Raw genomic sequence first — 72,089 nt, 5'->3', positions numbered from 1 at the left:
ATACCACAGCTCTGTACTGCTATATCACAGTAATTCCATGGGCATGGCAACTGTAAAGTCACAGTATTTAGTTGTACTTTTATTCTAATTTACTGTAAAATATCTACAGTAAATTACTGTGAAATATTTACAGTCAATTACTGTGAAATCCATGCAACTAGTAGCCAGTAATTTACTGTAATTGTACAGCCAAACATTTTACAGTGCACCTTTAAGTACATTTTTCTGGTATCAGTACTTTACTCCACTACTTATTTTTCTGGCGACTTTTTACTTTTACTTCTTACATTTTTAACACAAATACTTGTACTTTCTAATTCTTACATTTTCCAAACAGGCTGGTTACTTTAGTTTGAATCTGTGTCTGGTGGCGTGATCATTATTATTCATAGTCATTGCGGGCCTATTGATCTGATCACGATCCATGTATCCATCATTTCCTGGTCTTCTCTAAAGAAGGGGGACCAATGAAAACGTTGTCATGTTGCCGTTGTTCAGCATCGAAACATTCATTACCTAACAATGTCATTATTGTTCTATTAATATAAAGGGAGGTCAGGTACTCTTTAAAACAGCTGCTAGTTATGGGTACTTTTACTTAAGTACATTTCGAAGCCCATACTTCTTTACTTTTACTTGAGTAAAGAAGTTTAGTCAGTACTTCTACTTTTACCAGAGTATTTTTAAACACGAGTATCTGTACTTCTACTTGAGTAAAAGGATGTGCGTACTTTTGCCATCTCTGGTGTTATTACATAAATGCAAGCAACAATTATATTTTAATTTCAAGAAAATGTTCTTCCAAAGTCTGATAATCTGTGGTATCCTAAAACATCCTAAAACATTGAGTTGTGTACCTGTCTGGATTCATTTGCACTGCAGCACCACACATGCTTTATAAAATAATATATAAAACATAAACACTTTATTTGTTTTACTAATTCAGGTTATTATTATTACAATAACTTCAGTTGTGGATAATTGCACATAAATAATGTAAAGTTGCACCTAGTCTATTTAAAATATATATAGCAGCAATATTGGTTGGAGGCTTGCTCATTCACGTGCCACTTTATGTAATAAGATAACAAACATCGTCTGTGATCATCATCGCAGCAATAAATTGTGGAGGTGAAATAAGTTATAAGCAGAGATCCATTAGGAGGGCTGTAAACATGTCCTTCCGTTATGGATTAATTCATATCGACACATAAAGTATAACCTTACCCTAACCCCCTTCCCTGCCCATTAATGGACTTCTTGACATGCGGTTTAGGCTGCTTAGGCACTCTTTAATCTGTTTCTGCCGCCCCCGGTTTATGGGGTAAGGGAAATCAAATAAACAGATGTTAATCTGACCAAATTAGAGCACCAGCGCCTCTTCCAAGCACTCAGTATCTCAGTATCATTATCTATCACATGTTCCAGGCTGGTTTCCCTCATGCCTCCTATTTATTTACATTATTTAGGACAACATCTCATATTTATGTTGCCTTCTGTTACACTACGGTTTTGCTTAGTGTGTAATCTGAAATAATGCGTGTGTAATACACTGTGTGATAAACACTATTGCACAGCGTTTGCATCATGCAAGCACCTGACTGTGTGTGTTTATTTGTTGCTTTGAGTCACTTCATTTATCTGTTTGCCATCCATGTATTCCTCTCTGTGTCCGTGTGACAGTCGGTAGATGTTTGCTGTTATTTTTGCCGACGTTCGGAGCAAATATCAGTGTGTCCCAGCTGAAAAGGCATTACAGGCTGTTGATTTGAGCGGCTCTCGGGACTCCCGACCATAATCTGCGTCTGTTCTTAGGTGTGTTGTACAGGTGGTCGTTCAGGAGAGGAAGGCTGGGGAATTTGGTTAATTAAGCAGGGTAAACAGCAGATAACTGCAAACCCTCCTGCTGGGACCATAAAAGCACCAGACTGCAAACATCATCCAACTACCTGAGGTACATACCATTCAGTTCTTTTTTTCTCTTACAGTTTTGGGATTGATATCATTGGCTGAACATGAGTTCATAAATTGTTGCTGTGGGGTTAAGGGGGAGCATGTGAGCTTTCATCCATGACCAGATTCCATTTTTGAATGAAGGAGGAGGTTGTTTTGTTAATATGATAATACACGCCACACAGATAGCATAAATTATTTAGCGCGACAGAGGTTAGTACTAATTAGGCCAAAGACGACTTTGGCATTCAGAGGAAACAAAGAGTTCTGTTGTGTGTGTTTATATGAAAGTGTGAGGTTTTGAAATTAAAACATGAACTTTTTGTAGAAAAACATCATGACAAAGGAATGTTTTAATGATCTGTTTTTCTTAAAGTTATTCAAATAAAGATAAAGGAAACTTGAGAAAAATATAAGAATTGGTCCTCTTCTCTAAGCAACTGAGTAAATGCATTTGATTGACAGAAATGGCATGAAGAGATAAAGCCAACACACGTTTGCAGTAGTTCAAGCCAAGGACAGATTTATACACCATTATTTCAAACATGGCGGCCAATTTAGGGCCAGGAGCAGGCTACATTTGTTTTGTCCCTTCATCGCCAAGCTCATGCTTATTCTCCTCTTGTTTTAAAGGTGATTTAAAAAGGACTATGGAAATGTTGTGCATCTGATGCCGGTGGCAATGTAGAACTGCACAGTGCTGAAGCTTCCTTATTAAGCTGTTATCCATGAGAATCACTCATTCTCCTGCTCCCCATTATGTGCTTTGCTCTGAGTGTGTTCTGTGTGAGGCTGTCCACATGGAACAATTGAGGCAGTGGCACATCTTTAAAACCTACCAATGTTGACATTTGCATGTATGTTTTATATACAGTGTGCTACAGCTGACTAGCTGCTTAGCTATTCAGCCTGCAATCTGATGTTAGCGGAGTACTTTTCCATTGTGGATGTTTGTTTGATAACTGGCTTAGCAAGACCAAGCCGCAATGCAAGACATGTTGCTTTGTTTTTACTTGAAAAAGAAGGCAACATCAGCTGGAAAGCTAATTATGGTTGGTTGTTGTTGTAGTAGTTTGTGGCTCTCATTCCGTGAGACCATTTTCTAAAACTCAAAAATTACTGATTTGCTCAAAGTTAATCTCTGCAAAGAAGTTTAAATATTTAAACACTTGTGCCTTATAACAATTACCAATGTGTGCACCCTAAGCCTTTGCATAAAGTTCACAAAGTGCATGTTGTGGTGGGAAATTGTGTATTACTTAAGAATTAAAATTCGATTTGTATCAAAATACATTTATTGGAAATAAAAATAGCCTTCCATCTGGCCACTGCTGTTACTTTCATATCAAATCATGTTTCCAATAGCGTTGCACTGAGATCTAATAACACCAACACAGTAAACATTTTACAGCATGCTTTGTTCTATAGAATTTAAACTACAGTATCAAATACATTATCTGCAGCTATGATGCGCTCTGCACTGTGTTCCTTTAATGTATTGATTTGTCATATATTTAACAAGGCTGTGGTCTGTTTAAGAAATACCTTTGAAGGTGACTGAGCATATCACACAATCTTCGACTATAGTAAAAAGCTGGCCTCAGATATGACCTGCTGCCGGACAATCTTTATGCTAATCTAATGAACATGTTTTGCTTAATTCTTGATTAAAAAATAATGATATACAATACAATGTAAATGTATGCCACCATGAGCAAAGATTCATCAAATAAATATGACTTCAACTGCAAACTAAAATAGATAATTTCACCAATGAGCTTGTCTAGAAAAAATCCTCTTCTTCCAATTACATTTGCAATTCATGGAGGCTAAATGAAAAAAAGAAAAGAAGTCTCCAATCTTAAAGCAATCTGAAGACCATTTTTCCAGTGATTATATTCCCACTAGTATTTGGTAGTATCTGCGAACATTACCTATGGCTCTCTATCCATTAACACTCAATCATTCGACAATAGCAACTGTAAGAGCTTTTACTATACACTTTAGTGGTCAATGGCTCAGACAAGAAGGTGACCATTGTATCAGGTGCGCAGGGTGAGGCTGACCTCTTTAGCGCCCTCTCTTTCCTTCCTTATCAAGACAACAGTGAATGTGCTCACCAGGCTGTGAAATGAAAGACATTGATGGCCCTTCTCTCAGCATCAAAGAACAGTCTTCCCTTTCCCCTCTGCGACCCATTCATAGGCATATTGAAAGCCATAAAATATGACTATTCCGCTATATCATCCAGGTTAAACTTCCACATAATTGCATTAAACCAATCATACTTCTTTTTACTTTGTCCGTTCTTCCCCCCCATGCTGTGCATACGCATATGGACAGTGATGCATTAGCTAATATTAGGTAATAAGAGGACTTTGGTCTCCACTGTAGTGACATAATGACCCAAATTAACAGATATAAGTGTGTGTGTGTGGCCTAGCATTACTATACTTGTGGGGACCTAAATCTGTTTACACAGTCACGTGTGGGTACTCGCCTCCCTTATGGGGACACAATGGAGGTCCCCATGACCTGATGATCATTAATTTTAGGGTGAAGACTTGGTTAGGTTTAGGGTTAGGGGTAGGGTAAGGGTTAGGGTTAGGTATGTGTTGGTTATGGTTAAGGTTAGGATAAGTCTCCAGGAAATAGGTTTAGTTTTTTGTGTTGAATTGGGGTTTTGGGTTCTCGGTTGAGAATAAGTTGCACGGGCCTAAGGATCTGTGGATGGGTGTGTGTGTATTATTTGACATAAGGTCAAATATGAGTTTTTAAAGGTGTTTGGACCAATTCTGGAAAGTGTGTGTGCTTATGACTGGTTGTAGGCTGAGGGGATCCTGGGCTATGATCCTCAGAGAAGTCAACAGAAGAACGGGAGTCTGGGTCCTAGTGGGTGGGGCAGCTGGAGCCAGAGCCCAATTCTAGAGGCGAGCTGGTCTTGGTAGGGGGAAGTAAAGGGGGAAGTGAGAGATAGGGTGTGTGCTTATGACTGGTTGTAGGCTGAGGGGATCCTGGGCTATGATCCTCAGAGAAGTCAACAGAAGAACGGGAGTCTGGGTCCTAGTGGGTGGGGCAGCTGGAGCCAGAGCCCAATTCTAGAGGCGAGCTGGTCTTGGTAGGGGGAAGTAAAGGGGGAAGTGAGAGATAGGGTGTGTGCTTGTGACTGGTTGTAGGCTGAGGGGATCCTGGGCTATGATCCTCAGAGAAATCAACAGAAGAATGGGATTCTATGTCCCACTGGGTGGGGCAGCTGGAGCCAGAGTCATGGTCTTGAGGCGAGCTGAACCCCGGAGAGGGCTGGCCGGGCAATGGGATCCCAGCAGAGGGGTCACGGGAGGGGTCAGAGTGGGTTTGTGAGTGGTTAAGTGTGACCCTCTTAGTCCCTTTCATCACGGACCCTCCCTGATTTTCGGTTTGGTCTGAAGGGACCCGTCGACCGGCCGAGCCCGACCGGAGACCAGCATCGCCTGTAGGGGGGAGACACAGAGGAGAGGTGATGTTAGGAAAATAGTTTTTGGGGGAGAGGTGTGTCCTTCTAGTCAGCAGGGGAGGGGGGGATGGGAAGGGAGGGGAGGGGAGGGGAGGGGAAACTCCGGGGTGGGAGTAGTCAGGGATAAGGGCTTAGGTCTAGGGCTGGGAGAAGGGGAGGCCTCCAAAAGAACTGTTGAGGAGACCTGGGTTAGGCTTAGGAAAGTGGATGGGGTTGGGATAAGAACCCTGGTTCGGGTGGGCAGGCTTAGGGTACAAGGGGAGGGGAGGCTCTATCAATGGTTGCCGAGTGGCCTGAAGTGGTTTGGGGTTAAGGACGGGGTTAGCATAGGAGCCCTGCGTAGGGTAGAGTGACTTAGGGTCAGAGTAGGGGATGGGGTTTGGGTATATACTCCGAGTAGGGTGGGGGAACTTAGGATCAGGAGAAGGGCTGGGATTGGAGTAGGCACCCTGCATAGGGTGGGGGAAGTTAGAATCAGGGTGAGTGGTGGGAAGGGCCTGGCGATGGGTTCTAGTGGGGGTCGGAGCAGAGGTTATGTCAGAGGTGGAAAAGTTAAATGAATTCTGCACCGTGATTACCGTGTCCTGGGTCAGTCTGGGGCCATACCGTTTTCTGGCCCACCCTGTGGCAATCTGAAAGGCTAGAGGGTTAAATGGGGAGGGTGTGGGTGTATGTAATGTGTTTTTGTAATGTTGTTGCAATACGAGCATGTTCGTATGCAGCCAGTTTATTGTGTTGGCATGTATCTGTGTGTGTAGTCAGTTGGGGTGGATGGTTTGATGAATGCAGAGAGTCTGGTGACTTGTCTGAGCATACCTGGGGGGAAGGTGTGTCTGGCAATGGCTCTGTCTGTAGTGTATTTATGATGTGTGGCCTGGAGGAGTGTAAGGTAATGTTTGGTTAACTTTCTGGTGGCTGGGTCTAGTGGTTTGTAGAGTGTTTGTGTGTGGCTGGGGTATGAGGCTTTGCCTCCATGTGTGTAATTAATATCAGTGTGTGTTGGCTGTGCATACTCTCACGTCCACTCAACTGCACATACTGGGCTCTGGGTTTGAACATTTCAAAAAACTGTGTGGGCTCTCACCTGGATAGGTTGTAGTTGGGCCTGCTGAAGACTTTCCGGGGGGTTGTGGTAGGAAGTCTTTGTAGATTTCTTTTTGCAGGTCCAAGTAGGATGGTTGTGAGTATCTCCTTCTAATGGCGCATTTCCACTACACGGTCGGCCTCGGCCACACTCGGTACGGCTCGGTACGGCTTGGCCGCGTTGGGCCTTAACAGGGCCGACTCACTTCATGCTGCGCTTCCATTACAGTTTAGGAACTGGGGTAGTTACTATAGTAACGCAGTGTAGGCGGAGCCGTGACGTCATCTTCAATGAGAAATCCAGAAACACAACACAACCGTTAGCTGTTAGCACTCAGAGCTCACAGCTCCTTATATATGTTCAGAAACTCGACAAAAGTTAAACAAGTACACACCACAGACTGCCTGTGTCATGGTGAATACAGTCGCTGCTTTATTTATGTCTGTATAGGCCGTTGTTGTGAGTGTGGACGGTCGGGGCATATACTGCGTTAGCTTAGCCAATCTCCATCTAGAAAAACACGAATTTTAAAAGGTTTTTTCGCCTGCCGTCTGTCTGCAGACTTGACAAAGCATTAATTCATGGTTTTTACTAACCGGTATCAGTATGTTGTTACTTCGGCATCATTTTGAAACGTGTATTACAATTAAATCACGGTCAAATATGTCCATCTTGTTGTAGTTCTAGCCCTCTTGCCAGCGCTCCTCTCTCTAGTTTAGCATACTCAGCCCGACTCAGCCCTGTTTGTTGGCCCCGATAGAACCACAATTTTCTAGGGCCAGAAAAGAGGGGAAAAAGTGGCCCCGCGCCGTGCCGCGCCGGAACGAGGCCTAGTGGAAGCACAACCAAAAAAGGGGACGGCACGACACGGCACGCTTAAAGCGAGCTACGCGCTGCAATGGAAATGCGCCATTAGAGTTCCAGGCAGTGGTTTCGGGAAGGTATAAGGTCCCAACAGTTTAAAGGAAGTGTCTGTTTTGTATTGGACAGATAGAGTGCTTCCATATGGGGCAGAGCCCAACACAACAGTTAAAAGTTCAAAACTTTAATTAACGCAAATTGGGAAGGGTTTAAAAAAAGCTTGCATTTAAAAGCACTTAATACATTTAAAAATAGAGTACCGTTCAGTGTAGGTGAGTGGAGGGGCTCCTCGACGTTTCGATATGGTGTATCTTCTTCAGGAGGGAAGTGGAGAGCAGCACAGCTGTGGAGGCTTATAAGTAATGAGGAGGCTTGAATAAACCTATGAGGGGAAGGTAAATGGTGTCATGTGGTTGAGCAGGGGGTAGGGCCCATGTTTTGGAGGGAAAAATGTATGCCGTGATCCGATTGGATCTGCCAGGGGGTAAGTGGGTTTGGGTAGAGGAAAGCAAGGGGGGTAAGTCTGAGAGCGAGTTTGTTAGTTCCTGACTTGATGGGTGGCTTAGTGGATGAGCTGCTGCTCCTGCACCTAGGAGACCTGGGTTCGAATCCGGCTGGAAACACAAAGTCCAAATGTCTCTCTGTTTGGTCCAGAATTGGTACAATGTTAGTGAAATGGTGGTGGGAAATACCTGAAAGTTTAACATGTATTTGATAGTTGGGATATGCGTGTTTAATAGTGGTATGTGTAGGGTTAGGGGTTTGGGTTAGGGTTAGGGCTTATGGTTATGTGTGTGTGTATTTCTTAATTATTCATCTAGACTTACATATATATATATATACTATATATACACTATAGTGTATAGTGGTCAGACCTGTTTAGTGTACTATATGTAAATGTACCATTATTGTGTTTCAGCAGTTTAAAAGTCATGCTAGTAACTTTAGCAAGCCATAAGTGATGAAAGATTTTTTTTTTGTCATTATAGGGCCCTATTATGCTCATGTTCAGATTCATATTAGTATTTTGTTCCTCTCCTGTGACATGTCTCCATGCTTTAATGTTCAGAAAGCTCTTTATTTTTCTGCAGCACCTCTTTTCACCCTCTGTCTGAAACCAGAGCCCAGTCTGCTCTGATTGGTTAGCTGGTTGGCTCTGTTATGATTGGTCAATAGCTTAAAGATGCCCTGCCAATTAGCCTATCACATACAATGTGTTGGATTGCTAGCCAATAGAAGTGCAAGTGTTACACAGTGATGTCATTATGTTCCAGAAGTAAACAAAGAGTCCAATCGAGGTGTTTCAGTGGGAGAGAAACTCCCTCTGGAGGGAACACAGGGATTTTAGCCTTGCAGAAAATGTACAAAAACCTATATAACACAATACAGGAAAGGAAATCCTCAAAAAGCATTACCAGGCCTCTTTAAGTGAAGGTATTTACATTTTATCATCGTATTACCAAAATATTGAACATAAAAAAAAATAAAATAAAAACAAACAGTTTAACTTCATGTTGTTGTGCTCTGTGCTTGTGGAAGTGTGTGTTGGATCTACTCAGATCCACGTTTTTTGTTGTTTGTTGGCAAAGCTAAGAAAGTGGCAGACTTCCAGTGTAATGTGGCCAGGGTTGATAACTGCAACACGGCCCAGGTTACGCTCTGACCGCGCGGTCAGACTGGGAGATTCGGTGGGATTACCAGAGAGGAAATGTTGCTATGGGGACTGTGGTAGGAGAGCAGCAGGAGTTTCGTATAGATTAGACATACATGACCACTGTCAGCAGTGCCAGAGCGGTTATGGACGTTTTGAAAGAGGATTAGAAAGTGAATCCCTTTGCTCAATTTCTGGCAAAGGATTTTTCAGGGAAATTACTTTTCATTCATTTTCTGCTGAACATTACAATGTTGTTCGGGGGACATGAAACTTGTAAACAGGCTTATAAATGGCTTAGGCTGCGCTACTGTTTATTGCATGGTGTTTAATTATAGATGAAGGATTTCACTGGTGTGATGATATGTGATTATCTGCCTTATATTAATTTGCAGTGTGAAACTCAAGTCGTTTTTAATGTATAACGGTTGGTAAATAAATAATGCTCATACTTCCAATGTAATGTTTCAGTGGGATTTTCAGCAATTCAAGTGAAAGTATATGACTTAATTAACCGCATATGCATTCAGTTTTAGATACTTATACAGTTTGTTCAGTTGGAAAACTGTCTCCTTGTACAAATCATCACCTCCCCTTTGCACACTTTAATTATTTGAAACCTATATCTTACCAAGTCACTGCCAACCTCTCTTCTCTCATCTCAGCTGTTTACTGTGCAGCATGTGATGGGTACCTGCTCTCCTTTTATCTCCTTTTGTTATGTTCTGAAGTAGGAACATCAGGCATCCCTGTATTCCTTTTTCATGTTTACATACCTAATTTGGCCGTGCTAAATCTGTCCTTATTAGATGCAATTGAAAAATCATGCCATTGTAACATCATTTTGTTGTTTCCCTTGTGAGATTGGAGCCACACGGCCTCGATGTAATCAAAAACAGCCTGAAACAATAATTTGAACAACTACAATATGTAGAACAACAGTGATCAGGGAATCAGAGTTTTCTGTCTCGTACCAACTGATGATTTGTTGAAAAAATATTAATAATAACTTGCAACATTTATGTAAATCTATTTTTTTTTTATCAGCAGCATATAAACGTTTAAAGATGTAAGAACTGCCTGCTCCCACACCTCCCTCTGCACCTCACATTACTTGTTATCTTGGTGAGTTGTTGCAACGTGTCTTGTTAGCACACAGGCAAAGTGACAGGGAGTTTATATATATGTCAGTTTTATGAGTTCTACATAACGAGGAAACTTTATAAGAAGATCCTGTTTCATTATGTTACAACACATGGAAGTTCGTAGTTCAACAATGCATATGTAATGCAGATATGTTATTTTCTATCTCTTCTTATCTGAAGTCTCAGTAAAATGTATGTAGTGCCTCATGAGATTTTAGAGTGGTCATTTGTAGACACTTGTTTCAATTCAAGTTTGAGTTTTATTTCTATCAATAACCGTTTAAGTGAGACATGAATCAGAATCAGAATCAGGCTTATGCTAGGTTTGCAACATTATTCGGTGTCTGATGGTGCATAAACACAGTAAGAACAATCTTACAAAGTATTATAAAATAAAAGAATAAAGATTCATATTTATCGGGAAAATAAAAAGAACGACATTCATATATACAATATATATAAAAAATCTTGCAACATTCATACAGCAGTATTAACTTAATCTACTTTTACACTGTAATACATGTATTAAATAGCACAGACTTCTTTGTTGTATTATTTGAACATGTCTCTGTAAATGACTCTGCCGTGCTCACGTATTTCTTTAACAAGAGCAAGGAAAAAGTCATTTGAATAAGAGAAGGTCACATCTAGCTAAGTGAGCTCCATAATTTGATTACATTTGTAAAAAGAATATGTCTCCTATTGACATAACCGCAATGACCGGGGTTAATTAAAAAAAAAGGCCAACATTTGCAATTTACCTACTTCCTTAATATAATGATCATACTGTATATAACGGAAAGCGGATACACAATAATGTGCCAAGAAATAGTTAACATTGTAAGATTGTACTTTAGAATTTGGATTATTGTTAATCAACGGTATGTCATGAAACCCTTACATTCAAATTCAATTGGTAGTCTAATCAAACTCAGTCATTGACTAAAATATGTTTTCAAGGAGTTTTATGTAACATTTTGGATAAAATTGCTATAAAAATGCAGCCGTTTGCCAAGTTGTTTCACTTTCTTCAACTCAATCAAACCCTAACAACAATCAGGAAGCCCTTGTATGGGAGAAATGACATACAACCTCTTATTGTTCTCTGGATTGGAAGAATGCGTGACCCTGACATCGACCTCTTCCTTTGCTATTCTGCGAGACATTGCTCCTTTTAAAGCCGCAGATTATTGAATGTTCGTTGCCCATGAAAACAATTCCCAGGAGACAGTGTTAAACCAATATGCAGTTTGAAAATGTATTAAATGCATAAAACCAGAAATGTCAAAGCATTATAAATATTCTGCTCCTTTTATGACGAGGAGCATTTTTAATTTGTATCTATTTATAAAGGATGTCATGGGACTGAGGTGACATACCACACAAGACAAGGGGAACTTTCCTTTAGCAGTTCTTCAATATAAATGTGTGTTCCCAATTTTACTTTCTGTTTTGTATGGAATTAGACGATAAAACTGCAATCCAGCTTCAACACAAACAGTAACACCAGTTATTGTTTTTGTTCTTAGATAGGAATTATTGCAGAACAACAAATAACAAGACGATAACAAATTACAGGAAAACACAATTACCCTGGATTTAATTCTGTATTATTTATTATTGTTTGTTTACTTATTAATGTGTGTCATACTTCACGCAGTAGCTTTTCGTTGCTTCATTACAGATTCCATACACAAATAGAGGGAACATCATTAGGGTGCATGCAAATGTGGAGACAGCAGCTGCTAACAATGCCTTGGTTTCCAGATGCTAACGGAAGAGAGGTCAGCTGTGGATATGTCTACCCCCTCACATCGAACACATCTGTGCATCACGGACAGTATATGTTTGTATTACCTTTCAACACAATACGTTAATAGTTGCATGTATACAGAGGACGCGGTGACACCTCCCACAGAAAAGCATTCATTATACAGACACAAAAACCTTTAATGACAGGATGCAAAAGCAACACGGGCCGCGGGTCCCCACTGTAATCGCACACAGAAAGGCAGCAGTGACAGAATGGGTTTTCCCCCCATTGAATAGCGAGACGGCTCTTTGTGTCGTTTAGATTTCCTCTCTTTTCAGATGATGTGTGGGGAAGGAAGGATCCCCTTTGTGTCAAGCCATGAGACTTAAAAGCGAAGTTGGATATCGATGCATTCGGTGTGTGTGCGACGGAGTGAGAGAAAGTGGGATGAGAACACAATGCACAAACTGCCTGGATCCATATTTCTTATGATACCCCGCATAAACAATGTTTTGGAAGCCAAATAAGGCTAAGTTTGTTGATGCCTTGTTGAAAATATAAAAGACTAAACAAGTAAATGACAAGATCATTGCTGCTTTTTCTGAGTTTTCTTCTGTAGTGCACACTAAGCCTGTACATAAACAGCAACTGCTGCTTTTTAACGTTGCCATCATAAGGCTGCTAAATGTACACTTTTTATTTTGCTCCATGACATTGCATAACTAGAATAAGTACAATCATTATACCTCACTGAGCAAACTTTTGCCCTCATTGAATTTTTGTTCCTCAATTACGGAGTCCATTGTTTAAATGTCTTCAGGGACAGATGCTAGATTAAGAGGAGGGGAAGATAAAAGGATTGCGTTTCACACTACCTCTCATTTTCCTACAGTAGCTCTCCACTTAACTAGAGGACACATCTGCATGTTCACCTTGACTTTTTTCTCATTTTAATCTGCTTCCCATAATAGGCTTTTCAGTAAAATGACGAATTTATCCTTGAGTTAACCATCTTAAAGTTACAATAGCAAAAATAAATGTCAGGCAAAACTGTATATTCAAGGGTTTATATGCATGCATATTTGTCATTACTTTTTAAGTAAATGTTTTTCCCTATAAGGATTTTTAAAGAGCAGCATAAAGTGATTTGTAACATTAGAAAGCATATAACTTGTGGGGTTATTTAAACATAATCCAAAATATTTCACAAAGTGAGATTTTGTATTAATATGGACACTAGATAAAAAGTCAGGGGACCACCAAAGTTCTTACAACTAATTATGTGGGGACCATACATCTCTGTAGCAATGTAATGTAAATGTCATGGCAAACAGTAGATGATGAGAACTTTCACTAAAATGTTAACCGCTTGATAGCGCAAGAGGAAAAGTCAGAGGGTCACCATTCAGTAAGATGTATCCTCTGGGAACCAGGAATATTTGTACTACATTTGGTGCCAATATATCAAGTATAGGTGAAGAGATTATTCAGACTATAAATAAAGGCCATGGTTAATAACATTGAACTATCAACATTTTGGACTTTTTGATTAATTTATCAGTTTAGCTACCAACATATACCCTATCTCAGGACTTTCCGATGAACTGTGCAAAAAACTACCAACATCCAAATGCTGCTTCATTTAGACCTTGTTTCCTGTCATTTGTAAGAAATGTAACATACACTATTTGAGCTATGGACAGTAAGGCATTTTGGTGTTTACTTCTTAAATAGTTCTTTATAGAGTGTGTTGTGACATACCATAATATGTGCTTAATTGGGCATTTGGTGTATACACATTAAATGTCCTCCCTTTTATTTAACTGATCTAAGGAAATATAATTTTCTGTTGTCAAGAACCATAAGTGGCAGCATGCTTCATTGAGTACATTCTTAATATGTCTGTCACAACTGGTTATTTTTGTATTTTTTTTCTTTTCAGATGTATTAATTGAAGCTGCAATAAGTGGGGCATGTTTGAAATTCATAATATTTGAAAGGGCCTTGGGGAAATAGTGTCCCAAGCAAGAACTGCCGTCATTATTTCTGCTGCAATGTATTATTTATTTTCGAATACAGTATGTCTAATGTACATATGTGAAAGGACTCTTATGCAACCAAATAATATGTTGCATTTAGCTAAAGATAAAGAGTAATGCTGCGTTCACACCGGACGCGATCCGAATATTCGCTTCGCTCTAATCGCTCTAAACGCTCAAGTTTCACCGCGGCTGTCAGCTGTGTTTACTCGCATCATTCAAACAAGACGCGCTGGCTAGGGGGCTACAACTACAACAAAATGAACATATTTTATCGTGATTTAATTGTAATACACGTTTCAAAATGATGCCGAAGTAACAACATACTGATACCGGTTAGTAAAAACCATGAATTAATGCTTTGACAAGTCTGCAGACAGACGGCAGGCGAAAAACCTTTTAAAATGTGTGTTTTCTGAATGGAGATCGGATCGATCAGGCTAAGCTAACGTTGTATATGCTCCGTCCACACTCACAACAACGGCCTACAGACATAAATAAACCAGCGACTGTATTCGCCATGACACAGACAGTCTGTGGTTTGTACTTGTTTAACTTTTGTCTAGTTTCTGAACAGATATGAGGAGCTGTGAGCTCTGTGTGCTAACTGCTAACAGCTAACGGCTGATGTTTTCTGGTTGAACGTCAGTGACGGCAGGCTGAGATCCTCACCGCTGATTGGCTACCGCAAGATCGCGTAACGCGAATATGACGCTCGAGTTGAACAAATTGAACTCGAGCGTTTGTCGCGGCCCCCTTCAATCGCCTTAATCGCGCCGTGGAATTCGCATCAACCGCTTCATGCTCGCCGTCAGAGTGAATTTGCGTCTGTCCGCGTCTCTGCATTGACTTTACATGTAATCGCGCCGCCCCCAAAACATCGCATCGCGTCCGGTGTGAACGCAGCATTAGACATTAAAACAAAGAATGTCTCCATTTTGGATGGCTATCGTAATCATTATATTAACATATGAATTTGGTCAATCTTATTATACATTGTATAAAAAAAAGTATAACCTCAATATCCATGTAGTTCCCTTCTGAAAACTTTTTAAAGGCAATTACTCGGGTCAAATAAATAAATCCAATGGGATGTATTAACCTCAAACACACAGCAGTGAATCTGAGAAGTTGCTACATTTGCCAAGTTTCCAGTAATTGAACTCCCAAGGGATTTTTTGCATGTAGAACTGAGGATGATTATATTTAACAATGGAAACATTTCCTCGGTGTAAGCCAGGCGTCACAATCTGTGCGCTCCCTGTCTGCTATTGTTCTACTCCGCCGCATTTGTTTAATACCTGCTATTGCCTGGCGTTCCCTGCGTCACTGAACCAGGACTTCAGATGCCGGCAAGTCACCGTTTGTTCCTTCTTAGAGAAAAGGAACCGAGAGGAAAGGAAGATGCAGGAGTGCAATGGCAGTAATTGATACCCAGTTTAGCATGCCAGTGACTGCGGCTTTCAGGACATTGAGGAAATCAAAATGAAAGTCGTGGTACACATTAACAAATAGGCAACCAAAATAGAACCACAACAGTACGCTGTTCTCAAAGAAGACTTGTTTGTGTCTATCGTCTTGCGATGTGAAAATGTCTTGTTATTTCTTTGCAAAGACAACGGAAACAGAAAGTGAAAGAATAATTATTAAGTGTAGTTTTTGTTTCCACCAGAATACGTTTGTTTGTTCGCAGTGCAGAGTCTGACATCTTTTCTCATGCAAGCCTGAGCAAAAATTCTCACCCTCAATCTAGTTCATCATTTCACATTAAAATGGTGCCATCATTTCAAAATGTATCCCACTTTTTTGTTGTTGGAATGATAACACCTACAGCATTTCAACCACTCTCTCTGTAACTAATCGTTTTCCTTGCCTAGAAAGCATTTTACTTTGGGACAAAATGTGGGTTTTCGTCCGCCTGTTTTGATGCAGATTTTTGGACAATATTTTGCGCTTAACAATGCCTGAGTGGAAATGACAAAAACTTGAAATTGACTAGTGCAATTGCTGATTATTATCAATATTGCTTAAAGCTATACTTCTCTGTCTTTCACTTGTTTTTTCTTGTTTCTCTTCACCTTTTTCTTCTTCTTTATTACATTACATTCATGTAGTTGTAGCTTGTATCCAAAGCAACCTACAATAAGTACAATAAACCAAGAAAATGCACACTCAAAACAGTAACAATCCTTCAAGTACACTTCAATAAGAATTGTTCATAATTGTTGTGTATGTTTTCATGGCCAAGTTGCAGTCGAAACAGGTGTTTTTTCTTCTTCTTCTTCTTCTTCTATTTTTTTTCTTGCGAAGCGACCTATATGAACTCTACAAAGATGACTCAGGACTGCTGAGGTGCTGCCATCTGGGATTCTCCTCAGGGTTCCATGAGTAATACAACATCGAAAAATGTGGTTATTTATTTATTTATAAAGAGCAAGCAGCCTCACACTGAAGCTTGAGAACCTCTCATATTTTCTTACATAATTTCACAATGTGTTTTGTCAACTCATAGCAGCCTCTTGGGAATTAAAAGTGAGGCTAAAACACAGTTTCAGGGGTTAAAGTTGGATTTCTTATTATTTTAGTTTCCTGCTCCTACACACCTCTCGCCCACTTGGAAGCTGTGGAGGAGCAGATGGCTTGGCACCACCCTGCAGCCCAGAGTCAGCCTGTCTCTTTGGCTTGTCATCCAATCCAAGAGTAGCTGTTAGCCTTGAATAAACACAGAAAGTGGCACACAGAAATTAGACATGAACAATTTGAGGGCACTATTGAACTGGAATAGGAAAACTCAACAAGATACGCCTCAATCAGGAAACAGGTTTGCACAGCAGGACCCCCCCTCAAGGGACGGAGACCATTACAATGTGACAGAAGAAACAAACACATTTACTTTGCACAGTTGGCGTGAAATGCCTTTATTTATTTTACATCAGCTCTAGGTGCACACAGTTTTCTGTGTGATAATTGAAATGTTCTTCCTAGAGAATGCCAGAAGTATAGCAGTGGGCTGGTGATAAAACCGCAGGTACCATAACCTGCCAACATTTAGAAGTTCTATAAAAAGCAAACATATTAATTAAAAGAAATATCAACTCTTGGCTTAGGATTGTCTTTTATCACACCATACACATGTTCTGTATTTGATTCGCCCAAAGAAAACCTAAATGACTATTTTCTTTTAAAGGTCACCTATTATGCAAAATCCTCTTCTTCATGTCTTTTCTACATCAACATGTGTCCCCTCTGTGTAAAGACATTCTGAAAGTTTCAGGAAAAAAGATTCGCTCTCTTTTTGTCCTGATCCATTTATATAAAAACCTGTGTGAAAATGAGCTGATCAGATTTTGGCCACTTTATGATGTCATAACTATTTTTTGGTTGTGTAACCATCAGCCAATAACCAACCAAGGTAACCCCCCACCATATCACCTGAATCTCCTTCTAGAGCACCATTGTGTTCTTTTTAACCAAATGTGGGGAGTGGCTCCTTATTTTCATCTAAAGTAACAGACAGAGAATCAGCACTTTTGAAACAGGGCTGAAACAGAGGGGATTATGGGATGCTGCAATGATCTGTTTGGTATTTCGAGCCAAACACTTCAGAGACATGTTTTGTATATATTCATGAAAAACAGTTTAATAGGGGACTTTTAAAACAGATTTGACAAACGTTACTTGTGCGTCTTGGTCCTTCAGTCTAGAGCAGCACTAAATGAGGTACTGACGGAGACACTGATGTTGTTGCACATTATGCTGTGTGCACAGACAGCAGCCATTATCTCTCCCCTGTGCCTCCCAACAGGGTTGCCACATTCTGACTTAGGTATGTTCAGTGAATTGGTGCTATGCATCTTAATTATGAATACATCATTCCATTCATTGATCTAAGACCTTTGGGTAATAAAGGAAAAGGGAACACTGTAAACGCTACAGATATAGGCTGCTTATTTTGTCCTACAAACATTAGAGAAGTCTTTATGTCTAACATAGTTTTTGAATATGTATATCATTTAGTTTGTAGATATGTATGTAATCACAGGGTACTCATTTGCACTTTTCCCTCACCTCTGTTTTGGGGGTGTGATGATCGTGGGCATATGGTGAGCACATGCACAGAGCATGATCAGGCACTGCACATAGGCGGAGAAAACATGCACACATGCATAGCATTTCTTACACAAGAAATTCCCTAACAGTATATTTAATTGGACACACATATTATAAACGATGACAGAAAAATCCAAGAGGATACAGAGAGAAAATATGGATGAAGGCCCAGAGACACATCATAGAGCTCAAAATGTGACTTTAAATGTTCTTCCTATAAAATGCGAGAAAAAAAAGTGAGCTGGTGATAAAACTCCGGGCACTAAATACTAAGAAAGCCTGCCAACATTTAGAAATAAAAAGAAGAAATATCTTGAACAACTCCTGGCTTATCATTCTGTTTAAGGACACAATACACATATTCTTTATAACAATGTATTATAACACCGATCCCACCAATACAAGAGAAAGGTATCTGGGCCCAGATTACAACTTGGAACTATCCTGGAAGGTTACCTTTCGCCAAATACCCTTTCAGTGCATTATGACAAACACAGAGTCCAACATTATCCAATCTTTAACTTAAAAATGCAACAGCACTGAATTGCATTTATTCAACAGTAACTCGTGGGATTAGGTAATAACACAAATGCTTGTTCCTCTTCAGAGACAGGCAAAATCACTGTGGCTTTTCTTGGAACATTCAACAAAACAACATTTGGTTTATTTCAGCAGACTTAGGGACACACCTGTTTTCATGAAGCCCCTTTCCTTTTGGCTCTCATTTGATGAATAATGCAGCGCAAATCAACACAGTTATCAAATGTCTCTAGATTCAAATACAAATGCAGTCCTGTCCTCTATTGTGTTCTCTCTATATGTCTACAGTATTTAACATAGTCTTTCTTTGAATTCTGCATTAGAACTGCATTAGTTCAACATAGATACAGCTAAATGACTTTACAACAAGCTTACATTTGTCTTAAGCAAGAAGCACATCTCCCTAAAATAAAATATAATTAGCATTTCTGATTAATATTTTTGGAGGGATGCACTTGGTGATTACAAGTGCCCTCTTGATTTTGAATTTGAATATGACTGCTTTATGATAAAATATTCAAAGTGGTAAAAAAGAGCTAGCATCACACAGTGTGAGATTAGAGTAGATATGTGAAAAACATTGCATTCATGGTAGGAAGTTGTACACTATGAATAAAGTGGACTAAAACGACCCGTAACATGTCTTGCCATGGACTTTTGGATTTTTCTGCTCAAAATTTGAAACAAGTTAGTGTGAAGATTTACATATATATCCACGTTTCATTCTGTGAGTGGGAAACAGAGATTAAAGAAGGAGCGAAAAAAGAAAAAGGAGAACGAGCGGGAGGAAGGCAGCTAGAACAATCATATTAGGGAATTGGGGTGTATCAGCGGTGTTACATGAAATGAGGTGCCCCACTACAGGTTGGTTCCAGGCGGTGAAATGATAGATGAAGAGGAGGAACAACAGTAGTCAATTACAGCAGTGCATGATTAACCTAAACTAATTAAGACCTCTGGGTAATGGAAGGAAAGGAAACACTAGCCGTCCCTTTCCTTTTTCACAGTGTGAACTCCCAGAGCAGAATCTGTGCTGGGGCTGCCTTTGTTCTCCGAGTCCCAGTCCTCCACCCAGCTGAACGACTGCCATCTCTACTGTAACCCCCCCCCCCCCCCATCTCTCTCCGACTTACAGTATCTTTCAGGCTCCTCAGTATGTTAGTCTGTAACGTTGTTCCCTCTCTTGCCAAGTACAGCGAGTGTTTGAACTCCTGCAAAAGAGTAGAGGACGTCATTGATTAGCTATCATTTATTAATGACGATTTTTAAAAGACGTTCCAAAAAGCAAATCAACATTTAACACCATTTTATGGAGTTTTATTCTTGATCTGCTCCAGTTTAAACTGTTGAACTCTGCAAATCTTAAAGGACTAGTCTGACGTTATGGGAAATACATTAACTTGCTTTCTTTTGGAGTGTTCAATGAGAAGATTAATAGCACTCTCACATATTGAGAGCGGTATTAATCTTCTCATTGAAGTTTTGGCAAGGATGCAAATAAGCAATTTGTAACTGTGGAGGACCAAATACTGTCATCTATTACGAAATACCATCTTGATCATTTCAATTGTTCTTGATTCTTTAGATCATTTATATAAATAGGGAACACATTTTACAGATGTTCGGGATTAGAATTTGTTTGAATTATAAAGGATTATTCTTGTGATCAAAATATTATAAACTTCAGCATGATCACATAGTACAATTTAAAAAAAGAGTTATATTAGAAATGATACGCTTAAAGGTGGGGTAGGTAAGTTTGAGAAACCGGCTCGAGATAAACTTTTTGTTATATTCCATGGAATGCTCTTAACATCCCGATAGCAATGAATATCTTAAGGCTTTGACAAAAAATCCATAAAAAAATGTCATCTGTGGAAGCCGTAGTACTGTAAAAAGCACGACCAATCATTGCATGCGGCTCTTTAGGCCCTCTGCTCTGGCTCCCTTGAGCTTAGACAAAAATAAGAAGGAAATTAAATAAAAGTATTTGTAGGACTATTTAAATGTTGTTGCACGGTTGAATTTTTTTCGTATCTTGTATTTTGAGGTGATACTGTGACACATAAAAAAAAACTAAAATATGCGTCACATCCTGCTACGGTCCCACACCAGCGCCTTTTCTTGCAGGTGAATAACCTGACCCCCGGCTCGATGAGCGAACTATGGATAAATCAAAGAAAAGAAAAGTATCGGAGGAACACAAGATTTAATTCTGCGTGGACAGAGTTATCTGCTTTCACAGCAAACGATGCTGGTTTACCGGGATGTTTGATATGTAGAGAGAAGTTGTCAAAGGTGCTGCAGCCTTTACGTATCGAGGAAAAACACGGAAGAGGAAGACAGCTGACGATCTTCAGTCATAATTCAATCAGTTAACTATTTTTAGGGTGCAGCTATAGGTTTTATTTATTTCAAAGTGGGTCAATTTTAATTGTATTTATTTTCCTTCAAATGTGCAGAGGACTCCCCAAGTGCTGTGTTGATTTATTTTAAAGTAGGCCTGTGTATTTTTTTTAATTCTCCTTATAAGAGTTCTTTGTTTCTTATTAGAGGTTAACAGTTTTATAAATAATACATGCAAACAAACTGTAGTTTTTGTGTATGATATAACAATAAATACAACTTTATAAGCTATCAAATATGTTTTGCGGCTCTAGACAAAACAAATTGTTGGAAAAGGGGGCAAAATGGCTCTTTTGGTCAAAAAGGTTGCAGACCCCTGGCTTAAGAGAATGCAGTTACACTTTAACATTGCAAAACAAAATTACACTTTAACACATTTTTATTTTTCATTTATTTAAATTCATTGAATTGTTGTTAAAATAATTAGATAAAGTGGTCTGCACTTGAAAATCCTGTCATATTCTTCCTTTACAACAACTCTTCCTGATGTGTGTGAGTCAGAGAATGCCAGTGGTCCCGTTACAAAGGCTTGTTGAAAAGCCCAATAAGAAAAAACCCTTAAACGCCTCATGGCCCACTGCTTACTCTACAGGGTCATGGGACATTAAGAGCCAGACAAGCATCACAATCGTGCACATATATTTGCATCAGCTATGTAAAATCAGAAACCGTGGACCATAGGGAGATGCCTGGGCTTTGCCTAATTTGCAAAACAAAGTGTTACCTAATTACATTAGTTCTAGAAAATCTGTTCAGTACTAAATCTGTAATTGTCTGTTTTTGTTTCTGGAAGATCATTTCCTTAATAATGCTCTGGTGAGGAATGATTGGCTGGGTGGATGTGGATCAATGCATGTTACTCTTTAATCAGAACACATTAATGCATACACTGTCTCGCAGGTGACCTGGATCCTCCACGCTTTGAAGTTGTCAGTAATCTTCACTAGTCATCAATTTGCAAGTGCTCATCATTCAGAAACCCCCACCCCTCTTTGCTCCATTGCTTTGCATCCTGGGAATTACACGAGGCTTTTTTGCTGTCTCTACTTTGGGTATGCATGGTGCTACTTAAGAGCCTGAAGGATGCAAAATGCTGACATCAGGCAAAGTATTTGAATTTTCTTAATCTGTTTTCAGTACATATACATCACTCCAACTTATCCTAATTAGCTTATGCCTTCAAGTTGTTGTTGCCGTCTTGATCATTCTCAGTGTCACAAGTCAACTGAATAAAATGTCCAACATTTTAATTCACATTATCATAAAGTAAGGCACCTGAAGTTAGAGGAATAAATAAAGACTTTTGTGAAAAATACTTCCAACTTCAACTGAGTGAAATCAGATTGTCACATTTTAACACCGTTCCTGTCACTCAAACTACAGTGGGTAATGAAGCCTTGACAGGAAATCACCACATTTCCACTAATGATGGGAGTCTTTGACATTACATTATCTGAGCTGATTCTATTCCCCAAAAAAAGACAGTTTTTCACAGATTCCTTCTTTGACTTTCCTAATGAACCAACGTCCTATTCCGGTTATGCCTGCTCCAAATGCCACCTTTCCTGCCATGTAATGTCACATTAACATGTTCAAACGTCAGGTATTTGAATTCACTTTCTACATGGTAATCTCTGTGAAGTCTAATTAAAGAGAGGCCAAATGTCATAAAGTATTGTTATGTATCCACTGGTGTAACCATTGATATTATAATTAGTGAAAATTACATCTTACTGTAAAGAAAAAATATGACATGACCTCAACAGTGTAAGAAACACTGGAAGGTATAATTTGGGAATTTTCCTTAGATAATGGGTTAGAGGACTTTTTTGTTTTATTTAATGTACTATATTTGAATGTTTACTACAAAAAATTGACAGGTATAGTAACTCCGATTCAGATTTGTTGTACTACTAAACAAACAATCATCCCATAAGATGGTGCACTGTTAACTTTGCAAAAAACAACCCAAATGCATGATCTTAATTGTCTATTTACCTTAACCAGCAATCACCATGATCCTTACATGTTAATGTATCGCTGATAATAATTCAATAATGCAAAATATATAGCAACATAGTACTTTTAAATGGGCCAGTGGGCAAATCAAGAACGTATACTTGTGGTAATACTCTCATACTAATGTTGAATGCTGTAGTTTTCCTAGTGTGTGTACACGATGTGGCCATGTTTGTATTTAATGTGTTTATGATGCTCAAACTTGAAATCAGAACACCAACAAAAAATCACAAATTCCTTAAAAAAATATGCAAAATGATACAAATATCTAAAGATGGAATTGACTTATTGGTTTCAAAATAAATATCTGTGTCGCTTCATAGTACTTGTATTTGTATAGCCAGCAAATTAAAACATGATACAATATAATTAAACTAAACTATCCTTGACTTATTTAACTTTTTTTAGGGTCTTTATAAAGGAAACATAATTTGTAATCCTGCTTTTATTAAGTATATTATATATTAAAAAGCATGCAAGCAAGATATTTTGTTGTTTGGGGGCTTTAACCTTTAGAGGTTATAGGTTATACAGATGACAAAAAGTAAAAGTTAGGCTAACAATTCATCTGAACCAGCGGACCAAAGGCATGGAGAGTTTTTATGTAACAGTTTTTTGTCTTTCTTTCATTTATTTCTTATCTCCAGGATAAAGAGATATCCTCTGGTTAAGACCTCCACTAGGTCTCAAATAATGTATTTTTTAGAGGCACAGGGTGGAGTGAAGCTAAACAATAAATATTCAAGAGGCTGCATAGATCAAATCAGGCAACCAGAAGCTCCTGTCAAGACCAATTACAAATGGTTTGTGCTCACAGGCATGAGGCAGCTGTACCTGTGGCCATTGTCAGTCATCGGACAAAACTGCAGCGGTTAACCCTGGGTGTTTCTCAATGTCGAGGACGCTTCCTTGGTAGGACAAGTCCCTCCGAGTCAGGTCCTTCTGATGCAAGAATCCTTCCTAGCCTCGGAAAACGAAGAATGGTGGAACAGGCTAACAGGTGTGCGGGTGTGCGTCATATGCGAGGCCCCGCCTTAAATGGAGCGCGATTTCCGCCAAAGATTTGGAAATTGGTCCGTGCGCAAAGCATTGTGGGGATTTTAAGACCGCGTAGGATACACATGTGCAGCCTCGAAGTTTCCCGCAACGAAGAACGCCGGCCTCGGTAGAATTCCAAGCATCCTGGACATTGGAACAGTCCTTCGGCGGGACTCGATGACGTAGCATCCTTGAAATAGTGGCTCTGGAGCAGCCTTCCTCGACATTGAGAAACACCCCCTGTGTGGAAAAGGCGGGAGTTGCAGCCTTGAGTACAACAGCAGTTCTTCAGATGAATTCAATGAATATGTTACAATGCCTTCATTATGGGTCTATGCAATTACTGCCTCTCCCATCATGCTTGAGTAAGCCTCAACGAGTAGAAGAGAAGTAGGGAGCATGAAAGGTTTGAGTTTGTTTTCCCCCCAACAAAAACAAATTAATGTAGTGGTTTAAAACTCATTTAAGTGCTTTGATCAGTAAGTGATGCATGTGTTGATACTTTTAATTCACAGCCGCTTTATTAAGCCCCTCGAAACATTCGACCCAAGTGGTACTGCTGCTCCTTCAAAGCTATGTGGAATTTGATTTTTCAGATTCTGTTTTTCTCCGCACTTCAATGAGCTCCTAGTTTGCCTGTGGTGCCGCGACTATGGGTGAGGCTTGGGGATTATTTTCTGTGCCTGTGTCGAACCCAAAGAAAGTTTAAAGACTCAAGAAGAGATAAACAACTCATCACAAAACGCATGAGGTCCACTTTCATGTCACAGTTTCCTTGACTTCACCTTCAATGCTGACATTTTCTATGTAAATACATTCAGAGATAAGATATCATGCAGTTAAAAAAAAAAAGATTAAACATGATTTGCTTTTACAATTTCAAATAAAATAATAACTGTTCTTTTTTTATTTGAGATAACGTAAAAAGTTTTTCCCAACCTTAGAAAATGGTTTGAGAGTGATAGTATATATTTCAGTGATTTAATCAGTAAAGACAACTTTCCTTTTTATTTCAGAAAAACTTGCCAATCATTGGTTGGCTCCACCTTAAGAAAATAGTTTGTACTTGAGTCCACGTCACATAGTGATCAATTACTTATTTTTTTAATGCTGATATAACCATTTTTACATGTTTTATTTAATCTGTTTTAAGTGTCGTTGGGAAATATTACGTTAATATATTCTATATTAATCTGTTGACCTTCAATACATCCATTTATCGTTGACTCTTGATGACTTGATGATTAATAATACATACAGTATATCTCCATCTAAGATAAGTTATGCTTTATAAATTAAATATTCTTACATCAACAAAGACCCAACATGATAAAAAGGTACATTAACAAAGAAAGTCAGTTTAATTCACTTTAATGACCTTACAGCCTTGTAGTACAGTACATACCAGCACGGCACAAACATTAATATCACATGAGAAGAATATTATATAAATATTACAAAAAATCCCTTTATTGAGTACAAGATGCAATAACCTTCGCATACCTAATTATAATATGCTATCTATCATGCATTATATAACGTTGTGTAATGTAGCACAGACAACACAGCAGCCTCAACATGGCTGTGAAAGGGCAGTTTTCATTTTCTCGGTGGGCTGGGGGATTAACGTGAGGTACCTTATTGAAAAGGGGAAAATGCTGTTTTCACACTGATTTTACTCGGTGGCCAGTGGTTTCTTCTGTCGCACATCCCAAATATAACCCCCGTCAAAAAAACAATAACAAATAAAGACCATCACACCAGTTTCTGTGTGCTCTCTAAAGAACATGTTATTTTCCAAAACTACAGTATATTTGATACGAGATCATGCCATGCACCCATGTTTTTTTGTCGTTATATTACCAACAGTTGGTTCATTAGAAACTAAGTGTGTCTTCTCCAGATAAAAGCATGCACCACTGCCATCGTTAGCTGACACCGCATTACCATATAACAAGCGGTCCGATTCCAATCCCCAAGGAATTGTTCCCCTAACCTTGTGGATGTTTGTTTGTATTCATTACTTAAACACACCTGATTGGCATGTTTTTCTTAGTACTTACTTAGTACTTTCTTACTATTTTTCAAAGTCATATTAGTCTGTCATTTTCTTGACGGTAAGATTGGCACTGCTTTTATGATCTTTTAGCCGAACTAATGTGGGTTTACATTTCTGTCTGGCAATTATATTAGGTGTTTGCTATCAAGTAAATGACCTCTTAAAGATCAAACCTGCCAGAATTCTCACGCCAATGTATTTTAAGTAGAAATATTTGGTTCGAGTAGTAGGCTTGAATGGCCAATAAGACTATTCCTCAGATTGTTTCTGATGCTTAAGTATTGATCCCCAGTATATTACATTATGTTACACTGTGCGTCATTATCAAACCAAACAGTATACAATAATTGCAATCTTGTTTAAAAATATGATCTCTGACCATTGTCTTTCGAAAGAGCTCTATAAATGAGCCTAATAGCAACCATGTGTTCTGTTCAAGCAAAAAAGCTTTATGCACCAGATCAATACACCAACCAGGTTTTCATTACTCATTTGCAAGTGTCTTCCCTTTAGCACAGCACATACGAAGAAAGAAGGTTCTTGTTTACAGTACAGTACTGCAGACCTCACCAAATGACATCTGCCTACAGTACACGTTGCCCCTTATTCTGAAGCGATGTATCATTATAAAGCAATTGCACCTTGAGAAAAAATCAAAATGTGCTCGCAAGGTTAATCAGTTCATTTATAACAAGCCTGTTTGAAAGCCTTCTGTGCTGGAAAGCAATGCACACACACACACACACACACACACACACACACACACACACACACACACACACACACACACACACACACACACACACACACACACACACACACACACACACACACACACACACACACACACACACACACACACACACAAGTTTGGCATGACCCTTATCAGAGTCTGGCAGTCTAATTACAGCTCAGGCAGTGGGAATCCATTGCTTTGGAGATAAATGTTAGCACACCTGTGTACTGAATCCATTACAATCTTTATCTTAATGTATCTGGGAAAATGCTTCATTAAGGCTCATTACAATGATGTCAGGCATTAATTAGTTTACCGTTGCAGGCATTCAGGTTTACTTTTAGACAAAACAAAATGCAGTGTAGCTCAACAGGCAGGGATACAGTACATACAATATTCAAGGGTATATTTTATGTTAGTGGTGGCACACCGGGGCAATTCCAACTGCAGCATAATACAATACCTTCAGTTTTAACTAGTGGAGTCTAAAATATTTGCCTATGATTGACTTAACATTTGGATGGACAGCAGAGAGGAGCCAAGAATGATTTGCAAATACTGTATGACCCAGATCTGCCAGGTAATGCATATCTGGCACCACCGCTGACAGCATCTGAAGGAAATGATCCTTGGACTATAATGAGCTGTGAAATTACACCATGAATAGAGAAGCCAGGGCCCCAGTCTGCCCAGTTCCTCCTGTTCACTTGGTGAAAATGAGCAGAGGACATAGCGGATGAGGACAACTTATCTAACTAAAATTCTGATGACTGAGTGGAGGGATATGGTGCAGGAGGCTCTCAGGGATTTGAGACATAATCATGACGGATAGAATGGTGAATATTATGGAGCAGAGTTATTTCAGGAGTGGGAGCACTGGAAGAGAGGTAATGGCAGGGGAAGATTGACATCTTGCGGGGCACACTCAGTCTCCACGGAAAGAAAGATTTTTGGTCGATAACAATTGGCTTGGATTTATATCACCTTTATTATTTGGGCCAGCAAGAAGACGTATAAAAAGTGTGGCACGATTTATATCAACGTGTGCCATGTATTGAACAAGAAAATGCCTCTGAAACGACAATGTGTGTGAACACCATCTTTGACCTCAGCTGATGGGGGGCAGGTTATTTCTGTCAAACACCATGTTCTTTTTTTTCTTACAGTTGTTGCTAGTGACGGAAGTAACAGTAGAATTGGAAAAGTCTCAGATCAAGGAATTTGGAGCAGTATGAAGTCACCCTTTAAAAGAGCATTAATTGATTATCGCTTCATCTATGGCTAAAATAGGATGCTATACAGATAAAGGCTGCAGTCTGATGGGACTATGTCTACGTAATACGTATAATTACATTTTCTTGAAGACAGTTTTGGCTTTGGACTTTCTGGATTACTACATTATTATTCTTTATATATCCATATGTGAGGGGGGCATTTTCAAAACTAAACTGTTGTTAAACACAATTACCAAGACATACACCTCATTTTCCGTGCTATGCACAAATGTTGATCTGTTATAAGTGCAAATAAACTCTATCAAACAGACTTTCACCGAGAGATAAGTTATATAACGTGTGCTGGTGTATGTGTGTGTGCGGAGGAGCACATAGTAAAGTGCATTGGATGAAAAGAGTGCCAAATGAATGCAACCGTATTGAAGAATAATACAGTATTGGAACGGATTTGTAAGACTGGTACTTCATTCGACACTTTAGAGCATTGAAATTGAATTCACCTCTGCTTTTTACTTCCTTTTTTCCCATTCAAAGGCACTGTCAACATCCCGGCTGGACTGCAATAACAATACATCAAAAAAAGGCACGGAGACATCAGGGAGTATATACCAAACATTGTTTTGCTCAGGCAATGAAAAGAAAAAGGAAAAGAGCTCAGAATATCTTTCACACCCAATTGATTTCCTCCTAAAGATAAGACGTGGTGGCGATGTTGTTTTCTGATACTCTTCACATTCGTTCTTGTGCCAAAGCCAAAGTAAATGGCTTAGCCCTCGACTAACTACCGAACCAAGCCCCGAGTATAAGAACAGGTGGAGACCACTGAGGCAGAACTCCACAGATGCAGGTCATTCTTCGGTTATTCCATATATTTATATACAGTGCAGATTTATTTATTTGTTATTATTCCCTCCGTCACGGTTCTGGCACTCACACTCGACCCTCTTAACAACTGTAGCATCCCCCCGTCCCTCCTCCCTCCACATCCCTCTTGCCTTCGGCTCGTGGGTGGTTCTAATAATTTGCTTAATTTGTTGCCATTCACTCTCAGGACATAGATCAAAGAACTATTAAATTGCACTGACGTGGCAGCATCTCTGAGTGACTGAGAGTGGAAGGAGAGAGGGAGAGGTAAGCCCTGCAGCTAAAGGAGGAGACTTCCAACATCCTCTCTGCCACCACTGTGCATGTGTGTGTGTGGGCGTGTGTGTGTGTGTGTGTGTGTGTGTGTGTGTGTGTGTGTGTGTGTGTGTGTGGGCGTGTGTGTGTGTGTGTGTGTGTGTGTGTGTGTGTGTGTGATAGTGTGTGTGTGCCAGGGGAGGATGAGGATGGAGACACCTACTCGCTCCAACAGCAGGCCAAGTCCTGTTGCAGTGTGGATGCGGCTGATAATGGCTGCAGCCAAGTGAGATATTGTGTCAATACACATCCGGATAACACTCGGCCGTGTACTGGTGATGAACACAGAATGAGTGGTTATTTATACTGGGAATGTTGTGGGATTAAAATAAAAGCATTAGCCAAGAATGATGTAAACTTTTTGGATCCCAGCCTCATTTCCTGATCCGCTCGCGGTCCCAATACCCTCAACCAAGACAATCGCAATTCTACACTCAAACTACTGATCAGCACTTTCTCTTCACTTCTCTGTCCTATTTTGCTAATTCTAATTAATAAGCGGCATGAAACGTCAACTTAACACAGAGTATGATCATGAAAAAGACCATTAAAATGATGCAATTAGCCAGAGGACTCCGATGAGAGATACATGCAATCATAGTGTGTAAAAAAAGAGGAAGGGAGGTAATGTAGCAAGGGCTGGGGGTAGGAGAAAAAAGCAGATGCTTGCAAAAAAAAAAAAAAAGCTTCAAAGAGAGGGATGGGGTTGAAAACCCAGGAGAGGGAGCTGCGGGAGCACTTGTCTTCTTAGGCATGAATGTGACAGAGCTCCTCACGGACAAGAGAAGACACAGAGAGCCAATGAGCAGCAGGGGACCGCCTCTTTCTTCATTTATCTCTCCTTTTTTTAATTTGGTCTAAAAATATGCAAGTGGAGAAAAGATCAAGCATCTGTTGTAATTAAAAGTGAAAGTGACCTGTCATTTGAGAGACTTTTTTTTAACGACAGCAACTCATTTTTGAAAATAAATACTTTTGATGACTAAGCCTTGCCTTTACTGCACAATAGGCACATTAATTATCTATCCATCTATCTATCTATCTATCTATCTATCTATCTATCTATCTATCTATCTATCTATCTATCTATCTATCTATCTATCTATCTATCTATCTATCTATCTATCTATCTATCTACCTATCTATCTATCTATCTATCTGTCTATCTGTCTATCCATCTATCTATCTATCTATCTATCTATCTATCTATCTATCTACCTATCTATCTATCTATCTATCTATCTATCCATCTATCTATCTATCTATCTATCTATCTATCTATCTATCTATCTATCTATCTATCTATCTATCTATCTATCTATCTATCTATCTACCTATCTATCTATCTATCTATCTATCTATCTATCTATCTATCTATCTATCTATCTGTCTATCTGTCTATCTATCTATCTATCTATCTATCTATGTATCTACCTATCTATCTATCTATCTATCTATCTATCTATCTATCTATCTATCTATCTATCTATCTATCTATCTATCTATCTATCTATCTATCTATCTATCTATCTATCTATCTACCTACCTATCTATCTATCTATCTATCTATCTATCTATACTGTATATCTACCTATCTATCTATCTATCTATCTATCTATCTATCTATCTATCTATCTATCTATCTATCTATCTATCTATCTATCTATCTATCTATCTATCTATCTACCTACCTATCTATCTATCTATCTATCTATCTATCTATACTGTATATCTACCTATCTATCTATCTATCTATCTATCTATCTATCTATCTATCTATCTATCTATCTATCTATCTATCTATCTATCTATCTATCTATCTATCTACCTACCTATCTATCTACCTATCTATCTATATATCTACCTATCTATCTATCTATATATCTACCTATCTACCTATCTATCTATCTATCTATCTATCTATCTATCTATCTATCTATCTATCTATCTATCTATCTATCTATCTATCTATCTATCTATCTATCTATCTATCTATCTATCTATCTATCTATCTATCTAGGGTTAGGGTTGTTTCTGTTTTCTGTAAGTTTGAAATTACAATTGATTTAGAATGTCTTAATATCACTGGTATTCAATATATTTACATGTTAATTTCCTTTTTTTAATTTGGCTACTTATTTTCAACCACAAATGTGTACTTTTTTATGTTTTATTTATTTTTATTTTCATGTGCTTGCCTCTTTATTTAATAAGTACACTTGTTTACTTTTGCCTTTTATCCGAACTATCCCTGTAAATGTACTTAGATTTCAAATACAAGGGTAACTCAGGCCAACTGGATTAGACTAGCAATTCTATAAATAAAATAATCTAAGGATACTGCCTTAAAAAGAGAGGACCATCTTATACATCCTCACATTTCCTTTGGATGTTTTACATAACATCGCAGCATTATTGCAAAAACAGGGTTGCAAGGATAGTGAAACAGAGTAAAAAAGATAACTGTCTGATGTTTGACGAGGATAATACTGGCTCTCGTTATTGATTAATTCACTTGCCCACATACAGACCTGGCAGAGACTGTGTTTACATGCAAGCTACTATTCCTCAATGTCTCAGTCTCAAGTATAATATGTATGAGCTGCTGCATGTAAATGTCATATCTCATTTTTAATAACAGGGATACGCTATAAATAACCCAACAAGGAACGGCATCTTAGGGTTGTTTTGAATATGTGTAGTTGCCACTGACTGATATGTCTGAATGTTAACTGCTACATGTTCTTTCCTTCCCTCTGAATATCTGTCGTGAAGATTGTTCTTGACAATGGCAATCCATTGGAGGAGGTGGACTTCAACTTTTGAAGGCTGCGTGATTTCCTCATCTCTCTTTATATCTCAAAGTCTTCTCTTCAGTTGTTGCTGTTAATTGTGATGCTTTGATTTTAAGACGACTTTAAAGGTGACTCATCTGCAATGTCCGCATGTTTTCCAGTGTTCCCATGCTTTTATTTTCATAAAAGACTCTGAATATATTGAATATAAAATATATAATCATTAAGAAATTAAAATTGTGTCAAAACGGCACACAACTGATTCCAAACATTTTCCCCTCTCCTTTTTTCTGTTAGTTCTTATATTGCTGTGCTTTCAGTTTCCCCCCTTTTTTAGTCTCAGCTGTCTATTTTTAACCGTCCTTCATTCTGTTGTTAGCACGTCTAGATTCTGTCATTCTTTCAGTGATTTATTGTCTGTTTGAATACCCTCTTACGTACGCAGACCCAGCAGTGTTTGCCATGCAGTATCTCTCCCTTTCATAATTTCCCTCACATACATATTGCAGTTATTGTTACAGTCCTATTGTACCCTGAAAATGCAGCTGTATAAGATTGATTTTTTATAACAATGTTGCCGAAAATTGTAGCAATAATGTAGCCTTCTTCTCTTAATTATTAAAACCACACAACATACCTTATTCTTAAAGGGAATATTAATAATTAGCATACAGTTGTGAAGGCATTGCTACATTTGAAAAGTTAGATATTTATATAAAAAAGAGAGGGAAAGAGAACATTATAGTTCACATAAATATGCGTGATTTCCTCATCTCTCTTTATATCTCAAAGTCTTCTCTTCAGTTGTTGCTGTTAATTGTGATGCTTTGATTTTAAGACGACTTTAAAGGTGACTCATCTGCAATGTCCGCATGTTTTCCAGTGTTCCCATGCTTTTATTTTCATAAAAGACTCTGAATATATTGAATATAAAATATATAATCATTAAGAAATTAAATAGGTATAATAGGTTTACAACAGAAAAATGATCAAAACACGAAGTAATGTTAATATAAACTGGTGTAAATATGTATCTATGTGCAATATTTCCATTAGATGAAACTAAATATATCCACTAACTTGACAGAATATGTGCACAATTACTAAAAGCGCTGCGTAAACAAAGCGCTGCCAATTCAAAACTTTGCAAATATGTTTCCTACATGCTGCACGTGTTGTCAAACTGGTGAAGATGTTTCCTTATTTACAACTGTTTTGTCACGTTTGGGTTATTATAAATATAAATTGATATCTTGAAATACCTTTGGGGAAAGCATTAGAAGCTATATCGGCCTACCATATTTTACTTTACAATCGAAACAGTTAGATATGAAAGATGGCCCACTTTATTGTCTATTTTCTATTTGTACCCCACAAATGTCCGAAAAAAGAAAATTCAGAAGTTTGGAGCTTGTTTCTAGTTAAAAAACTTTGACATTATCACTTCCAGGTTTGGCTGACATTGGATTTCTTAAACAGTGTACCAGGCAGTGTGCAACCGCAGTTGAAAGTCCTAGAGACATTCAAGTTATCCAAACTTTTTCATTGTGTCCATTTTGTAAATTCAACAATAACAATGCCCCTTGTATCAATACATAACAATGTTTAAAGTTTGAGCGACAAGGTTTGAGGGTGAAATCTGTGTACATAGAGGAAAGGAAAACAATATAGCACAACTGTACATTTTCATCAGACAAGCAAAGACTATAGCTGAGAGGGAGACACAGCAACAGTTGGTGGGGTGATTCACAAGTCGCAGCTTTATGGCTGTCAAAAGAAACTAACATGACATCTGGGCTAGTCATTGCCAGCCGGCGAGTGGGAGACTGAGTGGGAGAGTCAGTATATTTTATAATAAGAAAAGTCTGAAATATTCGACACACCTCACCTAATGCAGCACAATATTCTGAGTACAAAAGAGCAAGGACTGTTATTGAGTGTGGAAATGTATCGTCTATGCATTCCCTTGATACTTCCACAACTGTACAGAGACAGAGCAACAGTGAATATAAAACAGTGTTTACAAACTTACTGCAGGATACAGCTTCATCCTGGCTGCGCGGACAGGTTGCACCTAAAATGCAAAATACAGACATCAACTCAGAAGAGTGCATTGCAAAAAGGAATAGAGCAGTATACAAATTCAAGAACAAATTCAATCTGTTAAATGCATTATAGACTTGTGGTTAGCTATATTGGAACGAGTGACCCTAAGTCATTAAGTCAATAGATGATAGAATATTTTGTAACACACCATGTTAATGAAGTAATGAAGATAGTTCATAAACATATGTCAATTGACATACTGACCACTTTCTTCATTAGAAATTCTAGATTATGAATCAGCCACTGTACAGCACACATCTCCCTCATTATTAAAACAGTAATTACTTTGTGCCATTATCAAATCAAAATGATGCATCAGTTGTTACTAAGTAATCCCCCCCCCCCCAGTACAGGACCTCACACGCATGAAGCTGGTAGATTCAAGGAGAACGTTCCGATGAGTGAGAAAATGCTCTAGAAAATGTTCCTAAACCAATTGTTAATTAAAAAAAGGTTGAAAAAACCAGTATGGGATATGGCGCATGGATGGAAATGTTCATGTATGTGTATAGCCATTTGTATTCACATATATTTATGACCTTATTATTACCAGATTGTTCAATATAGTGAATCTCTGGCTGTTCTCTAATAACTTCCCTTTATTTACTAAATAGTGTTCATACCAATGCATCTCATTATGACTTTTTAACTGTAATGTACTTGTATTTTCTCCTTAGAAGTCTGGAGTTAAGTTGTTTATGCACCTGTCTCTGTAGAAATGCATTTGTTGGTTTATGTTTTCTGATGTCTCAGGTGCAATAGATTAGTTTGCATTTCAAGTGTGTGCTTTGCATGCCCTTGGCATCTGCTTAAAGATTTGTATGGAGCTAAAAGCAAAGTAAAAGAAAGCTGTAGATCCCTTTAAATCCAACAACCTGGTGCTATCAACAGGAGAGCAATAAACAAGCCGGCAGAGTCAGAGATGCTATGAATCATGTTTCAGATATGATTGATGCTGGACAGTATTTCCTCCTCAACATTGTTTTAGCCCTGTGAATAATGTTTTTAGAATGATATAAACAGAGAGAGTGCAGGTGGGATGGAAAGCATTCACACTCTGTTTAAGATGACTCTGTTTGGCTCTGTTTCTCTTCACTGCCACGCAGATCACTCCATCTGTGGGTACCTCTCAATCCGGAGTAGACCAGACACTTCAATGACTCGCTGTTCAGGAGCTGATACCTCAGCATACATACTAAATTCCTCTTCAAAAGATAAACAACAACAGAGGCAAATGTGTTGCACATAAACAAAATAATAATGCAGTGCTGTCAGAAAGTATTAGGACGGTATAATGTTGCCATTGATTTGTCTCTACCATGAGGTTTAAGTGACTATCAGCTGTTATTGAGTAAAAAGTGTAGTACACATTACTTCATGCACACTACAAAGTATTTTGATTGTGGCATGCATATCCTAAAACATGCAGACAATGAGGGGCACATCAGTCATATGAACTCCAACTGATGTCAAATGTTTTTTTTGCTGGAAACTCCAACGACGGCAGGTCAATACCAAAAGATGCAGAGCTGATATCTGTGTGTCATAAATCTCACAACTGTGCATCCTAGCATATGTGTTATGTCCATTCCAACAGATGATTAGCAAATGTGTTTTCAGAGAACTTTAAATCCTTTGAAACACAATAGAGATTTTTTTAATTAACAAATCTTCGGAGTCATTAAATGCTAACAATTGACACATCTGGTTTAAAAGCAAAGTAAATTGGTTTTCCTAATAGTATATTTTCTTGTTATAAAAGGCTTGAAGCAGCTAATGTATAAATGTTATTTTTAATGTGTTTGCTTAGGCAATTAAAGCACTTGGTTGAGATAAGAGAACAATTGTAATGCATTACATTTCATTTGGCTGACGGTTTTATTCCAAAGAAGTTACAATAAGTCATGAATCCTGTGAGTAAATGTACTTCAAAAAGTAAAACCTTGTGTGCTAAATGCTGAATACAGAAATTAGACGTTTTTTTCTAAATCAATTGATATTGGTTATATCTTTTTCAACAGTGACTTAAATGCTAAATACAGAAATGAGAAGTTGTTGTTTTTTCTAAATCAATATCATGGATATATCTGTTTCAAGACAATACACCTTATTCATCACAGATGTGGGATATGTGAACATCAAGAGCATCTACAATTGTGGGTGCGGTACATACATTCAAAGCTTAATTGGAAAAAATGTAATTAGTTAAAACAGAACAAGTCCAGGCAGCACTTTCATTCCTACAATACCTGTTTGGTCAAAGTAATGAAATGAATGTATTTACTAAGACACCACCATGGCTTCTGTCCAGGGTCGTGATTCTGGGGCCTAAGCAGGTATTATTTACCACTTGTCGGGCTGATGGCCAATAGTTTACTTTGACAGGATTACTAATTATTTACTTCACCTTTCAAGCTCACTATTTAGAAACGAGCCCAGCAGCTGATTTATGTGTTGCACTTTCTAGCAACACTGCAATTACTATGATGGCAGAATTCAACAGTGGAAGCAGAGTTGTGGGTCTCTATGTGGTCCTCATGCTGCTCATGATGTGATCAAAACATGGGGATTAAACGATAACAGAGATTTAAACAAGTCTCAGTTTGTTGTTGGAAAAGCAGCTAACAGCTTATCCAAGAAAAGACTTCTAGTGTTGGTTTAAGGAAATTGTTGAAGAGTGACATTTTTATAGATTCTAACTTTAATTTTGATTTTCTTTTGCAAAGATATGACTGATTTTGAAGGACTGACTGGCCAAATTATTTGCAGTTGGGCTTACAATAGAAGATCAATGTTGTGTGTTGTTTATAAATAAGAAACCACCTGGATTTACTCGCCAACTATTGATCTAAATCCTGGTTTCTGAGTCTTTGATACCCTTACACTGAAGGATTTGTGGGATATATGAATAGTTAGGCAAAAATACCTATTAACTAAAGCTACATTAAAATAACTTTTGAAAGTTGTGTTCATTGAAATGTGTCAGGAAAAACTTTCTCATGATAATTTCAAACTTTTGACACTCATTGTATTTTCATCTGTTACCAAAACAAAATAATCATTTTCAGATTGTATTTACCTCTTCTGCATTAATATGCATACTCATATCTTCATTCAAACCTGTGCCTGCTCCATTTTGACGACATTCATAAAAGTGCCATTCATCAGGCTTCGTCTGGCTGTCAGGATCTGACAACGCCATGGCAGGGAGCGGGCCAAGTGGGAGCGGCTTTAGATAACATAAAGCAGGATTGTTTGACGTGAGGAGAGCGACCGGTAGTTAGACACTCAATCAGGAGGGGACAGAAGGGCTTGCCAATCTCTAAGGGTCACAACGCAGCCTCCATCTGTCACTCTGAAGCCCCCCGGCTCTCGAAATACTCTTCCACATGCAGACAGAGAGACGCTGGAATCCACTAAGGGGAGAGGTACCATGCCGAGCAAACATAGCGGGAGGAGAGCGACTGCTAATGAGGAGAGTTACACTCTTGACAGGCCAGTCACAGTCAACGATAGACCTCAAAAGGCAGTCAATGATAGACCTTAAAAGAAAGTCAAGGAGCCAAAAGGGGACGAGAAAATCATTGTCATATCAAACCAGAAGAAAAAGGCTTCTATGACCAACCCAGTATCGTAACAATCAAAACCTGAAACACTTGAATCACCAACCTAAGAAATGCGAAATGAGCTGCCTAGAGATGATGAGCAATTAAATATGATGGACTTGCATTTATATTTTGCTTGTACATGAAGAAAACAGAACCAGAGAATAAACAGATCTACACTTTTCAGTATCTGTTATGTTTACTCAGGCAGTTAAAGTGAGCCTTCTTTCATGCTAAAGTCTCTTAGGGGGTTTGATACACTCCTCAGCATATGGTATATAGACATTGTCCTCATCGAGGCAGCTTATACACTAATGTGGAAGGAAAGGCCTGTCTTTCACAAGAAAGCAAAGTCTACATAATTTACTGCGCTCAAGTCAGCAAACTTATGAAATAATGATGTGGAGCCTGTTTACGCGAAGGGTCCTTTTTATTATTCTGGCACAAATAAGAGAGTAGAAAGCAATCAGCTCATGTAAGTGGTACACTTAAACAATTGTGTTTGCTTGTCTGCTGTCATTCAAATGGGGCTATTTGAGATAAAGGGGCTTTCAGAAGATTCCCTTGAGCCGAAGCCGCCAAACACGCGGACTCGGAGTAAAAGCACCAGACAGACTGCACTGTTGACGCAGAACACACAGCACATTAAATTAGGATGCGTTCAGAACACGATGTGCAAATTTGATCTCTGATATTTGCCTACAACAACATTTTGTGTCTATTCAAACACATCTGCAATTTGTATTGCTAAGATGGAATTGTGTTTCCATGCACACACACATTCTTTCTCCCCCATGTTTATTGTTTCTGCTTTCTTTCCTTATTGGATCAGCTAAATCAGCCTTTAAATACAAATCAGTGAAGTGTCTGTTGTAACTGTTGCCAAAGTTTTAATTAGGAATATCTCAATGTAGCATATCCCAGATGTGCTCGTGACAGAATCCAACAGACAGCACAAAGGGCCAAATAATGACAGGCAGTGTGGTTGGCAGCGCTGCCACAAAGGCACGTGGGGCCCAATCTTGTTGTGAAAACGCTGATATGCCTTGAGACACCACATTAGGAGGCCATCCTCGCTTGTCATCAGCGCTTTAATTGCCACGGCCAGGTGCAAACAGCATGTAATCGTGTTTGTCAGGCGCACAGTTTTATTTTCTAATTTCGTCCTTTTGTCAAGCAACTCGGGAATAGAGAGGGATTTGGGAGAGCTGGCGGTTGTGAGCCAGTGCAGGGGTGGAGTCGGATTTGGGGAAGCTGTGAGAAAAAATACGGTGTTGCATTTGTACATTTGTGCATGTGTGGTTTGATTTCTGAGTGCACGCGCTCAGTCCGCTCATCACTCCTGTTCACCCTTGTAATCGAAGTGTCTCCCCAGTCCCTTTGTCCTGAGGAATGCCCGGCTCACTCAGTACAGAAAATTACCCTGGTGCTCTGTTCCTCGGCCTCATGAATATCGCACACACACACACACACCCACATAGAGACAGACACACTCAGTACCCTTAGCTCATAGTTACATTTCTAGGATATGTGAAATGGGATCATCCGTTTTCATTTTTTCCCTTTACGCCCACCCACTCTGCTCTTTGTCCCTAAACACACCGATAACAATGCACAAAGAAAAAATAACTAACCAATTGCATCACGGCCTTTGGCAACACACTACGTCTTCTTTTCATTAAGGATTGAACATACCAAGTGCTTCACACTGCCGTCTCAAGTACTGAGTTGACCTCACTTGCTGAAGTGAGCAAGCATGGTGGCAGTGGGTGCCGTAAAAACATCCTTTTCTCAAATTCATTGTGTGCTTCCTCTGTGTGTGTAAAACTTGACCTGTTTGTCCTTGAATGTGCGTCTGTGTCTGTATTTATGCCAAAGCAGCTGTGACTACCAAATGGGTATGCGAGTCATCATGTGTGTATCTATGTTTGTGTGTGAGTACAGGCTGCCCTCAATACGACCTCCATATTACGGTTTTTATTTTACAGCCGGAGAGCTTGTTTGCTCAGCCTTTCAGGTGCATGTCCCTCTAGTGCTGCTTCATACCTCATCCTATGGGAGCTCTAATCTCTATTCACATCTTTGTCATATTGTTTAGAATAGACAAGTGCCCTTTTGAGCGTTTGAGGATCCTCGCATAAGTATTGTTATGACAGGATATTCTGAGTGATGAGAGGGGTTCTTGTGCGAGGAGTGCTTCGCCATTGTGCCGCATTTGTATTGATATTCAAATCCGGGGCACGGCCTTGCACCGAGCATGTCAGGTAGGTGGAGGTCAGGTGCAATAAAACGCTTCTTTCAGACTCCATAAAAGATGAGGACTGGGTCTGCGTTACCGTGAGAGAGGGCATGTGAAGGTGTAAAAAAAGAGAAGAGTAGCGTGACACATGCCACAGAGGTGTTCCTCTCCCACATGTATTCTCCAACAAGACTGAGCAGCTCTCTCTCGTGGGTCCCTGTCCGCACCAGAGGAGAACTGAAATTAATTTCTCCGTTTGAAAAGTGAAAGAGGACTGAAAGTGATTCAGTCTGAACAAAAAATGGGCTCGCATTTAAATATCTAATTGTGATAATGAATGCAAAAGTTCACACACACCCACTCTGGATCCACAGAGGTGGCACATTAATACTCACTGAAGGAAAGTGTGTGTCAGTGTGTGTGTAAAAATGAGAAGAGGAAAAGAGAAAAGAGGCATAGAAAGAGAGAAGCAAAGACAGTGGCATATTCAATATTCATTTAAAAACTCTAAAAGTTGGGAAATATAATGAGTTTTTTTTAATTAAGTCCCATTTTATGGCGTTTTACATACAACAAGCCACCATTAAAACCGTGGTAATTAATTGTTTTGGAAACTTTTCAGTGTCTGGTGATAAAGTTTTAATCGGGAAATGATGTGTACTTGCCAAGCCATGTCACCCGGATGTTTCATTATTTAGAGTTTAGTATTGCTTAATGCATTTTGGCAGTGAAGTAGCCATGAGAGTACAGTGACTCTTGTACAAGCTAAGACAGACATCATGCTATATTCCTGAGGAGAACGCTGTGATGTCTCACCTTAGGCCGGGTAACACTCGGCTTCCACCTGACATTCACGCCGAGACACAAAATAGAAGAGTAAAGCTCAAGAATGAGAGCAACAATAGGCGATAAGAAAACGGTGTATATTTTCCACGTTAGAACAACCAGTCAAGAAAAATCCATCTGTCATCTTGACCAAAAGTAAGTGCTTATATTAAAGGCACTCTCTCTTTGCCTGAGGTTTACTTCACTGTGTATCCTGAATAAAGAAGGTCTGGATATTTGCTTCTTTTTTTTCTACAGCTAGCAAAAGCTAATGATTGAAGCTTCGAAAAATGGAGCTTTAAAGAGAGGTCTGCTGATTTTCTCCTGAACGTGAACTCCTACAATTACACAGCTGGCACTTGAGCAGTCCGCCTACAGTTCTTCTTTGTGCTCCGGGCAAATTGCGATGATAATACAACTCACAATTTAACTGCTACTTCCTGCTGATCATTTGGCTTTCTGTAGGTTTCTTTAAGTATATGATTATCTTTACTTATGGTACGTAAGAAAGACCAAATATCAATTCAACTCATGATGACTGGTGATAGATTGGAGGTAGACAGCTATTTGCAACCACTATTGTAAGCCTTTTAACGGATGGGATTAAATCCCAGTTTTAGCAAATTTCAATTCAAAAAGAAAATGTATCTTTTTGGGTTTTCCATTTGAATATTTGCATTGTTAATTGTCACAAACAGATACAACAATGCGTAGTAAAACCCAAAAAAAAAAAAAAAAAAAAGGAAACAGCAGCAGCTTTAATACTTTAGCATTAGTCTTCCATGTGCCATTGCAGACAAGTTCCTAACACACTCATCAAGAGTTCCTCTTAGTACTATGATAATCTTTCCAATGGCAAGATGAACATCAGTCTTTCAAACCATCATAAAGTATCAGGTGGATCTTCATACAACCGTTTCTGTAAAAGTGTGAGGTGTGCGGCATAAAAAGCAATTCCAAGAATGTGTAATAATTTGAGTCGAATCCCATAACAAAAATAAATGGATTTAGAGGTATATCTATCGCAAACCTACGTCTTAATCTCGCCTTCGAAATGACGCCCAACAAGATGCTATCATTTTATAGTAGGACCACATAAGATGACATATGTGCTACAGCTATTTATACATGTATGTGGTCTTCATTATTCAACACAAAATGTGAATTTTTTACATATCTGTTAAAATATTCACTGTAAAAATATGTTGTCAGCCAGATTCACACAACATCTGTTCCTGATTAACATATGGTATATATGGTAGTGTTCAGGCAACAGTATAGGAACAAGGCTAAAGTTGATCTTACTTAAATATAAAAAATATCATTGCTGACAAGTAACAGACCTATAGCAACCACAACAATTAAAAACACAAACAATTCACAATCCAGCCCGTCAATGTCAATATAATCAATAGGAACCATAGTCGTTTGAATACTTCAGTTACATGTCCTTAATAAACCATCTGTTCACTATGTGCAGGTACTTTTTGTATACCAGCATACGCCAACATAGCATTGCTGTTTTTCTTAGCCAATATCTTCCTTTAGGGATACACTGTAAGTTTATAAAAAGGAATAATGTATTCCAATGAAGGCAGCTCAGGCCTTGGAACAAACATATTGATCAGTTTATATTGATGTATTGCTACTGGCAAGATTCACATGTATATGCAATGTTGCTTTTATTATTGTATTTTCTGAAGTTTGCCTCAGTTAAATTCAAACTCAAGAGTTAAGGAAGGTTAAAGAGGGATTTAGATGCATTCTCTTTGATACCAGCTCTTGCAATGTGGCTGCAAAACATGAATCTCAATTTTATATGTAAAACTGTAAGACACTTAAAGGGTATATCATACCCTGAGAGCATAACAAATATGTTCTGTACATTTCCTTTATCACAGTGTGATTCATACGCTATACCACTCTGGTGTCCTATATAAATTATCAATCACATACTGGACAAAGCTGCCTTTCATCTGAGAAGCAACTTAATAATTACACTATATTCGCTTTGATTAGCAGAGGAGAAAAACTTTTCCTGGACTCTCCACATTTCGCCTTAAGGCGGTGTGCATCATTTGCAGAGATTTCTTCAGCCAGAAAACTGAAAATTCTTGTGGCTGCTATGCCCAGACATACACACACGGTCGTACACACACACATATAAACAGAGGCACAAATCCCCTTGGCCTTCCAGCCTGCCTTCTTCCCCTGCTGCGCTTGATCAGGCGTCTTTTCTTCATCTGCAGAACACAGGAATGGCTGTGGTCCCATGTAGCCTTGTTTTTTTTACCCTGCCTATTTCTATTTTAAGCCCCAGAACAGCAGTGAAAAGGCAGCTTCGTTTTTGACAAAGTCTTTTAGGTGTCCATCTACTTACTTGTTAGCCTGTCTGACCAGCCGCCCGCGGGTCTAGTGGCCATCCCATCAGCAAATTCTGTCTCTTGTCGGATTCAAGGCTTCACCCTAGGAAGTCGTGTTGATGGGGGAACCACAGGCCCTTTGGTTTTGATGCTAGAGAGAGGAGCTGTTGGGAAGCTCCTAATAAGAAGAGAAGGGACTGAAACTGGGGTTTTTAAGGGTTGTGAGAATGAGAAGGTGCTCGGAATAAACTGAAGGAAAGGAACCAGGGCAAAGGAAGAGATGGAATGATCTAAGGACGAATACATGGATGTATTCATGTTCAACCTGCTTAGCTTTTCTATTAGGACCATAGATATAACCCAGTTTAAGCAACATGAATCAGGCTCTTTCGCAGCTTCAACTATGAGAAAGATCACAAGTATTTGAAAACTAATTTGACTTGCAGTTGTTTCCTCTGAAAAGCTGCTTTGAGCGCACACTGAGTGACCAATGATTGGACAGGATTAAAGTTATGTGGCATTGTTTGCTGTTTGTTTGTTTATAATGGCCAGAAATAACAGATCTGAATTTCTGGGAAATCTAATGGAATAGGGAAGTGCAGTGTACCTGATGATGTTCCAGCCAAGATAAATTAGATCAACAGAAAACTAAAAATGTTCACAATTCAAGCAACCTTAGATTGCCAATAGCAGGATAAACCTTATTTCCAAAAATATAAGGATTACTTTTGTGGATTGTTTACAACACAAATCAGCTGTTCCCTTCACTTTCAATGTACTTTTTAGTTACTCAAGGTCCCCTTAATTACAATGCCCCAAAGCAGCATTGATGGTTGTGATTTAACTGAGCACACTGACCGGAGGCAAACAACAAACGTAACTTTCCACTCAGCTGATTCACACTTTCCATGCCCTTCCCAGCTGTGTTTCCTACCTGCACAGCCCACTGTAGTCCCAAGGCTAAGAGATTATCATGTTGATCTCAAAGTGTGAATCAATTAAGCTCTCACCACATTTGCAATCAATAAACAGCAAAGCCACTGACAGGCTTTTGCCTCAATCCTTCTCCCATTGTCAAAATGTCCTCTAAAGCACCTAAGCCCAAACTCCTGTAGAGACAGCCAAACCAAATGACTATTCCAAGCATGTCTATATCGACAGATACTAAGCAAGGGGACTTGAGGGAACCAGAGGTAACAATAGAAAAGGGTTTTCAAGAACCCAAAATGGATTTGTGTCATGATTGTCAATGATCTATTCTCTTGCCCTCTCAGTCAGACAGTGAAGCCCAATTTGTATTCTTGTTTCTTTTGTGTAACTGTCAGGGAGACAGACGTGTGTCCATGTCTGCTGCTGGGCCAGTCAATGAGCCATTGATTTGGAGAAGCGTGCTGATGTCTGAGATGCCTTCGTGATGGATGGGACCCATCTTAAACACAGGGTAAGAAAAACCCTAATACCAAAACAAGTAAAAGTATGAAACATAGTCGTTTTCTAACTTTATAAATTGCCCACAAAGACATTTTGCAGTAAGTGCTTCTATGCCCATGTTTTCCTTTGATGGTCCTTTGTTTTTTATCTAATACATGGACATTTGTGAATAATCTTCTCCCTTCACCTGTTCAACAATGAAACAATTTTTGCTGATTTCAAACATTTTTCACATCAAAGGTGGCCATTTGAGCAGTGAAAGTGACAGGATGTGTGTATATTTTAACCGTATATAAATTCAATACCATCTAATGGTGTGTTGTTATATTTACTTTCATCGTTGGAGAGCTGACACTTGACAAGCCTTCTCTAATTTACTTATTTTCTTGCACCATTATATGGAACAAAAAAAGAACAAAAACAATGTACCCATAAGACTACAGTTTAACGAGAGAAACTATATTTGATATGCATGTTTTATACTGTGTGAGAATGTGCGCTCATATCCAATATAAAAAACACTCATACTGTATGCAGGCAGCTTTAAGCTAGTTTCCTCAGTTTTTGTTTGCTTAAGGTTGTATTTAAGTGAATGTTTTGGAAAACATCTACAGTACAGGAGGAGTTGAACACAAGGATAAATTATTCATAAATACTTGTTAGTTCAATAAAGAGTGCGAGCAAACCCTTGTTATTATGTTCTATCATTGTGTATTCTGTCAGAAAGAAATTGATCCGGCAATGTTGGTTTAAAACACATGAAATGGACAAATTATCATATTCTGCAAGGACAGGCTTATTGTGTTTCATGGCTGGTTTTATTTGTGCCAATATGCATGTAAATATCTAAATACACATACAACATCCTGTATGAAGAAATTGAACTGAAAATTACCACATACTGAATACAACTCAATATGTTAGTGTAACAAGAGAAAGGGGTCATTTTGACTGAATGCACATATACATTATATGGTCTTGTTTATTTACTGAAGTTCTATTAATGTGAAGAAATAAACTTGCACTGTTGACATGTATGGCTTTGTTGGACAAGGACAACATGCCTCCTAGTATACTGTAGCTTGTAGCAATGTTTATATTATTTCCACATAATCATAAGTTGACATTACCATTTGCGTCTTTCTAAGAATAAGAAAAAGCCTGTAGCCACTTCATTTGTTGAACCATTTGTAAAGAAGATGCCACTTGTATTCATTAAGGACCAACAAGAACAAACAATTACAATTCTTCAACCATTTATGTTTTTTCTCGTTCTTTTCCCACAACGGACTGGCTGTCCTTCAGTGTTAAGCAATCAAGGCCAAAGCAATTGCAGTTCTAGCTGAATACAGGTTAATTAGATGAATATATGTTTGATCTGGTCATGGAAGCTTTGATGGAATTATCCATAAATGTTCTGTAATGATGTAAAAGAAAGGGTTAACACTCCCCAACCCCCCTCCTTGTCACCCTGCACCCTCCACATTAGGCTAAGTGCCTTGATCATCCATGTGCTAACCCTCTGGGAGAGTGGGGCGGGAGGTGTCGGTGGTGTAGATGTAGTGGCACATTCCTCCTTGCGTCATATGAAACCCCCATTTCACGGCTGAATAACCCGGTGGAAAGTAACAGGGGGGCTGGGGAAATGATGAAGTGACATGGCCAATAACTTTCATTATGTGTCTATAACCTTGTCCCGATCGCTAATTAATTTTCCACTGCCTGTCATACGCCACTATGTGTTGAACCACAGAGGAACATCCCAGGTAATATGCCCCCGCTGGTTTCAGCATAGCAGGGGTAGTAGCTACTGCCAGAAAAGCAGATAATAGCAGATATTGTTGATACTAAAGCCTAAGCTGGAGACCAATACACAGTATTTGTTTTTTTTGCAGTACTGGATTTGTCTATTCTTTTCTCAGCTCCTTTTTATAGATCATAGCTTTTCGCCCGATGCAATCTGTCTTACTTTCCCTCTCCCACATAGCTGTGAGCTGAGAAATGTTTCTTTCTGAAGTTCTGCATCTCTTAGATTCTCCGTGTTGTGTAGGATCAGTGCATAAAATAATAGGTGCGCCCTCCAACTATTGATCTGAATACATTTTTTGCTATGTCAATATCTCAATAGTCTTAAGGCTTGCAAAGCTTGCCTCGTCTTGTATGTATGTTACTGTCTTCTTATTGTGGGAGAATAACCGTCAAGGATCAGGAAAAAGACTATTTCCAACCGATTTTACTGGTGAACACTAAAGTGTGCTGCAGTAAAACTCATCAATTAGCTTATTTTATTTAATGATGCTGTGGGTTTATGCAAACCAGTTGCAATGAGAAGAATCAGCAGAATGAATAATAGATCACAAGACTCAAACTGAACACAGGCTACCAGTGCAGAAAGCTCCCTTTTAGTTCTTATCTTCATTCCGCTACCAAACAGTGGGCTGATAAGTGTTTCCACTGGAATTTCTGCAGCCTATTATAGCCTTATTGTATTTCCTATGTCATTAGAGCTGTTTTTCTCTCAGAACACAATTAAACCTGGGACAGTAACTCTTGCCTTGTGTCTGCCAAACTCCTTCAACAACAACACATTCAGCCCCATTTAAGCAAGCCCATGGGGGTCGATATGATAGTGGGACCATAGGATTTCAGCACCACCTAGTGGCGGCTTCTGAAACAAGGCTGGGGACAAAATGGGTTTAAACTGCATCACAGAAAGATACCTACTATAGAACAAGGTAGCCTGCTCCAAACATTTGTTCCCTAATGTCATTACATTTGCATACATAGGTAATACTTATTTTACTGTAGAGATGATCATCAGAAGCAGTAAGGAGAATCTGACAGTGTTGAAGAGAGAAGACTATCTGCTTTGCCATTACCATTTGTGACTTCCAGCAGCATTAGGAAAACAGCTCATAAGCCAAATGGTGTGGTATGAAACTGTCATTAGAGAAATGATAGCAAGAAAAGCCAATGGGCAACGGAAATGATAACGGAAGTCTACATCGTATCATATTTGCTTGATGTGAATTGTATTTCTCTAGGGTATATCATCAAACCAGCGATGTTGAATCCTAATAATGTCTTGTTTTTCTTTCAATTATATTTTATACATCCTAAATGATGATTTGAAAGCAAACAAAACTAATCCAATGCCATTAGTAATGGCTCGCTTTCTACAGTACAAGTCCATCTTTATCGGATCATTTCTAATGTCTGTCACGCACACACCCACAATTCTTTCTTTCTTTGCTCTTACAGAAAATGTTCTTTTTATTGTTATTGTGTTACAATAAAAAACAACAATGTAATGGCATTTTTGGAGACAAATTCTCATCTATTCCACTTTATCTCCCGTAACTACATTTTTTATGAATAGATGCAAAAGGCAAAGGGAACCACATCCGAACCCCACCTATCCCAGGACAGTGCCTGCGACCAAAGCCGCTGGCAGAAAGAAAGAGACTCCTTAACTATGGAGTTTCATTTTGGCATTGGGGCTCAGCATACCACAGAGACCAGGGAACACACTGATGATGAAAAAGAATGTCCTAGATTTTCAGAGAAAGAAGGGGGCTGGGCACGGGGAAAAGAGATTAAAGGATGTGTTTTGACAGTGGTAGCCTCGACCAGACAATGTCCTGCACAACACTCTGGCTCTATGCTCTTTCTTCTCTTGAGATGCATGCATGGTACCGATCGGGGGGTCGGGGTCATTTTCTTTAAAAATTCAGAAGTTGCCTATAGTTCTTCAGTTGGTATATTTAAAAGTTGGCTAGTGTCTACATAAGGGGGGATTTCTCTTCATATTTATGAGCGATTTAAAATGCAAGCCATCGATCATCATCATGTTCACGACCTCTTCACTCAGACCCTCCTTCTGTCCATCCAACCTTGTCCTTAATTAACAAAATCTGCAAGGGTTTTTTTTTTCTCAGTGACCTCCCAAGACACCCACACACACACACACACACTTTCCACACCCTACAGGCAAGCACACATAAAGTAGTACCCCTCATAAATGCTATATATCTCCCCTTTCCTCTAGCTCTGCATCCTCCTACGCCTATCTTCAACTAAATCCCTCCCTTTCCTTCCCAACCTCACCCAGGTGAAGATTCTCCCTTTTGTCTCCATGGTTCTTTGTCAGTGCCTCTTGCTCTCTGTTATAATAAGGCTTTCAACGGCTAGCGGTACCACTCTGGCAATTCATAATGGCCAGCTCATGGTTCCAGAAAGATCACTTGTTAATGGCCATTATTACGGAGAAAAGGAGGGTTTTTAAACGGTTAGATAGCTAGTGGTGGTCTGCGCTCAATGCAAACGAAGCCTTGCCTGCCCACATGTCCACACGGCTGTCTTTGCTCAAGGCTGACTTCATTAAGAATGGCTATCTTGAACCCCAGACTGTCGATCAAAGTAGTACACACACAGAGACTGGTGTGAGTAAGCACTGAGGGAGTACTTCTTTAGATAAGAAGCTCATCATTAGCAATAAATCATGATTGCCCTGTCTAAATCATATCTTTCTCTGTTCCTTTTTCTGCTTTTAACCCCCTTTCCTCTACCAGTTTTTCTCTCAATTTATAAATTCTTCACTTTTCTTTTGTGTTTATTGTCCCTGAGGAGGTTGGGTAAATGTGACCATGCCTCGAGCCGGAAGAGAAGGTCAGACAACAGCAACGATTCTCCTGTATAATTGTATGTCTGATGTGCTTACATTTTCCATCCAGGTGTTTTCAAAACGGACCGGTTTCATCGCCTTGGCCAAAAAAAAAGGGCCAAATCCCTTTTCTGAGGTGGAGCTGCATCAGAACGCCTGGCTCTTGGTCTCTTTTTTTCTTCTATCCTTGTCATTGGTAATCCTATCAGTGCACTCCAGCATTACACTAAATGATGACTTCACAAACTTTAAGACAAAGCTACGCAAAACAAATGAATCAAACATAAGAATATTATAATATAAATACATCTTTACTTTATTATATAACAAAAGTGCGTGCTTTTTTAAATGCTTCCCCAGCAAAGGGGCCGAGTAGGATGGCTCTATGTATTGGAAACATTATGTTGTGACAAAAGGGGAATAAAGCCTGTTGAACATGACACACTATTAAATGTAAGGTGGAGAATCAGAGTCTGATCTTTAAATACCTTGTTTTCATATTTGAGGTATTCGATCATGAGGGGCAGTTAAAGAGTTGTTTGAAATGTTATTTTTCAGACAGTTTTTCACCTGATTTCATACAAAAGTAAAGGAGTGTTCCCATGCTGCAATTCCTAGAAGTCACAGTGAGTACTGCCTACACTGTAAAATATTACCATGATTTCACAATATTTAGCTGTAATATTTTACAATAAATTACTGTTTTACCACTTTACAGTCTTTACCTGTAATGTTCACAATATAATACTGTAATTTTGAATTTCACAGTTAAATCAATGCATGCACAGTTAATTACTGTGAATGTACAGGATACATGATTACCAGGATTTCACAACATGTTACTGTATTATTTCACAGTAAAATACTGTATTCAGACCATCCTCTGTGATAACACAACAAATTAAGTGATTTTCTTGCTTGTATCGCTCTTGCTTGGCTTTAAATACTAATTTCTTTCTTTTGGTGCAGGTTTTACTTAAATTGAAAGGGGCACCGCTGCATGTAAACGATGCAACATATAAATCTATGTAAAATTGAAATTGTTGTCTTGGCTTATTGTTTTCAGGTACTTGGGCATTAACCCTGAGACGGGCTCGAAAGCCAAAAAGAGGCATGGCAATTTAAACCCCCATGTCAGCACATTCTTCAGAAAAATGGTTGACTTCGAGTGGATGTCTGTGTAGACATGTGTTAAGTGCTCCCCTCCCGCAGGTGCACCTGGTCTGCCCCTGGCTCCGCCTCTGCCCAGGTGTTCCAAATTCCACTCAGCCGTGTATATATAAAGAGAAGCTGGAGGAGAAGGATGTCTCGCCTATCCTGACGCCGGGAGACACTCTCCTTAGAATACCTCTTTGCCATTTTGAGCTGTAGGCCATATTTTTGCAGATGTGTTTATGTTTAGCCTGGAGGACCTGGTAGTCCAGTTTTTGTGGCTTTATTTTGTTTCCCATAGGGTATTTATTTGATTTCTGGTTAGGGGAGGGAAACTCTGGGTCCTACGGCCCGTGGTGTGGCTGGCTCGGGTTCCATCCTTCTGTTTGTTTCTTTTGGCCAGTCCTCCAGACCTCTTTTTGTTTCCCGTTTCGCTTGTGTGAGCAAACGGCTGATTATCAATAAATGCTCGTTACCAAGTTATTGCCTGTATTTTTTTTCATGTTGCGGGTCTCAGCACGAGCCACTACCGCGGAGTAGAGGTTGGGGCCGTAACAACATGTCCAAGACACTGTGAAATGTACTTTGCACTTCAATGGAGTAATACAAAGTTAAAATGGGCATTTTCTTTGTTTTTCTTTGTTGATTGAGCTGATTGAATTGTGTAGTTATGGTAAAATCCCAGTTAACTAGTCAAATTTACAATATATTATCGTATTATTTACATTTGTATATTTACAGTAAATAACTGGCTACTGTGTTGCATTACTTCTACAGTAAGTGTGAAAATACAGGTAATTACTGTAATTTATGTACAGCAAGGTACCATAATACCACAGCTCTGTACTGCTATATCACAGTAATTCCATGGGCATGGCAACTGTAAAGTCACAGTATTTAGTTGTACTTTTATTCTAATTTACTGTAAAATATCTACTGTAAATTACTGTGAAATATTTACAGTCAATTACTGTGAAATATTTACAGTAAATTACTGTGAAATCCATGCAACTAGTAGCCAGTAATTTACTGTAATTTTACAGCCAAACATTTTACAGTGTAGGTCTCATATGGTGAAAAAAGGCACTTCTCTGTATGGAAGGTTTTGATGGATGCCTTTCAAACCAACACTATAAACCTTCAACAGTCCTGTGTCTCTGCTACTGCCACGACAAAGGACACACGGTACACAATTGTATTTACATTTAACCCTGTTCAATCATGTTTCTAAGAAACTCTACGCCTGCTTTGGTATGTACTATAGCTACAAATAATTGTCACTCATGCAGCTTTCTATGGTGGACATTGGAGGGAAACTTGTGGAAAACAAATTGTATTTATCTGAACCATAGCTATCCTCCAAAAATAGAAGGATCCATGCTTTCCCTCAAGCAACTCTTCTGTCTAATGATGTCTGTGGCAGGTGACAGTGCTCCAAATGTTGGCATAAATTGTGCAAAAGTTATGGCTCTGTTATATGAAACTTCTGATTAATTGATTGCCTATTTATTTTTTAAGTTTCAAGTGTGGGAGAGAAACTCCCTCTAGCATGAACTTTGGGATGTTAGCCTTTGTAGACCATTTACATGCACACAAACCTATAACACACACAGCAAAGTGAAAACCCTAAAAAGCATAATAATGCCTCTTTAAATCTCATAATTCATCCTTAGCTGATTTCAATGCTACAAAAAAAAGTCTTCAGGCCCACCTATATAGGTTAATAGTGTCCTAATATATGTCACCAGGAAAATGCTCTGATTACAGTAAAGCATTAAAGTGCTCCCGAAATCAACAATTTCATCTGACTCCTCCAATCCCGATTGACTCAAATTGAATAAAATAATTTTTTTGTAGCTTATCTTATTTTGATTAACTCTGTAAAGCGTCTTTGAGCACCTGATAAAGCGCTTGATAAATAAAATGTATTATTATTATTATTATTTTGACATCTGAGGTGACCCTTGTTGTGAGCACGTGGTCACAACATCAGTTTACTGGGCTGTTTGTTGGTTGTCTTGTCGGGAGCTCTGTGTGGTTTAGACCGGCACGTTTGCTACAGCTAATGCGCTAATTGAAACTGCTAAGTGCACTCCTGGGGTGTCAGGGAGCTGAAAGGCTAAACAGAAAGCAAGTGGTTAGGAGGTACGAGGGGCAAGGAAGATATTTGACAAACACCCCTTGCAAACACATATTAATACACATATGTTCGCCACAATAAGCCCTTGATTCTGCTTGCCGTCACCACTGCTCAGACCCTGAGGCAGTACCTGGGGCGAAAGCATTACAGGGCTCTGACTCTGAAGCTTCAACTGTGGGTGGGGGGAGCAGAATGGAAGATTATGAAGGTGCGCCGTGTTTGTCTATCTGTGTGTATTGTGTGCGTGGATAGCGAAGAAAGGGAAAAGGAAGACAAACACATGCTGTCATCAGCCTCTCTTAGGGTGCTCCAGGGATATCACAGATGCCATTAGACCGGGCCACATTCAGCAGAGCAGACGATATGTGGAGAGACTGCTGAGTATCTACAGACAACCTGAGTCAAACAGAAGTGGTACTTTTAGGATTTGGATTTGGATCCCCTGTGTTCAAAATATGTGGGACGCTCAATTCTTAATAACGTCAGGTATATCACTGAAACATACATGTACTGACCTAGCTTTTTACACGGGGAGAATGTCAGTAAACGGCTAATGGGAAAACGACTTTGATGAAGCCTAGCCACAATCTCTCACAGCTACAGGTCATATTATGTTAAAAGCTAATTAGTAGTCCATTAGTCCAAATAGCCCATTCATCTGACTTTTTAAGAAAATGTTTTGAAACTAACTGATATTCAAAGGAGATAAACATCTGTGACCTAAGAGCAGGTGCATTTGTCATTGAAAAAGTAGTCAAAGTCTTTCATATTGAGAAGCAAGATAAAAAGATGGATGTTGTTCTGTGAAACAACCAAAAAGTAAGGTCATCGTGCTTTATATAACATTTGTCTTGGTTTTGCACATGTTTTTCTTCCTTTGCATAAGGCAAGCTTTCTCGTATCAATTAAATTGTTAACATATCAAGTTCAACCAAGGCCTGGCACATTTAAGCTGTACTGTAAGTACGAGGTTTATAACATGAAGTATCAAGATGTCCATTGTTAGTTTGTTGTCAGCAATTTACTGTATAGATATTGCAACTGTAAACTGAAGAAGTGTATGCAGTATCCAGAGTATACAGAATATATGTCAGTGTTTACATATGCATAGAACGCAAATATTATTCCAGCTTCACTGTTGACTTACAAGGAAGAGAGAGAGAGGAGTCCACACGACATAAAAGCAGGCAGGGCGTGCGTGATGAAAGCAGCCACACAAAGGAAATGTCACATAAAGTGTTCCTAAAATAAAAAGGACTGAACTAATTATGCTCTGTTGTTGTTTATAAGACGCTGCTGCCTCCATCTTTTATTCATCAAGACGCTAGGCAGCTGGAGGTTCTCTGTCTTTCTCATGCTCACTCTCTCAAATCTCATTTCAAGCAGAACCCATTGAGCCGTGGAACTGCATTCAGAATCACAATGAACTTGTTTCTCAGCAGAAAGGAGAAGGGATGGAGGAGGGAGGAAGAAAATGGCAGGAGTTAAGCTTTAGCATGCATGGCAAAGAGATGGAGCTTTTCTAAATGTTACCTGACAATCACCACCGCACAGAAGGAAAAGATTAATAAAAAAGGAAATGGATAACTTTTTTTAGGGTGCAAGCACCGGGTTGGAGTCAGTCAGCCTTAACCCTGTGTGCTTCGGTGCACTCATTCCTGATATCGACACACACCAACAGGACAAATGGTTATTTTGACAAACAATACCATAAAACAAGTTGAAGAGAAACTTTCCGAGGGACTGAATTCATTGAGTTAGTCATCCCTTCTACAGACACTTTGCCTCAGGAGGGCTTCTTAGTGTGACTTTCACATTATTTAATGGGGAATTTCACGCTCATCTCCCGAACTGACCAGAGTGTATAGTCTGGCAATGCCTCATTAGGCAAACTGCAGGGTTTTCTCCCTGTGGATATATTGTACCTGCTTCTCTTCTTTTGAGATCTGCAGACATGTTACATTTCCCTTTCTACAGCAACAAGTCCACCTTGGGGATAAATAGTGTCGCCAGGGGATTTGAAGTCTGTGTTTTAACAAGATCCATCACAGTTTGAAAGCCTTTAGTTATGGCTAGCCTACAGTACAGAATGTATAAGTAGTGAAAGGAGATGTACAAAAACGACACAAAAGACTTCCATTCCTGAAATTGCTTTTGGCTCAGTTAGATACATGAGATGAAAACTAGCCAAGAAGGTTTTCTGAGGACAGTTTTCAGAATGTATGTTGCTGCTGAATGACAGCAACATTATATACAAGTATTTTCAGTTTCTCTGATTATTTCCTGAGCTGATAGGAAATTGTAATTTGAGTAAGTCTCCCACTGGGTTAGTAGGTGAAATGCTAAAGTGCAAGTTATTTTTGAGATGCCCAGAAAAAAAAAGGAAAGGCAGGAACTCACAGAGACCTTCAGAGTTGATGTGATCCAATCTCGGAGCCGCCATCTGGCCTTGGCGTCTTTTAATAGAGGGTTTTGCTCCGAGCTAGCCAACACTTTGCTAAACACAGACAGAGAGAAGAGGGGGAGGAAGTGGTGAGAGGGGGAAGCAGGAGGTAGAGAGGCAGAAACGTAAAGGTGAAAGTGGGGATGAGAACGAGTGGAAGTGATGCAAAAGCAGAGGAATGGAGACAGCGGGGTGTATGGGAAGAAGACAAGTGAAATTAGGTGAGGGAAATATGGGTAGGTAAAACAAAAAGAAGAAAAAGATTGAAGGAGAGAGACAAGCGCGGGAGAAAGTGCAGTGCACTCTAGGGGGGGACATGTACTTAGAATAAGGAGTAAAGCGGAGAAGTGGAGCTTTGGAGTACATATGCCCCAGGGAGGATAGTGTGAAGTACCTTTTGTCTTCCCACCATCAGGAGCTTCTTTAGAATAAACCTAGCCGAGCATTTCCTTTTTGTAAATCTCACTTTGAAGAAGGGCAAAGCTAAAGCTTCTCCCACAGTGGCGATTGAGTATAGTTGTACCTCGGCCCACGCAAATCCCTTCCTCTATAGCTGTGGGTGTGTAACAGTTTCCTTTCCATTTTAGAGCACAGGGAGATTGCTCACCGCCGAGACACGTAACAGCAGCTTCACCTCGGTTGTGAGCCTGCATATGTTGTCCACAGTGATTGGCAAGGCTGTGTGACCAATTTGATTTAAAGCTTTATGCCTGCTTTCTTTATCCCTGAGACTTGTCAAAAAAATGACACGTGGCATCGAGGCAAGACATGCATACTTGTGCTGCTTTTGCTTTTCTCTTCTGCACTGCCACCGAATCCCACTGGGAAATAACAAACTCCAAAGCTGAATTCATCACCACTGATCATCATGATCACTCTCTAATTGTTGTTGTTGTGCATGCAGGTGTGTTCCTCCAGAGGCCCCGGAGGGAGGGGAGAGTAAGTGCATGAGACACAGAAGTGCTTCTCCTGCTGCAACCACGTCGAGAAGTTAGTGTGAGATTGCGTCTGAAGGAGAAAGTGTTGCATGTTTCTGAAGGGAGGTGCTAATTTAGCCGGGGGGAAAGTGTAAATGGATCAGCCCAGAACTGTCATCCACAAGTCTCCAGGGTCCGGCCTCTGATGAGAAAGCAGTTTTAAGTCAAACAACAGAAATCAAAGAGGAGAAAGGTGATGTGGTCTTCTACTTTGGCATTTGGTGTGGTGCCAATTCTTAAAAAGGGGGAAAACATGTATGCTGTGTTAAAATCATCATTATATATTCATGTTGTATGATGTCTGGTTATAGGTAGTCAAGCAACGTACTATTTCCAGGTTGTCAAATACTAACACTCCCGAAAAACAATTACAAAAACTTTAAAACAAAGAATCTCTTTATCAAAATCTTGAGATCCGTCCAGTGCAGTTAACAATTCTGTATTGAATTGAAGTCATAATGTCATTTAATATTGTAGCTATTTAGAAAATCTGGACTTTTCCAATTATTGATAACAAATATTGATGCTAAATTGAAGGTGGGTTTATAGAGTAATAAAATGCACCCTTTAGCGTCTCTATGAGCAATGGGCTTCGATTTAAGCTCTTTACTGGCAATATTAGGGAATTGGATGAAGTGGAGCTGTCCTTTTAGTGTTAAGGTTGTGTCTCGTATATAACCAAGACTTAATGTATACTTATTTAAAGGTATGTACGTAACTTCACTTAGTTAGTTGTCTAAACAGAATAGCAAATGATATTATGCATTTTTGAATTTTGAATGAGGAGGGATATATTAAAGAGTCAAAACATACAACTAAATATATTCAGAAAATGCAGTCTGTTAAACATTTGCAGTGTGTATTCCAATGTTTCTGTTTTCTTAATGTCTTTCATTTTTGTAAAGCACTTTGAATTGCCTTGTGTTGAAAGGTGCTATATATGAATAAACTTGCCTTGTACAACAATTTATCAAAATCTTGAATCCAATAAATAAATAAGCATTTGGCAGTTTTCTATTTTTTTTTTCATCCAAAAAGTGCTTGGCTAAAGGCGCAATTGCAATCAAAACATACTCAAACTCAAAACACACACACACACACACACACACACACACACACACACACACACACACACATAATCACACATCTTCACACTAATTATAAACCAAATTGGTATAAATTAGAAATTAGCATTCTAAAGCATTAGAAGATTGTCTTTGCCTTATCTGCTGTACGATTTTTTGAAATGCAGGCTGTGCACTTTTCAACTCTCCATTGGTATTAATAATTGAGGAAGCCCTTGGTCCATAAGGCATTTATTTATTTATTTTTTGTATTTGTTCACTTGTGATTCAAATAAATTGCTTTAAAAAAAAAAACTCTACTTTTAGATATTTATGAAAGACATTAAACAAAATAATGGTTAAGAAGTTTGCTAGATTTTTGAAGTACATCCTTCAGTTCAATTACTGATATTAAAGTAAACGCTATAAGAACATCTTTGTAGGATCAAGATGTTCTTTCCCCAAGGAGTGAAATGACTGAAGCACAGTTAGAAGGATGCTTCACAGCTCTGGAAAATCTCAGAAATGACACAAATGAACCCCATCTACCCCGAGGACTGCTAATATGTGTACTATCCAGAAGACATGAAGCGCAGCAGCAGAACACAATGGAGACCCAGATGTTTGCATTTATAATAACATGTATGTTAATTTAGCAACTGCTCAGTTAAACAACAGGACCATGTCTCTCTATAACTCAATGGCTTCTGGGAGGTGGGGGTGTTAACGCAGCACCCCTTCCTCTCTGACCCCCCCCCCCCCCCCCCCCCCCAGATTGATTGGTATGTTTAAAAATCCTTACGTTTTGTAACTTCATTCCTGGTCAGTTGGCTATTGTTTAGTGAAATATATGCCATTGTGTGTCAGGTTGTATTCATTGTAATAATATGATTCATTAATGTTTGGTATCAGTTCAGGTGAGACCTCCCTGGTTTAAAAAATGGGAAAGTTAAATATGTTATCAATGGACTTTCCCCCACTGTGTCTTCAATGTTAAACAGGTTATCACCTGATAACCTTTTGCCTGCTGTTTTATAACCCCTTCCTCCTATAAGCAAGTGGCATCTGAACAATTTTGTAACTTCCACCAGTCCTGTTGCCACAAGATCACCGGTCCCAGTAGGTCAAAAACGTTGCCTTTCCCTGTGATCTGGGATTTTGTTCTCCATCTTAGGAGGAATTTGGATTTTATATTGAGGACCAGCGCCTCCCAAAGTAAGTGTGTGCTTTTATGTGATTGAAGTATTTAAGCCACTGAATAAGATTATACTCATTAGTTACTTCAGATTATGAGAGTATATCAAAACAATTTGATCAGATTTTCTGTATACATGCCCCAAGCAGCCACATATTGCTGGCATTCTACTCAATTAAATCAATTGTTATTGAATATGTATTAAATCTGCTACAAGCAATTCACACTACATTGATAATTGTTTTTAAAAACACATTTCTCAAAATGTGTTTGTCTTCTCCATGCATGGGATACAAAGGAATTAAATGCAAATTAGTAATTAAATGCAAATGCTAAAACCTACAAACACACGCAGGCACACACTGCACATACAAACAAACAAACACAATGACCCAATTGCAACAGTTATAAAAAGGCCTAAGATGCGAATTTATAGTTTTCCCAAATGCCTCAGGACTGTTGATATTGCACTACAGAATTGAGTGTCTCGAGTTCTCATTAAAAGAAATGCCTGTTTTCTCCATTTCATGAAAGAATAAGATAGCCACGGAACAGGCCTTAGGGCTAATCCTCCAACTGTTTTCTTTTGCTCATTTAAAATGATATGATAATAATTCATCATCCCAGACAAATATGGACAATTCAGCTGGTAGCTACAGTGTGGGTGAGAGCTGACTGCACAAGAAACTTAGTTCCTTTGAAGCCTGAAAAGAGGACGATAATATTGTGTGTTTTAATGCCACTTGTGGTTACATTGTCGCACATCAAAAACACGACAGCTGGTAAGAAAAGGAGGAATCGGCTATGAGACAAGCTGCTCAAATCTGCTGAGTTCTTGTCACTCTTAAACAGTGAATAATGCATTCAGTACTTGTCATGCACACAATGCTGTCAACTGACTGCATACAGATTGTACAAAATGCTAGGGACAGTTAAAATACACTCATGAGGTGAATCCAGATAAAAGCTATTATCTCTTTGAAAGTGTGAATAGCTTACCTTTTTGTATATTCCCTGCCAGAAGATAAGCACACAAACAAGGATAATGGTACAAAAAAAGTGTTGTAATTCTAAAGTTTGGAGGGTGTAATATTGTGTAAATCTTGCATTTTTGCAATTACAACTTCTATTGTCTCAGGTAAATCCCATTGAGAATACAATCTAATTTTCAAGGCAGACCTTATTTGCAATAAAACAATATACTGAAGAATAATGGGAATATAAATGAAAATATAATAGACAAAAGTACAAACAAATTGTATATATTTCCAAATGTAATTTTGTATGTTTCTTTATGGAACAAAGCCAAAATAAATTCCAGTATAAGGGTTGGCAAATATCAAGGGATAAAAATATATCCCATTGACTTCCACTTAATCCCGCCAACATACAGTGTTCTTTGCATTGATTTAAGCAGATATGTATGTGTAGTATTCCCCTGACCGTACAATTGCCTTTTCTTTACTTGACCGCTTTAGTATATACAGCGCTCTCTTCCTTCTTATCTCTCTCTCTCACATCATCATATAAACACCACCACAAACATACCAGGGGAGCAAAGCGTCCTAATTTAGGAGCTGCCAATCAACCATCAGCAAGCATGTGAAGTCTGTCAGGAACAGACTGATTAATGTGTGTGTTTTCTTCCCATTAAATTGTCCTTTTCTCTTGCTGGCATGGATATAGCATGACATACATGGCATACTGTACAGTCATGGTTTTAACATGAGAGGAAATCTTGTTTCAACGACTAAGGAAAGAGAAGTGCAGGAATTCATCCTAAAACCCGAAATTAGTTAGCATTTTAAACGTTTTTACTGGTTCCTTCGTCTCAAAGTGAACTTTCTTTTGTTTACCACAAGCTTAAGATATTTTCATTTTGTTCTATTTTATAAAACACCTCAGTATATACCACACTCATCATTGTCAAAAGCCGAGGAACAGGGTACAAATCCAGCCCGGGACCATTAGCAGCTTTTCAAAATGATGGAACTGGTTGCACAAAAAAGTAAAAAAAATAGAGACTAAACGTCATCACGCCAAGACATAACTTAGCGGTGGAGATGCGCACTCATGCGAACCGTGATGTAGTTCATTTATAATCTTAGCTTTCTTCTGGCGATTACATTCATGCTTCAGAGATTTCTGTCTCATATTCCAAAATTCCAAACATTTAAAGACAACATTTTGTTGAAGGAACCCAAATCAGCTGACCAAAATGTGTCACACTGCACCAATACTGATTATTAGCTTGACGATATTGTTCAGGACAACAAATAAGGACATTTTGAAATAGTACAGGCCGATGTATGTACAGAATTTGCCAGAACAAACTGAATCTGTGAGAGGCATGAATTTCCATTTAAGCGCACTTTGCATCTAAAGCACCAGATTCTATGGTACTATTGTGACACAATGGACTGTAGAAGCAACAGAAGCGGCTTCAAGGTCAAGGGATGGGTTTTGTACATGAAGATGTTGGAGATACACAGTGGACATGAATAGATTACTGTACCTTGTAGAAGTAGAGTGTCCTCTGCAAAACCCTTTGTGTGTTGAAAGAATATCCGATAAGACATATCAAAAAAAGGCTGTAATATAATGTTAGGTGAACCAATATGATTTATAAATATTGTATATCAACATATGTACACTGTGACTCCTGTATTAACATTCCCTGTTGATTTTTCACATTTAAAACAGGTAGAAGATGTTTTTCTACAACCTGATTTGACAAGTTATTTCATGCACCAACTCCCTGTTTTTTTCTTCCCCAGATGGACAGCTTTGAAATTAAGATAACACACTACATACCATACTGTAAGTGCCAGACATTAAATTACGTGGGGATCTGTTTGTGCAAATAGACACAAAGGTTTGGTGGCAATTTTCCATCTAACACAGTTTCTCCGCTTCATGTTTTTTCATTAATGCATATCTCTGCGTGCCTCTTTGTTGAAGGCAATTCTCACCTTAGTTTCCAAACCAGAAATTGCTTCATAAATAAAAAAAATAGATACAAGCACAGCAGCTGTGCCCATGTGTGAATACACTTTACATGGACAACATTAAAACTACAAAAAAACATTACCCCATGAAATTAAAACGGTAGTGAGACAGTGTCACATACTTTATAGCAAATGTGTGAAAAAGGTGAACACATTCTATAGTGGAAGAATAAGCTTGGCAACGCTGCGATGATGGGGTTTTGCCAATGAAAATATAAAAAAAACTTAAACACATTTCTACCAGAATTATGTGTTTTTTTTTATAGATTATAAAGCAATGTTTATAAAAAATGCAGATGCACAGAAAAAGGTCTTCATTCATTTTCATATGTAATTGTTTAGGTTAATTAGGTTAAACCTGTATAAGGTTGTGCTACAAAGACTAAATATGGTAACACTTTATATTAAGGTACACAAATGAACCATCAACTATTAACATGCATATTAGCAGTACATTGGCTCTTTAGTAGTCATTATAAAACACTTATTAATGCCTTATTCTACATGACCGTATTCTACAAGTAATAAGCCATTAGTTGAGAGTTTTTCCTCAATAACCCTAATGTATTTACAAAGTGTGAAGAGGAGGTAACTTTAGAATAGGGAACCTGTTCAGGTCAATTAGAGTCAAACTACTAGCTTATTGGTTATGAACAAGACTTCACTTTAAAATAGGGAACATGTTCTTAGATAGAAATACCTAATTTTTAAGTTATTTAGACTTAATTAACACTTGTAGTTTCATGTCTTGTTACATAAGAATAGATCATATTTGTTAAGTGTTATTATGGGATAATTACTATTCTTGTGGTACTACTGCCTTATTAGGCCCATATTGAGCAGAGCATATTAAGACCAAAACTCATGTACAACAACTTCCTTACTTGCAACAAATAAGCACTAATTAGAGGGTTATTGAGGAAAAACTCTCAACTAATGGCTTATTACTTGTAGAATATGGTCATGTAGAATAAGGCAAGTGTTTTATAATGACTACTAAAGAGCCAATATACTGATAATATACATGTTAATTAACAACTAGTTGATGGTTAATTTGTGTACCTTAAAGGTGGGGTAGGTAAGTTTGGAGAAACCAGCTCGAGTGCGCTAGAATTTGAAAATACACAGCCGGAGAAAATCTGCCACTTCCTTATAGAGCCCCTCCTCCAACACACACGAGCGCGCACATGACCAATGAGGGCACGAGATAAGTTTGTGCACAGATGGAAGGCTGACAGGCAGGTAGGCCATCCAGTTATTTTAGCCGGGCCGACTAAAATGATTGGTCGTGCTTTTTACAGTACTACGGCTTCCACAGATGACATTTTTTTATGGATTTTTTGTCAAAGCACTTAAAATATTCATTGCTATCGGGATGTTAAGAGCATTCCATGGAATATAACAAAAAGTGTATCATCAAGCCGGTTTCTCAAACTTACCTACCCCACCTTTAATATAAAGTGTTACCCTAAATGGTAACACTTTAAAATAATAAGAATAGATTGAACTATTGTAATATGACATGATATCACATGAATTGGGATGTTTTGTAAATGAACCTGCACATATTTCCTGTAGATGTAATAGGAATAACATGAAGAAGACAAGATGCTTCGGAGAGGTGTGCTTACATTTAAAAAAAAAACCTGCTAAGCCACGAAGAAGAGGAGAAGGAACAAGTGTGGGAGTAACAGAAAGGTGATGAGAAGAGAACATTGTTTCATATTGAAAAGGTCGGCATATGTGTCGTGAGGTTTCAGGTGTCTTGAGAATGCACAAGTGGAAACCATCTCTCAGTAACTTTACACCCCTCAGCTGCCACCTTCTGATCCCGTCTGTCTTTGGCTTATCTTTAAACATGCTGAGGAAACAAACATTTACGCTTAAGCCTTTTGAATGATATCCCTGTTTTCAAAGAAAAAACCCTCAGTCCTTCTATTTATGCTTTATGATAACAGACGATAACATTATATTTTATGTGTACGAAGCAGAAATCTCCAGTAATTTACATTCAAAATAAACAGATGGATTTATTGCGAGACAATTCATCCCCGCTAATCTTTCAATTTACAGTAACACAAGGATGGATCAAATCAAAAGTGAATCGAGAGAAAGGAGATGTAGCATTTAATGGAGTCTGTATCAAGCAGGCGTGGATTACTACTAAACGTGTGCTTCCTTCTATGACAGCTAAACACAGTCATTACCATTTGGAAACCATAGCTTGTGGGTAGAGCTACTCTCAAACACCCATGGTTTTCTGAACAGGATGGAATATGAATGTCAACATTTGAGGGGTTTTGTTAGATCTCAGTGATTTCTGAATCTCGTTCAGTCAGGCTCTCTTTGTTGTGTCGACTACAGTTCTACGCTCTCTATTTTATGCAGCTTTCTCTGTCATGAATGTATAAATCTACATTACATACTTAACTCCGCTGAAAGGAAGGATTTTTCAGCCCATTCCTTTTCTGAGCTTTTGTTTGATAAATCTAATCAGTCTCAGTCTTCATTCTTAGATTTGTTGGCATAAGGTATCAGGATACTGGGTGGAATATAAATGTACACAACAGTTATTCAGATTTCTTTCTTTTTTTATTGTCTTATACAGATTTAGTTTTGCCAGAAATAATTAGAAAAATCCCAGTTTGTAATTTTACATCAGGTAGAAAGATGACGTATTTAGGCCTTGCTTTGAGTGACTGAAGTTACCTTTGTAGTATAATGCATGAGAAAATAAATGCATTGCTTTGGGAAGACCAGCATCTTTTTACAAGAACCTACGCAAGACCAAAAGCCCTGTATTCTTTATTCATGGCCTGGTCAGGATTTATAAATGGAGTGAGCATGACAGAAAAGGTAGGAAGGTCCTGAACAGAATGAACAGAATGAACAAGATGACAGGTAATGCATCACACTTGACAGACAACTTTTGTAGTTGTTGGGACAGATTCAAATTACAACAGTTTCTTTACTTGAGCAGTGAATTTGTTATATGTGATTTTTATTTTTGGTTGTCAGTCATGCAGAGCGTTGTATGGCCTCTATTGCTCTGGCCCTGTCTGCAAACCGTAAGCATCCCCCTAGACTGTAGGGAAGATCAGGGCGGCCTCAACAGCTGCCCCTCCATCTCCCAAGAGAAGCTTCTAGACCGAGTCATCCAACACGCCGAGCTCATCTACCGTGTCTCAGAAGAATCATGCTCTTTGTTTGTGAGTAGAACCCCAAAATGAGTCTTCGCACTCATGTTCTGTATCGGAAAAACATGTCGGCGGACCCTTTACATCCGCAGGCTCCTTCAGTAAACTGTAAAGGCATATTTATAGCAGTGTATAGCCTCAGGAGAAACTGAATCCCTCTTCACACTAGAAAATAGAAAATCCTTGTTATTGTACGTAGAAAGAGAGGATGCAATGAAAGGTAATCCATTCATTGCATTCAGGGCCTATGTGGGGCATGAGTTAGTTTAAAAAATATATGTTTATGAAATGTGAAATCAGCATTTTGAAAAGCAGTGCTGTAGAAACGCAGCCTTAGGCAAATGCTACGGTGACAGAAATGCATAATTTTGCTTTTGAGAAGCTGCATGATCTTACCTTTTTAATAATACGGAAAAAAACAAGAGCAGCTACATTTGGTTGTTTATCCACATGTCAAGGCTAGAAAGTAGTTCATATATCGCTCATAAGTTACAGTAGCTTTGCATTTCCCAAGATATGTTATTTTGATGTTGGAATCTATCCATCCTGCAGTCTAGCAGCACTTTGAATGAGTTCTACAATGAAAGCAAAAGTACTTTTTGTTGGACTTTCCCACACTGTGCTGGACCTTAAGGACTAGGTACTCTGTGTTATTTGCTTTTGATTCCGACATGATCATCGCCTCACTGCCAGGCTTCAAAGTAATCTTCTATCTCTCTTCTCAGCCAAAGATGTTTTATTGAAGAAGCAGGCCTACATTGCAGTAATACGAATGTGATAATGATATACCGCAGCAGTGAGAGCACAGGTTTTACAGCCTGTTGAATCCCCTTCACTCCGCGGCTGCAGATCAAAAATGGTCTTTGAAATGGGATGATGTAGGACTTGTAACAGAGAAGACGCTGCATGAGGTCTTCAATAGAGAACATGCTGCGGAACAAAATGAGTCTCCGCTGAGTCTCCAGTGGCAGAGATTGGTGAAGCTTTTGTCATTGTTTTCAAGATGCTTCCTTATGTGGGTTCTTGTAATTCTGTTCCTATGAGAACTGGAGGTTTTACATCAGTTTAAATAAGACAAAAGGGTTGCTTCTCTTTAGTTGAGGTTTAGTACTAGAGTGAAACATTTAAATGTTCTGCCAGAAACAAATATTATTCAAAAATGTAACACAGATTGGTATCATGCTGCTTATGGCATTCAGTTTTGAATAAATAGAATAACATAAACTCAAAACAAGTTTTTTTCAGGATTTAACATTAAGGAGGGTTAGAAAAAATATCAGTAAGTATTGTTACACAAATATCTATGTGTGCACATGAATGTACCCCTTAGGTGAGTGTATTTTGACATGTTTTTTTCTTTTGTATTTCCCCCCCCCGCATGCTTGTATGGATTTCTAGGAGGAGATGTTCATCCCGTTCGAATTGCAGCTCCAGAGGAACCAAGCAGGCTATGCATGCATCACCAAAGCCTTACCCATCCCCAGCTCCAGGAGTGAAATCCAACAGATCTCTGTATGTACATGGCCGCTGAACACCAGAGATGTTTTTAATTGTGTTTGTCAGTCCTTTGATCTTAGCCTGTTAACAATACCAGTGTGTGTCTGAGTGCAACGCTGCTTTTATGTGCGTAAATATGTGTTATAGGAGACAGTAATCTTGTCTAGGAGAATGCACTTGTGTCTGTTTGTTTCTGTGCATAAGAGTGGAGTTACCAGTTTGTGTGCATGTGTCATTGTATGTGTATGTGTGTGTGCAGGCTTTAGTGTGGTTAAACAAATAAATAAAAATGTCTTTGAAAGCTTTAGTGGCGCTTAGAGCCAAAACTTTCTTATTCAAAACAATGTGTACAAAGTGTGCAACTGAACCTCCCCTCCGTCTGCCCCTGTCAGCTGCTAAATGATAGTGTTTGGTCTAATTACAATTGAAGGTCCTCAAATCTCTTAGAAGTGTTTTTCTTTTTCAAACTGTGTGTGCCTAGTGAGGTTTTGATCACTGTCCAACTGGTCACAGCCTAATATCAGTTTGATAAGTACGATTAAAACTAGATTGAACCACTTATCGAAATGCCTATGAAGAAGTGATTTAGCTGATGTAAACTGTAATCTGAACAAAGGCCAAGTAAAAATGGCAATAGCAATATACTTCAGGATTTTTAGCAGTATTGAAACTACTTATTGAAAGTCATATCACCACCATAACAGTACATGTGATCTTTGAAACTGCATATACTGCAAGGCTCTTCTTTATGTTAATAATTTATCCTTTGCCCTTTCTGCTGAAATATTGCCTGCGCTGCGGTTTAATGGCCATTTGTATGGCGGTCATTTTCACTTGCTTTGGAGTCTACTCTGCTTAGGGGAATTTAAGCGGGCTCAACTGCTTCACCCATGACATTTCAACCAACTGATGCTGCTGAATGTTTTGTAGCTGGCATGTGATCAAACACCAAAGACAGTTCTACTGCAGCTCTGTCATGTTTTGTAGTTTCTAGGGACAACTTTATGTTCAGTATTTGTACTTTTTGTGCAGTGAATCATGCATTCGTTCAGTCATTTTAACTTCTCACCTGTGTGCCCTGCAGGACAAATGGTTGCTCCACTCTGTGTTGATGCTGGTCCAGTCGTGGATCGAGCCTTTGGTCTACCTGCAGACCTCACTGAATCTCTACGATGTGGCTCCTGACACACTGCTTAACAAGACCAAGTGGGTGTCTGAGAAGCTGATCAGTCTGGAGCAAGGAGTGGTGGTCCTCATCAAGAAGGTGGGTACAATCCCATTGACTGCCATAGAGAAAAACCCACAGCAGAATGTTTGATTACTATAAGTACAAATATTTAAAAGGGACCTACAGTGTCATGCAAAATGCACTTTATGATGTCTTTTATACATAAATATGTCTCCCCGGTGTGTCAGGGAACTCACAAAGTGTCAGAAAATACAACCCTCTCTCTTTTCCTCCGTGCGCAAATCTCTAAAAACGGGGCTACAACGGAGCTGATCCAGATTTGCTGCCGATATGACGTTATATCAAAAATGTGGGCTGGCTTACACCCATGCTATCAGAAACAATGCCCGACTGTTTTGGACGTAATATGGTCTTTGTTTACATTAGCAAGCATCGCTAACACTCAGAGCCATAGCCGCGGGAAGTCATTTTACTTAGGGGGTGTGGCCAAAAGTGGGGAGAGATTTCAACAGTAACATTAACATAATAGTAACCGGCAAAAAAGTACACCATTCGCCAACAGGGGGTGCTGCAGCACCTCCAGCACCCCTACTTCCCGCGGCTATGCTCAGAGCTAACCTGTAGCCTACTGGAGAGAGCATGTGCAGGATATAAAAAGGAACTCACCTTGTGCTAAACCGGCAAGAGAGAAAGCATTTGAGCTCCATACTGTTTCAGAAATAATCCTTGATATGGTTTTGAACATGATATGGCATTTAATCATTCAAAAAAAAAAAAAGCTTTATAGCCCGAATCAGCACTTTAGTAACAGGGCTGAAATAGAGGGATATGAGGCATGGCTAGAATGGGTGATCTGTTTGGTATTTTGAGCAAAACACTTCATAGACATGTTTATTATATATTTGTATATATCTGAGACCTATGCTATTGCCTAAAAATAGCATGATAGGTGACCTTTAATGGACAAACCTGAATTAAGCATTTAACAGTAAAACCTTGCCAGTTTTGGTAATATATCAATATTTCTTCCAAATGTGTCCCTACAGATGTTGGCTGAGGGGTTGTTAACCACAAACAGTGAGCAAGGCCTTTTCCACAACGACGCTCAGCCAGAGATGCTGGAATCCGTGATGAGAGACTATACCTTACTCAGCTGCTTCAAGAAAGACGCCCATAAGATGGAGACCTTCCTCAAGCTCCTCAAGTGTCGACAAACTGACATATACAACTGCGCATAAGCCTCAAAGTTGAGCTTTTAAATAATACAGCTTTTTAATGAATTCCTGAGTTTACTAGTACTTATAGATATGACCATGCCTTAGGCGCTGCTGCCTCGCTTGTATTGCAGTACATTCTTTATTGATTGTTTTGGAACACCTTCACACAAAACTAAGTAGGTGTGATGCTGTGCCCTTTATGGAGCATTCTGCATTTTATATTCCCCCGCTCAGTTGTTATCTTAACCTGGCAAAGGCAACAGAGGGCAAACTCCCAAAAGATTATTTGCGTGTCGAGCTGTCAAAGAAATCTACATATCCTGCCATTGATTTCCATTTCCTTTGTTCTTAACTGGTGTTTGTATTCCTCGCTGTCTCTGGCAGTGTTTTGATTATTCCCACGGCCCCCAGAGTATTCAGTGAGATGGTTTCTCTCCTGCATTAGTGAAATGAAACACTTTCACCGGAGACGGGAGTCAAACCGAGAGCAATCACTACTTTAAAAAAGACACATTTTGATCGGTGCAAGGAACACAGATAGAGAAGAAATAACAGCTAAAATGAGGGGCAAGACTTGGCTACCTGGAGTTTCTGGTTGAGCAGGTTTAGATTTGCTGAGTGCTGATGAAATAATCCAGAATATTTGAATGCCTAAATGTGCCTAATTAAGCTTGTTAAATGATCGGGGAGATCCATTTGAAATTTTAGAATGTTCTTTTATGAATAGGTAATGCAGAATTCAAAGTATATTTTGTTCTACTCTATGATGCCCAATGTACTGTGAAAACCTTTCTAGAATACCAATCTTTAAGTGGTATTTAAGGCGCTAATAAAGACAAATGTATTTAGAAAATGTTTGGAATGATTTTCTTATGATTAATTCCTTTTTGAGTGAAATCCACATATAAATCCCAAATGTGATGTATGTTTGATAGCGGAAAATTCTCTGCTCAAGATTAAATGAAAAGCAATGTCCATGCTCTTATTTCTGAGCTTTTCCACCCCAAAACACAAGAGGGCAGTAGAGCTCTTTCACGAGGTAACATTAATCACCATATTGTTTACGCAAACTGCTATGCATTTTATCACAGCTTGTGTTTTGAAATGCTCAGCTAAAATACATTTGATTGGTTAGGAGAAAATACAATCGTTGCACATATTATTCATTCTCATTGAGCGTATTATTCATATACAAATTCTTGAAGAAAACGTTGAATATGATTTACCAAAAACAGTGTTAGCAGTCATGCCAGTAGCCAAAATCAAGCACTAGTTATCCTACTTTTAAATAAAAGGCTTGAAACTGGCCAAGTGCATTGTCTTTTCCTGTTTAAAGTTGCCACCACATCATGAGACAAAATGGTCCCCGCCCCTCTGATTTAAGGATATTGTTATCATTTTTTAACTCTCTTGAATATTCTATGTCCTTTGCTCATCCATCCACTGTTACCATATCAGCATATGTAAATCAGCCTTGCGGTTGCCACGGTGAGTCCGGTGAAAGCGTAGAGAGGTGGTGTTGTGGCGTGGGTGGATGTTGGGGCAGGATGTGGTGGTGGGGGGGGGGGGCAAGTGTCAGCATAGTCAGGTTCAGCTTCCTGTGGCCTAATCACTTCAGTATGGGGGATCGGAGGAGATTGGGTAGCTTCTATTGTGCGCTGTAGGGCTGCAGCTTGTAGTGCAACTCCCTCATCTCACCTTATTTGGTATGTGACAACATGCAAGTAATGATACAGTAGGTGCGGTATAACTCTGTGTCCCCACCCACTACTCAAACTTTGAGGTCATAAATATTAAAGATTGGCAATAAGAAGTGAGAGAAGGGGAGGGAATCCGAGGAGGGAGAGTACGACATTAGGGAGTGGAAGGGGAAAGAAGGACACAGGGATGAAAGGAGGGGTGTGGGGCCTGGGTGATTTCACAGTCTAACTATTATAACCTGAGGAAAGGAAATCTAGACTGCTGGGATGCATGAGTGGAGCAGAGGAGGCAGACAGAAAAAGCAAAGGCAGAGGAAAGAAGCAGGAAATGTAAAGAAACTGGACAGATAAACAAAGGCAAAGGAAAGTAAAGAGGGCTGTTGTTTATTTAGTTCCTCAGCATTGTGAAAAGTGTAAATCAAATTGAGATAAAAAATACTACACAAAGAGAGTGACACACAGAAACAAGACTGGGGGAAAGTATGAGCACAGCAGCAGTGTGACATGCAGGGAAGTAGGTTGGAGAGAGAAAATGGATAGCTGGAAGGCAGGTACACAGCTAGAGGAGTTAGGTTGTGGAAGTGGTGTTGGCTTGAAATGAAACCGAGACTCAAAGTATGAAGTCCTTGAGCCTCCACTGGCTCGGCTGGCTCCCACACTGTTGTTTTGCTTTCATTTATGGCTCAAATCGACAGCTTGGAAACACCTAAAACAATCTCACAGCCCCTGTATGATCTCCCACACTGAAACCATGTTAGCTCCGTGCCTTTCCTTCCTCCTCATTTGCTGCGCTTTAATGACATACTTAGGCTTTAGCAAAGAGCTCAACACCTAAGGGGTTGTGAGAAAAAGGAAAAGGGGGATAAGTAAAGGTGAAAGAGTGAGGAAGTTATTTGTTTTCTTTGCATATAACTTCTGAAAACCTGTGCTGGTGCTTTTGTGATACAGCCGATTCTATCATAAAACGGAAAACCAGAAGGAATTTGTTTCGGCCATCAAAGAATGGCATAAGGTCTCAAATAGAGCCAACCAACCAATTCCAAGAACTGTCCTCCTGGGGCTACTTCACGCACCGCTGCTAGTGAGGGCATGTGTGTATGTGTGTTTATGTGTGTGTGTTAATCTTTAAGTCCGGCATGTCTGCTGGACCAGCTACAAACCCTAGCCTCTGAATGTCAAACCTCGCCTCCCTCTCTGCCTCTCCTCTGGATCCCCAGACGAGGCATCTCTTCAAGGCTGTGTGGAGACGTGAGTGAGGGTCAAGAGGTCACAGGGATCAAGGCCATCCTAACTTTTCCAATATGTGAAAATCTGTCACGTTGTAACAACAGCTGGTCTCAGGTTTCACCCTAGACAGACAGTGTTTTATAGAGCAAAAAAAAGAAAGCCACAATGACAGCCGATAACAGCTGGATAGAAAGGTGCAATAATGAGTCCTAAAGCACTAAATGGAGATCCGTTGTCTCAAAGTTTATTTAATGGGTTTTTAGTTAGATTCCTAAAATAAATAACACATGCTGAAGAGAATTTCACGTTTCGTTCTATGGTATCAAATACGTCAGTAAACACCCCACTCGTCAATGTCCGAAGCATACATCTGTCAAAAAACAGTGGTGACTCAATGTGACTACTAAATTGGATCACAATGAACACATACCTGCTTTTAGCTTAGTAGTGGTGACGTGAAGTCATGCGAACATGATGTACTTTGTTTTAAGTCTACAGTTAGCTTTTTACTTCTGCCAATTGCATGTATGCTTTATAAATCATGAAAGTGGTGTTAATAAGTGGAGAAAATCCTGCTGAACAAAACATGTCAGAATCATAAAAGTGTGTTTGCCAACCTTTTATATTGTGAATTTTCTGAAAAAACACATTGCTTTTTGTTCAGGGAACCCATGGGATGCTAAGATCCAGGACGGACTACAAATATACATCTGTACTTCACCACTCTAAAGCACTACATACAGTAAGAGGAAATA

At 39.0% G+C, this 72,089-nt stretch overlaps 1 protein-coding gene across 1 annotated transcript; it reads left to right on the top strand.

Annotated features, from left to right (window-relative positions):
* Positions 1 to 64,116: 64,116 nt before the first annotated feature.
* On the top strand, positions 64,117 to 69,260 carry smtla (somatolactin alpha). The gene is made up of 5 exons (XM_034114873.1): positions 64,117 to 64,208; positions 64,326 to 64,516; positions 65,903 to 66,016; positions 67,086 to 67,265; positions 68,237 to 69,260. Exons 1-5 carry the CDS (start codon positions 64,184 to 64,186, stop codon positions 68,426 to 68,428), a joined length of 702 nt encoding a protein of 233 aa, XP_033970764.1. The 5' UTR covers positions 64,117 to 64,183; the 3' UTR covers positions 68,429 to 69,260.
* The last annotated feature ends 2,829 nt before the right edge of the window (positions 69,261 to 72,089 follow it).

The sequence above is a fragment of the Trematomus bernacchii genome, unplaced genomic scaffold (assembly GCF_902827165.1).
Source record: "Trematomus bernacchii unplaced genomic scaffold, fTreBer1.1, whole genome shotgun sequence".
Taxonomy (NCBI): domain Eukaryota; kingdom Metazoa; phylum Chordata; class Actinopteri; order Perciformes; family Nototheniidae; genus Trematomus; species Trematomus bernacchii.
Note: the sequence above shows the minus strand (reverse complement) of the source record. Positions and strands in the feature narration are given on the sequence as shown.

Coding starts and splice junctions, on each gene's coding strand:
- smtla (XM_034114873.1), top strand. CDS start 64,184: ATGAACAGAATGAACAAGATGACAG. Junction 66,017..67,085: donor GTGAAATCCAACAGATCTCT/GTATGTACATGG, acceptor TGTGCCCTGCAG/GACAAATGGTTGCTCCACTC. Junction 67,266..68,236: donor TGGTGGTCCTCATCAAGAAG/GTGGGTACAATC, acceptor GTGTCCCTACAG/ATGTTGGCTGAGGGGTTGTT.